The sequence below is a fragment of the Nicotiana tabacum genome, chromosome 3 (assembly GCF_000715075.1).
Source record: "Nicotiana tabacum cultivar K326 chromosome 3, ASM71507v2, whole genome shotgun sequence".
NCBI classification, from domain to species: domain Eukaryota; kingdom Viridiplantae; phylum Streptophyta; class Magnoliopsida; order Solanales; family Solanaceae; genus Nicotiana; species Nicotiana tabacum.
The window spans coordinates 213,537,080-213,608,528 of NC_134082.1; the positions used below are offsets into that span (position 1 = coordinate 213,537,080).

At 38.5% G+C, this 71,449-nt stretch overlaps 6 protein-coding genes across 8 annotated transcripts; 2 read left to right on the top strand and 4 right to left on the bottom strand.

Annotated features, from left to right (window-relative positions):
• Nucleotides 1-18,984: 18,984 nt before the first annotated feature.
• LOC107815741 (ATPase family AAA domain-containing protein FIGL1-like) lies at nucleotides 18,985-25,022 on the top strand. Its single transcript, XM_016641369.2, is given in 13 exon segments — nucleotides 18,985-19,304; nucleotides 20,119-20,257; nucleotides 20,464-20,814; nucleotides 21,962-22,021; nucleotides 22,023-22,204; nucleotides 22,381-22,627; nucleotides 22,702-22,794; nucleotides 22,947-23,048; nucleotides 23,560-23,662; nucleotides 23,949-24,032; nucleotides 24,116-24,211; nucleotides 24,350-24,477; nucleotides 24,609-25,022. Coding segments are annotated over 13 exon segments (2,007 nt in total). The 3' UTR covers nucleotides 24,711-25,022.
• A 2,115-nt stretch (nucleotides 25,023-27,137) lies between these two features.
• On the bottom strand, nucleotides 27,138-27,530 carry LOC142179324 (uncharacterized). Its single transcript, XM_075249014.1, has one exon. The coding sequence runs from the start codon at nucleotides 27,528-27,530 to the stop codon at nucleotides 27,138-27,140; it is 393 nt and encodes a 130-aa protein (XP_075105115.1).
• Nucleotides 27,531-32,835: 5,305 nt separating this feature from the next.
• Nucleotides 32,836-35,056, bottom strand: LOC107796932 (cytochrome P450 94B3-like). Its single transcript, XM_016619752.2, has one exon. It carries the CDS (start codon nucleotides 35,039-35,041, stop codon nucleotides 33,458-33,460), a length of 1,584 nt encoding a protein of 527 aa, XP_016475238.2. The 5' UTR covers nucleotides 35,042-35,056; the 3' UTR covers nucleotides 32,836-33,457.
• Nucleotides 35,057-45,310: 10,254 nt separating this feature from the next.
• On the bottom strand, nucleotides 45,311-51,576 carry LOC107796935 (sulfite oxidase-like). The gene is made up of 12 exons (XM_016619757.2): nucleotides 51,402-51,576; nucleotides 51,148-51,263; nucleotides 51,009-51,071; nucleotides 50,864-50,900; nucleotides 50,503-50,584; nucleotides 49,226-49,344; nucleotides 49,027-49,122; nucleotides 47,765-47,875; nucleotides 47,584-47,685; nucleotides 46,233-46,280; nucleotides 45,825-46,040; nucleotides 45,311-45,586 (listed from the first exon to the last, which is right to left on the bottom strand). The coding sequence occupies exons 1-12, from the start codon at nucleotides 51,474-51,476 to the stop codon at nucleotides 45,470-45,472; spliced, it is 1,182 nt and encodes a 393-aa protein (XP_016475243.2). The 5' UTR covers nucleotides 51,477-51,576; the 3' UTR covers nucleotides 45,311-45,469.
• Nucleotides 51,577-52,906: 1,330 nt separating this feature from the next.
• On the top strand, nucleotides 52,907-55,964 carry LOC107796933 (pentatricopeptide repeat-containing protein At5g56310-like). Its single transcript, XM_075250574.1, has 4 exons — nucleotides 52,907-54,848; nucleotides 54,966-55,211; nucleotides 55,325-55,607; nucleotides 55,734-55,964. The coding sequence occupies exon 1, from the start codon at nucleotides 53,033-53,035 to the stop codon at nucleotides 54,488-54,490; it is 1,458 nt and encodes a 485-aa protein (XP_075106675.1). The 5' UTR covers nucleotides 52,907-53,032; the 3' UTR covers nucleotides 54,491-54,848; nucleotides 54,966-55,211; nucleotides 55,325-55,607; nucleotides 55,734-55,964.
• A 527-nt stretch (nucleotides 55,965-56,491) lies between these two features.
• Nucleotides 56,492-59,948, bottom strand: LOC107796934 (B2 protein). Of its 3 annotated transcripts, none has more exons than XM_016619754.2 (6): nucleotides 59,819-59,948; nucleotides 58,429-58,997; nucleotides 57,763-57,863; nucleotides 57,157-57,240; nucleotides 56,962-57,072; nucleotides 56,492-56,869 (listed from the first exon to the last, which is right to left on the bottom strand). In XM_016619754.2, exons 2-6 carry the CDS (start codon nucleotides 58,985-58,987, stop codon nucleotides 56,828-56,830), a joined length of 897 nt encoding a protein of 298 aa, XP_016475240.1. In that variant the 5' UTR covers nucleotides 58,988-58,997; nucleotides 59,819-59,948; the 3' UTR covers nucleotides 56,492-56,827. The 3 variants fall into 3 exon arrangements, with proteins under 3 accessions (XP_016475240.1, XP_016475241.1, XP_016475242.1); XM_016619755.2 differs by having other exon boundaries at nucleotides 58,429-59,041; XM_016619756.2 differs by lacking the exon at nucleotides 59,819-59,948 and adding an exon at nucleotides 59,709-59,801.
• Nucleotides 59,949-71,449: the final 11,501 nt, after the last annotated feature.

Sequence of the window (71,449 nt, forward strand, 5' to 3'; positions counted from 1 at the left end):
AGTGTACCCGAGCGGACAACTCGAGCTGAGGAAGGAGCTCCTTTCCGGGAACCAAAAGGCCAGCCGGCTTAGAAACTTTCCGAGCCTCTTTTATTTAGGGTATGACACTAACAGAATAGGGAGTCTCAACCAGTAAGCACATCCCCGGAGGTAAGAAGAGAAAGGTTTCGGCATAGTTTATATACAGTTCAAATAATATCAAAGCGGTAAAAGCAGCATTTAGCACATTAGGCTCAAAACATGTAATAATCAGATAATAAATAAAGCCAAATAATAACAATTATTCTAAGCTTGAATTCTTAACCCTGAACCAGTGGTTCTGGGTTTTTCGTTCCCCAGCAGAGTCGCCAGAGCTGTCACACCTCCTTTTTCCGCGCCCGGGGGCGCAGGGGAGTTTTTTCCAATTAAAGGACAATCGAAATGGGATTGGTTTATTTATTTCAGAGTCGCCACTTGGGAGATTTAGGGTGTCCCAAGTCACCAATTTTAATCCCGAATCGAGGAAATGAATGACTCTATATTACAGTCTGCATACCAGAAATCTAGATAAGGAATTCTGTTAACCCGGGAGAAGGTGTTAGGCATTCCCGAGTTCCGTGGTTCTAGCACGGTCGCTCAACTGTTATATTCGGCTTGATTATCTGATTTTATACAAGTAGGACCTTATATGCGAATTCTAACTTTTAACCGCTTTATTATTATTGTTTTTACAAGAATGTGAACATCGCTTAAAATATATCTTTGGACTGTGTCACATGAAATGCACCCACAATCCGAAACATATTTTATTTGATGTTTTAGGATTTGGATTTGGGTCGCATGAAATGCACACCCGAGTTCAAGAAAATTAAATTATTAAAGACGCGCCTAAAGCGACTATCGCGTTATTATTTTGCGGAGGCCGTGAAATTCGCTAATCGACCCTCCTGAATTCTAAGTAATTTTAAACAAATATTTACTGAGGGCCCCGCAATTTGTATTTTTATTCGGCGAGGCTCATCTCATTCTTATTTTTAAAAGGAATTTGCAACGTCATGGAAATGCATCTCGGGCCACGCCACAATCAATGCGCCCGTGACTAGAGACACATTTCGACTCCGTTGAGATTTGGATTTGGGTCACATAAATGTGCGCCCGAGTTTAGGGAGATAACATTATTAAAGGCGCGCCTAAAGCAACTAGCGCATTATTATTTTTTGGGGAGGGCCGTGAAACTTGCTAAATGGCCCGTCCCGGAATCTAAGTATTTAATATACATTTAGAGGGCCCCGCGGCTTGTGCATTTTTCTTTTTCTTTTTTTTTCTTTTTTATTTTTTATTTTTTGCGAGGCTCGTCTCATTTTTACTATTTAAGGGCAAACTTAAAACAACTACGATTTCCTGCTAGTGAAGCCATCCGAGATTAAACAAAAAAACGATTCTAACAGGTAATAATATCCATGGTAAAAATGAAAAATAGAATAACCTCGTTCATATGCTCATATTTACTTTAAGCATGCAGTAACTAAACATAAAAATACCATTCTTAACACAACAACAAAAATTGCATCGTTGACATTCATAAATATAGAATATTTTCATTTATTGCCTTGAACCATAAGATGCAAAATGAATGAAATGAAACAAAGGACGAAGAACACCAACCTTCGAACCTCGACAATCCTAGAACGACAAACAGTGCTTTCTACGGAACTCGAACCGGACTTCACTGAACAAGGAACAACAACGAAAACCCCGGAACAAACTCGACGCACCGGACCTCGACTCAACCTTTGGACCTTGGACTGGAACTCGACCTCAACACATGGTCGAGCAGCTCACCTCCATGAACTCCGGCTCAGCTAGTGGCGTGAAGCTGACGGACTGTTTAGTCGACGATCGTGGGGGTCGACGGGCAGTGTTTAATGGTGACGGGGTGATGGTTGTCGACTGGAAAATGACGAGGGCGTTGGTTGCGACAGTAGGGTGGGTTGTTTGGGCAGTGGTTGATGCGGGGAGATTAGAGGTGGTAGGCTAGGTAGCGGGCAGCAATGGTGTTCGGACGTAGGGTCGACGAAGCCGCTGCTACTCGTCGGACTGGGTAGTGATGATGGTGGAGGAGGGTGGTCCGCGAGGTTGAGTTGGTGGTTTTGTTGGCGATGGAGGTGGTTATGGTCGTTTGGTGGTGGCGATGCAGTAGAGTCAACTGGTTTGGGTAGTGGTCGACGGGCTGTTTGAAGGTTGACGACGGTGGAAGACGATGAGGAGTTGGGCTGTAGGCGTTGGAGGTGACGACGAGGGGGGGAGCTGTTTGGGGTGGCAGTTACGGGCAATGGGGGAGTTGGTCCGGTGCTGGGGGAAGTAGGGAATGGAGTGGTCGCGAGGGAGTTTGGGAGGAGGAGGATGTTGATGGTGGTTTTGGGCAGTGGGGGTGCCGGGGAAGGTGACGGGCGGTCGGAGCCTTGGTTGTTTGGACAGGAGGAGGAGGTTGCCGGTGGGATGGAGGGAGCTGTTTGGGGCGTTTGGTGAGTTGAAGAAGACGATCGTTAGGGGTCATTTTTGTTTTTCTGTTCGGGGGGGAGGGGGGTCCTCTCTCTCACAGTAGGGTTTTTTGCTTCTTCTTCGTTTGAAGAAGAAACGTGAACAGTAGTATGTTTTCCTTTCAAAATTTCCAAAATCTCCAGTTTTTTTCAACTTTTTTCAAAAGTCCTCTCCCCTCTCTTTCGTCTGTTTTTTCTTTTTTATACAGTACCCCCTTTTCCAAAATTTCAAAATCCCTTTTTCGTTGGTCCCCCCTTTCTTTGTGTTTGTCCGTGTTTCAATGCCCATGAAAATGAGCCCCACGCGTGGTGGGGTTCGAGGCATATGTCCCCCACGCGTGGTGGGGTTCCCCACGTGTCCTGGACACAGTTTATTATGGGCTAGGTCCGAAAATTAGGCCTAAAACCGGGTAGTTTGAACCCGAATATTATTCTTTTGCCCGGACCCGAGAAATAGGAACACGTTGCTTAACTAGTCCTATGTAAGCAAAATAACTACCAAAAATAAAACTAGTATTTAAACAAAACTATATATATTTTTAAATATTTTTTCAAGATTTAAAATAGCTACAAAATATTAATAAAACTATTTTTTTGTAATTTTTGTTTTTAAATATTAAGATAAAATATGAGGTAACATTTTTGTATTTTTCAAAGTTTAAAATGACTATAAAACCTTAATAGAACTATTTTTTTTTGTAATTTTCGAAATTATATAAAGTACAAAAATAAAGTGCAATTTTTGTATTTTTCAAGTTTATGAGAGATACATAAACTAAAATTTATATATATATTTTTTGAAATTTTTTCTTTTTGCAACGAAATAAAGTAAAAATAGTTAAAATAGCTATACTAGACCCAATTTCACATATTCACACTAAAATGTGAAAATTCTCGGGGAGGGTCAAAAATCACGTGCTTACAGCAATGAAAAGGGCTGACAGCACTATAGTTCCCCTGATCTTATCAGAAATATACCGAGCATTGACTGTGTGTAAGGAGGGAGGAAGTTTTTTCCAAGGTTGCAATCTATTACTTCAGTTGTGGATACAGGAACATCTCTGCCATCGAGTGGGGTATATGAACTTCGGGCTGACTGGTTTAAACTGCATTGAAAAGTTTGAGAAAGAAGATGAGTGAACAGTAGTATCCAAAAAATTCCAAAGTCCTCCCCCTTCCAAATGTTTCATCCGTGTATTTGACATGGCTTTGCCAAGGGAAATGAGCCCCACGCGTGGTGGGGTTCGAGACTTATGTCCCCCACGCGTGGTGGGGTTCCCCATGTGTCCTGGACTCGGTTTATTATGGGCTAGGTCCGAAAATTAGGCCTAAAACCGGGTAGTTTGAACCCGAATATTATTCTTTTGCCTGGACCCGAGAAATAGGAACACGTTGCTTAACTAGTCCTATGCAAGCAAAATAACTACCAAAAATAAGACTAGTATTCAAACAAAACTATATCTTTTTTTTTAAATATTTTTTCAAGATTTAAAATAGCTACAAAATATTAATAAAACTATTTTTGTAATTTTCGTTTTTTAAATATTAAGATAAAATATGAAGCAATATTTTTTTTGTATTTTTCAAAGTTAAAATGACTATAGAATATTAATAAAACTTTTTTTGTAATTTTCGTTTTTAATAAAGACAAAAATATAAAGTAATATTTTTTTTGTATTTTTCCAAAATTAAAACGACTACAAAACATTAATAGAATTATATTTTTTGTAATTTTCGAATTTATATAAAGTACCAAAATAAAGTACAATTTTTGTATTTTTCAAGTTTATGAGAAATACATAAACTAAAATTTATATATATATTTTGTGATTTTTTTTCTTTTTGCAACGAAATAAAGTAAAATAGTTAAAATAGCTATACTAGACCCAATTTCACATATTCACGCTAAAAATGTGAAAATTCTCGGGGAGGGTCAAAAATCACGTGCTTTCAGCTGCCCCTCTTTGACTGGAAACACGAAGAGTTTTCCGACAAAGAACGACTAGACGTATTTTTGACCCGACCATTACTTGGACGGACTACACTTAAGGAAAGGGAGGGAATGTGACTGAGCCCTGGTATCTGAGCTGCCTACATATCCTTGGTTATACAGGAATTAAGCCACGTGTAGTTCGGGATATGAGAGAGATAGTGAAGTTGTACCGAGGTGGAGAGCCGATCGAGGTGCCGTTCCGTTGAGGTTCCGGTCCGCGGTCCTGTCATTACAACAAAAATGAAAACTGAAAAAGACTAACTAAGCCTATCAGCTACTAGTTACAAGGATTCCTATCTCTTAAGTCTTCTGAAACTTGGTCTTGAGTCTTGAATGGTGCTTCATACAGACTTTGGATCTGAACCTTGATACTTGCTAGTTGTAGGTGCTAGTTCTTGAGCAGACCACATTTGTTCTCCACTTCCGTAATTTGGGTTCTTTTTCTTTTTTCTTTTTTCTCTTTTTTTTCTTCTTGTTTTTTGTTTGTTTTTGTTTTTGTGACCAGCTTCTGTTGATCATCCCAGACTATTGATTCGCGTTCTTGAGGCGAGCTTCTAACTTGGATTGAATGCTGGGGATTTCTGTTGTAATCCTTCTGCTTTCCAGTGGGTCACTGCTTGATCTTTGACAGGCGGAGTCCCGACTTCTTCGATCTTTGACATACCACAAACTCCGTTCTACAGGCGGGTCCCTGACAATCAAAACAAACAAAACAAACAAAATTTCCTAACCCAGTTTGTACTGGGAAGATTTGTGAGTCGTTAGCAAAATTGTAACTCACTTACACTACTGATGCGATGATGAGAGTAAACTAAAGACTAGGCTAGGATGTGCATCTCCTATGAGTAAAACCAAAACTCTTGCTAGCAAATGTGTCTGCTAAAATAAAAACCTCAATGACTCAAACTAGAAAGTGCGTCTTCTATGGTTGAATCGGAATGAGCTAAACTAGGAAGTGCGTCTCCTAAGTGTGAAAACTTCAGTGACTAGAACTAGGAAATGCGTCTCCTATGAATAAAATATCGATTTAGGAAGTGCGTCTCCTAAAAACTTGAAAGACCTCGATTAGGAAGTGCGTCTCCTACGGGTAGACTTCAAAAAACTAGACTAGGAAGTGCGTCTCCTATGGTCGAACTTAAAATGAATCAAACTAGGAAGTGCATCTCCTAAGGTGAAATATGAATTCCGGAAGTGCGTCTCCTGAAATAAAGTATAACCTGAAAAAGCCAAACTAGGAAGTGCATCTCCTAAAGTAAAAGTATAACCTGAAAAAGCCAAACTAGGAAGTGCGTCTCCTAAAGTAAACTTAATTCAGGAAGTGTGTTTCCTATGCACGAAATTAAACTTAGGAAGTGCGTCTCCTAGGGGTTAAACAGTCTTAGGAAGTGCGTCTCCTATGGGTGAAACCTTAATGATTTTGAACTAGGAAGTGCGTCTCCTATGAATGAAAATAATTTAGGAAATGCGTCTCCTATGCGTGAAGTCTTAATTTAGGAAGTGCGTCTCCTATGGGATAAAAGTAAACTTAGGAAGTGTGTCTCCTATGGGCAAAACTAAACTTTAAGGAAGTGCGTCTCCTATTGGGTACAATAAACTTAGGAAGTGCGTCTCCTATGGGTACAATAAACTTAGGAAGTGCGTCTCCTATGGGTACAATGAACTTAGGAAGTGCGTCTCCTATTGGGAAAAACTGTTCTTAGGAAGTGCGTCTCCTACTGGGTGAAACTATTCTTAGGAAGTGCGTCTCCTATTGGTGAAACTTCTTAGGAAGTGCGTCTCCTGTTGGTGAAAATAACTTAGGAAGTGCGTCTCCTATGGTGAAACTTATCTTAGGAAGTGCGTCTCCTTAGGAAGTGCGTCTCCTATTGGTGAAATTATTTTTTTTTAGGAAGTGCGTCTCCTATTGGTGAAACTGATCTTAGGATGTGCGTCTCCTGTTGATACAACTGAGCTTAGGAAGTGCGTCTCCTATGGTAAAACTGAACTTTAGGAAGTGCGTCTCCTATTGGTGAACTATTTTTAGGAAGTGCGTCTCCTATTGGCGAAACTTATCTGAGGAAGTGCGTCTCCTATGGGTAAAACTTATCTTAGGAAGTGCGTCTCCCATGGGTAAAACTTATCTTAGGAAGTGCGTCTCCTATCGGTAGAACTGAAACAAACTTAGGAGGAAATGCATCTCCTATGGGTGAAACTAAAACCAACTTAGGAGGAAATGCATCTCCTATGGGTGAAACTAAAACCAACTTAGGAGGAAATGCATCTCCTATGGGTGAAACTAAAACAAACTTAGGAGGAAATGCATCTCCTATGGATGAAACTAAAACAAACTTAGGAGGAAATGCATCTCCTATGGGTAAAGACGTGGAATGTATTCCCTTATTATACAGGTGGGCGCCTAATGGTAAAGACACAAAATGTATTCCCTTTGTTATACAGGTGGGCGCCTAAAATATGAAATGCACAGACAAAAGTATTCCTCTCGTTATTCAGGTGGGCGCCTGTCGAGAAATTTAAAGACTGAAATGTATTCCTCTCGTTATTCAGGTGGGCGCCTGGGTACAACAAAATGCAAACACTGAAATGTATTCCTCTCGTTATTCAGGTGGGCGCTTGGTTTCAACAAAATGTAATCCTCTCGTTATACAGGTGGGCGCCTGGTGGTAAAGATATGAAAAATGATATGCCCGCATTATACTGGTGGGTGACCTAGAATATGAAATGAACAGACACAAGTGTATTCCCGCATTATACTGGTGGGTGACCTAGAACAGAAATGAAAAGACAGAAATGTATTCCCGCATTATACTGGTGGGTGACCTAGAACAGAAATGAAAAGACAAAATGTATTCCTCTCGTTATTCAGGTGGGCGCCTGTCGAACAATAACTTTGAAAATAAGATCCTATTTGAGGGCGGATGAACCCGACATGTCCTATTTGAGGGCGGACGAACCCAACATATCCTATTTGAGGGCGGATGAACCCGACATATCCTGTTTGAGGGCGGATGAACCCAGCATATCCTATTCGAGGGCGGATGAACCCAAAATATCCTATTTGAGGGCGGATGAACCCGACATATCCTATTTGAGGGCGGATGAACCCAACATATCCTATTTGAGGGCGGATGAACCCAACATATCCTATTTGAGGGCGGATGAACCCGACATATCCTATTCGAGGGCGGATGAACCCAAAATATCCTGTTCGAGGGCGGACGAACCCAAAGTATCCTATTCGAGGGCGGATGAACCCAAAATATCCTTAAGGCTTGAAAATGTCTTACCTCAACACTTGTTGGGGATTATTTACTTACCTGTTGGGGGATAAAATGTTATCAGTTGGGGGTACCTGACTTCCAGAAAATTTTTCTAAATGGAAGGAAAATTTTCTGCCCCAGTTTGATAATATCCCTTGTGGCATGCAGTTCTGGCATCAATGCCATTTCCGTTACCTGCTTCAAATCAAACAAAATTTTGTTAGTTTAAAACGTGGTGGTTGGTTGTGATACTCCTACTGGGATGACTTTACCTTTCTCTCTTCCTTGCTCTGTGCTCCACAACTTGTTGGGGATGATATTATGTGCTGGGGATAATCCCTTCCTGCTGGGGATATCCCTCTTCTTTCGTGGCATAGCTCGGAAACTGGCATTTCCCCGACATTTTAGTCTAGCATGAATTTCCCCAAATCATGCACACCGCTTTCCTTGCTTTGTTCATGGGCCTTGGCCTTGAGGTTTATAACTTTTGGTAAAGGCGATGGTATCCCTCTTGACACTTGTCAATCTTTTTGTCAACTCCCTTTTGGGGATATCTTTTTGACACTGGCCTCGCGCTTGTTCCTTGACGACTATACCATTTGGGTGCACTAGTCAGATCTCATCCGGCATAATTGGAAAGCTGATGGCATATTTTGAAGTCAATTCACACTTGTTCTGACCAGACAGACTCTATTGGGGATTTTTCTATGAAAGGAAAAAGATAAAAAAAAGAACAGAATAAAAAGACCAAGGGAAAGACGACTCTTTAACAAAAGAAACTATAAATAAAACCTATCAAATGCAGATACCGACTCTAATGGCCATGACATGCGCATGTGGCCTATCCTTTACCGTCAATCATCTTTCAAGATCTTCAGTTGGCGATTCCCCATCGGATTCTTAATCTTATTCGACTTGTAGTGCCCGAAGGGTTTTCGCTATCAAGTCTCTCTCGTTTTTTGTTCCTCTCTCAGCTTTCATCGCCTTATGGTGCCTGTGAAGGTTTTCACCAATAAGACTCTCTCGTTTTATATCTCTCTCCAGCTGGGGATTTTGGAGTGTTTCTGGTATGACTCTTTCTGTTGGAGATTAGAGTCCTTTCTGCTGTGGAACAGAATGTTATGTTCGCCGGTAAGACTCTTCATTTGTCTGACTTGGCATCTTTTGAAGACTGATCAGAAGGTCTTTCTTTGGACCGTAATGTGGGTTTTGGATAGGGCTAGAAAGAAAGGGTATTAAAGGCTCAAAAGTGCATCGATTCTGGGTTATTAATTACAACTTTCGGAACCAGATTTATTTACAACGAACGCAACCTCTGCCCCAGTTTCTTGCTTGGGGATATCTTAATTGATTTTTTTCATTTTTCAAAACTATGACTGAGCCGTGAAGCGCCTACGTATCCTCTTTGAGGAATCAGGTCAAACGTAGTTCCCAATTTCTCTTCTCCGTTTGACTTTTTTTTTTCCTTTTTTTTTTGAATCACTTTGCTTTTCTTTTCTCTTTTCTTTTCTCATTTCTCCTTTCTTTTTGTCGTTTTTTCTTTCTCTCTTTTTCTTTTATTCTTCTTTTTCCATTTCGTTGTTTTCTTTTCTTTCTTTTCTTTTACCCATCATGCTTGCGTATTTTATTCGTTGCTACTAATTCCGAACGAGGGGTATGAAAGAAAATAAATAAGGCTCAAAGGGCTAACGAAGGATAAAGTGTTTGGGTAGCAGAACAAAATGCCTTCGTCATTCCAGTCGTCAACACATGCCAAGTGCAAATAACACAATTAAACAATAGATTTATAGTCTCTTCCGATGGTGCCGGACTTGACAATTATATTCAACATCTGTTTGTTCATTTGTCACTTCTAAAACATCGTTGGGCGACACTCTCATTCTCATTATTATGAACAACCCTCATGCCAATTTAGGCGAATCTTTCTTTAACGGTTTTCTTTGTGTTTAACTTGCCCCAGTTCCACATGACTCGGGCTCCAAATAATCTCAAACCGTCCTTATTTCCTTTAAATGGTCTGATCACCTTTTCGGGGTTTTATGATTAACTTTAAATGCTAGGCCCAAACTGTGCACGCATGTCATGTCACTAGAATCGGCGTTGAATAAAAATGATAAAATGACCAAACAGAAAGATGACTGGGAATAATCCAAGACTAAATTTTTTGCATTGGACTGAACAAATAGTTTTAAAAACAAAGCAAATCGGAATAAAATCCTAAACAACTTGGACAAAACTTAAACAAACCGCTATGACAAAACGGAAAGATAAGCGGAAAGATATTGACACAAAACAAATCCGAATTACAATCCTAATAATCCGAACAACGGAAATGACAACAAAATAGACCATCAAAGATCCTCTCCGGTTGACCCAAAATGGAGTATCTTTCCAACTATCCAAGCACGGCATCTCCGGCTGACCCAAAATGGAGTATCTTCCCACTGCAAAGCATGACATTTTAGCCATTGAGATCTATATCAACATTGCCAAGACCATCCCCAACTTCAGTATTATCAACATCAATCAACAAGTTCTCAAGATGATTCGCCTGCTCCCTGTCACTGTCGTCGATCACAATTGCCCCTTCCTGAATCATTCTTTCGATTTCTTTTTTCAAAGAACGACAGTCTTCAATGCTATGTCCTTGGACATTAGAGTGGTACATGCATCGTACAGCAGGATTGAACCCTTTTGCATATGGATCTGGAGTATAGCCAAGGAGCGGCTCAATCAGTCCTGAAAGCTTTAGCTTTTCAAACAAACTTGCGTAGGACTCCCCAATTGGCGTGAAATTGTTTCCTTGCCTTTGTTTTCCCCCATGCCCCTGTTTTCTAGGGTCGTTGGGTGCTTGGAAACGATGTGAAGGCAAGAATGCATTACGTGGTGTTGGCTCTTGCCAGCGGGGGTGACCTGATGGTTGACCCTGCGACCGGACCTTGTTCGAAGGATAATACTGAGGCTGATTATGTGGAGCTCGGGGGCAGGATTGGGCATGATGGTCTGAAAAGAGTGGCTCTGATGGTGGGTAGTAGGGTTGTGGAAGGTTGTATGGAGTGTGTGGATAATTTGTATGACTGGGCCTGGGCTGGTAGTGAGGGGAAGGACCTCTGAATTTGGACCCAGTACCTGCTTCGACTGATGCGACCTCGAGCACACCTCCCGCGCCGCTCTGAATAGCTTGGGTCGTTGCCTTGAGCGCTGAGTAATTTAGGATTTTGTCAGACCTTAGGCCCTCCTCTATCATGACCCCTATCTTTACCACTTCATTGAAGGATTTCCCAACCGTTGTCACCAAGTGACCAAAGTAAGTTGGATCAAGTGTTTGCAAGAAGTAGTCCACCATTTCTCCCTCTTTCATGGGAGGATCAACTATGGCCGCTTGTTCCCTCCAGCGGAAACCAAACTCACGAAAACTTTCCCCAGGCTTCTTTCCAGTCCTCAGCAATGTGAGACGGTCAGGGACTATCTCGAGATTGTACTGGAAATGACCTGCGAAAGCCTGCGCCAGATCATCCCAAGTATACCATCTGCTGGAATCCTGCCTGGTATACCATTCTAGTGCCGATCCACTCAGACTTTGGCCGAAATAAGCTATCAGCAGCTCATCTTTGCCACCTGCCCCTCTCATTTTGCTACAGAATCCCCGCAAATGCGCCATGGGATCACCGTGCCCTTCATATAAATCAAATTTAGGCATCTTGAACCCGGCCGGGAGTTGGACGTCCGGGAAAGGGCATAGATCCTTGTAGGCCACGCTGACCTGGTTGCCCAAACCGTGCAGGTTCCTGAAGGACTGCTCCAGGCTTTTGAACTTTCTCAACACCTCATCCTGTTTAGGGGCTTTAACCGGTTTTTCGATTTCTGCCGGTACCTCCAAGTGTAGATTGTAAGCATGTGGTTCGGGGGCATGGAATGTAGGCTCAGGGGGATAGTATTGCGTATCGTGAGCCTGAAACAATGGCTCACTGGTCGTTCTGTGCAAGGGGGCTGATGTGGGTCCCACAAAAGTGGGAATATCGGGTGTGGGGAGAGGTTGATGGGGTGGTGGAGCCTGGGAATCATGAGGGCTTCTTTCTTGATGGTAAAGGGGATTTGGGATGCTTGTTGAAGGGCCGGAGTGAGGGTATTCCTGCATGTGCCCCAATGGCTCAGGGCTCTTTTGTGCTTTGGCTAGAGCTAGCTGCATTGCATTCATATCTAGTCACATCCTTTCTATCTTTCCCATCGCTTCCTTTAACAACTGGCTCATCGGCCTTTCTTCCTCGGTACTATTCTCTGAAGTAGTCATGCTTGTTGTTATCGGTCCTTTGGATCTAGTTTGGTAAGGGTGTGTTGCCAGAATTCTTTAACAACTAACTGTTTGAGATTCGGAAAACAACAAACTTGTTAGCGTTTAGAGTGTAACAGATTTGATAACAACACATTGAGGATGCAATGCCCCTAGGCAGTTAACCGTTTCTAACATGCTTTGCTTCAAACAACATGCGTCACCCCGGCTTGCTTATTTGCCCCTTTGAAGTACTTTGGGAACCCCTGTATTTATTCTATTTTGTATTTTCTTTTTCTTTATTAATGGCGGTCGAATCTTATGGAGATTGCCTACGTATCATGACCCCGCATGAATCAGACCTTGCATAGTTCGGACCAATAAAAGACAAACAACAGTAAACATTTTTCAATTTTCATATTAGAACAAACTGAGTTTCAAAGGTTTGAAAATGACCTATAAACTTGAAACTCAAGCAACCCACATTATTCTAATCAAGAGATTTATAAACTCAAAAACAAAAGGCTAGCTCCCTTTCTCTGTTCGACAAATGCAACCAAACAGTTATTTTTGCAAATGTGGCCCCTTCCAATTTTCACATGAATTTTGAGGCCGGGGAGGATTATTTTGACACTTTACAAACTTGTCCATTCTTTTACGAAAATAACCTTTCGACAACTGAAAGATACTCTAAGGCTATTTCGGCCAGAACGGTTTAAGACGCGGCCGAAGCTGACTCGGCTTATTATGACAAAATTCAAATGGTATTCACCTGACCGTCGACTCTTTTTTTCAAATTATAAGAAAAACTTGGTGTTGCAAAACACGGCCCTTCAGCGTCTCAGGGACGAAGCTTTTTTAAGGATGTGTGGGTCCATATCTCAAAATGGCCCAAAGGCGGCTGTTTATGCCAAGTCAGCCTTCTGGCGTCCCTTTCGGGAACATTCGGCTATTTATGACAAACAACATCTCCTGACTTAGTTATGACTCTTTTATTGTTTTTCGAAAATAGGAAACCCAATACTGCAAACACGGCCTGTCAACGTCTAGTGGACGAAGATATTTAAGGCTGTGTGGGTCAATCGAACAAAATCTTAAAAAAATGACCCAAAGGTGGCTGTTTATGCAAAGTCAGCCTTCCGGCGTCCCTTTCGGGAATATTCGGCTATGTCTTGATAAAACAGCGTCACCCGACTTCTTTATGACAAAAATTAAAATTTGACATATATATATTTTTTTTATGATTATTATTTGTTTGTTTTTGGCTTTTTAGCAAAACGGTGGGGTTGGACCCGATGAGGGTTGCCTACGTATCTCACATCCGGTGAGAATCAAACCCGCGTAGTTCGGGCAAAAGAACTACTTTAAAAGAAGAAAGGAAGCATTTTTTTTTGATTGATTTTCTTTTTTAAAAAAGAAACACTTCTAAGATATATTTTTGAATTTTAATTTGCCTTTTTTATTCTAAAGAAGAAGAAGAAAATATTTTTTCGGAATTTTACTTTTAATAAAAGAAATGCTTCTCAAAATGTTTTTTTTTTAATTTTGAATTTTCTTTTCAATTTTGAAAAAAGAATCAAAATATTTTCGGATTTGTTTTTTTTATTTTCGGTTTTTTTTTATTATATATATATATTTTAAAACAATTAGAAAGACTTTCTAAAGAAGTCAATAATGGAAAAAATATTTTTGGATTATTTTAATTTTGTCATTTTCATAAACAAAATAAATAAAAACTATTTTAAAAACAAGACTCTTTGATTTTAAAAACAAGACTCTTTTGGATTATTTTGATTTTTTCTGCTTTTCCTTTGTTTTAATAAAACAAACTAATAAGACATATTTTTTTTTATTTTCTCAAAATTTCGGTAGAGTTTCGACACTACTTGGACATTGATTTTTTTTCTTCTAAAAATAAGTAGTTATATCTCTACACTGTCACTTTCTCATTTTTTTTTTCACTATTTTCTAATTCGTTGAAAATGATGACAACATACAAAATCTTTTTGAATTTTCATGTTTTTTTTTTCATTTATATATATATATATATACATATTTAATTTATTATTATTTTCAAAAATGTGGCATGGGAGACATAAGGACTTCCAAGACGTCTTGGACTCCGCAAATGTTCCCTATGCGCTTTTTCCAAACTATGAAGCATGGGGGACATAGGGAATTCCAAGACTTCTTGGTTTCCACAAATGTTCCCCATGTGCTTTTCCACAAAATGAAAGCGTGGGGGACATAGGGAATTCCAAGAATTCTTGGATTCCGCAAATGTTCCCCATGCGCTTTTCCCAAAAATGAAGCGTGGGGGACATAGGGAATTCCAAGGCTTCTTGAATTCCACAAATGTTCCCCATGCTTTGATTAAAATAACACCATGATGGAAATGACCAAATGACCCATTCGCCCTTGAGTAAATTTGACATGTAGCACATAGGATGCCAAAAGATGGTCTATTATCTTCAGGTTGCCTGTCCTAGACGGACCCAACCCCTGTGTTGAGTCCCCTAAGTCAAACCCACATGATGCAAATAAACGTTCCTGCTAGGGATCCGGCATGTGGCTTTGTTATACTAAGTTCAGAACCTGGGTGTTTGTTCTAGACCTGGCTTACCCGAGCGGATAGCTCGAGCTGAGGGGGGCAGCGTACCGGGAATACAGAAGCTTCACCGGCTTAGCAACTTATCCGAACCTCATTCTAAATTGGGATTTGACACTATACAGAAAAGAAGTCATACGAAGTACGCCCTTCTTCATGATTTAGAAAGACTCAGAAAGGATATGGGTTTCGGCACAGTTTATATACAGTTCAAATAATATCAAAGCGGTAAAAGCAGCATTTAACACATTAGGCTCAAACATGTAAAAATCAGATAATAAATAAAGCCAAATAATAACAATTATTTCAAGCTCGAATTCTTAACCCTGAACCAGTGGTTCTGGGTCCTAATCCCCAGCAGAGTCGCCAGAGCTGTCACACCTCCTTTTTCCGCACCCGCGGGGGCGCAAGGGAGTTTTTTCCAATTAAAGGACAATCGAAACGGGATTGGTTTATTTATTTCAGAGTCGCCACTTGGGAGGTTTAGGGTGTCCCAAGTCACCAATTTTAATCCCGAATCGAGGAAAAGAATGACTCTATATTACAGTCTGCGTACCAGAAATCTAGATAAGGAATTCTGTTAACCCGGGAGAAGGTGTTAGGCATTCCCGAGTTCCGTGGTTCTAGCACGGTCGCTCAACTGTTATATTTGGCTTGATTATCTGATTTTAAATACAATATGAACTTATGTGCAAATTTTATCTTTTAACCGCTTTATTATTATTGTTTTTACGAGAATGTGAACATCGCTTAAAACATATGTCTTTGGACTGCGTCACATGAAATGCGTCCACAATCCGGAACATATTTTATTTGACGTTTTGGGATTTGGATTTGGGTCGCATGAAATGCGCACCCAAGTTTAAGAAAGTAGATTATTAAACACGCACCTAAAGAGACTATCGTGTTATTATTTTGGGGAAGGCCGTAAAATTTGCTAAACGGCATGTCCTGAATTCTAATTATTTTAATATATATATTTTTGTGAGGGCTCCGTAATCTGTACATTTTTATTTTTGGCGAAGCTTGTCTCGTTTTTTTTTATTATTTATTTATTTTATTTTTATATGTATATATATATATATATATATATATATATATATATATATATATATATATATATATTAAAAAAAAGATGTCATTTTTACGCCTTTAACAATACTAAACCTTACGGCTTCTTTACAACTAAAATCTCATAACTTATCAAAATTTAATAAAATAAGTCTAGTGAATGGGTGTTTCGGAAGTGGTAACAACAAGTACTAATGCTAATTTTTGCCCGAACAAACTAAGCAAAAGACCACGAACAAATTAACACCAAACTTGTGTCATAGAACAACTAGCCCAACTTAATTAAATGACATCGAATAAACAAGAATAACACAACGCAAAATGAACAAAATGCATACGATGCAAACACGAGCAGAAAATTATCATACCAATTTCTATATTGCATCTTCGAACATTTAACGTAATATTTCCTTATCTAATGCTTGAAGTTTACTAACATGAACAAACAGAGACGGATAGAGCCATGGACCAAACCTCTACATCGACCTCAACGACCAACCTCGACGTACCGGACCTCGACGAACAAAACGACCTCAAAGGAAACTGAAAGCTCGGCCCGAAAGTGCTAACAACCTGCCATGTTCGCTGCTACTGCCTTTTCTCGACACAGCAGATCAGTGCGAAAAGATGAAGCAAAAGGGGTCGAGGGACAGTGACGACTCGACGGGGGCTCCGGTGGTCGTTTGGCTTGAGGAAGGAGCAGCTATGGAGTGTCGTTTGTGCAGTGACGACGCAGCAACAATGGAGGGTCGCTTGTGCAGTGACGACGCAGCAGCAATGGTGGGTCGTTTGTGCAGTGACGACGCAGCAACAATGGAGGGTCGCTTGTGCAGTGACGACGCAGCAGCAATGGTGGGTCGTTTGTGCAGTGACGACGAAGGGGAGTAGGGGTTGGGGTCCCGACGAGAGTTTGGACAGTAGGGCGAGGGTTATGGAGGTTTGGAGAATGGTCGTTGAGTCGCAGTGGAAGGTGACGAACTGGGCTGGAGGTTGACGACGAGGGTGGCGTTCGGACGGTGGCGAGGAGGCAGTGGTTGTTTGACGGAAGGGGGGGGGGGAGCTGTTTGGGGTGGTGGTTATGGGCAATGGGGGAGTTGGTCCGGTGCTGGGGGAAGTAGGGAATGGAGTTTTAAGGGTTTTAGTTCTTCTTCCTTTTTTAGGAAGAAGATGAGTGAACAGTAGTATCCAAAAAATTCCAAAGTCCTCCCCCTTCCAAATGTTTCATCCGTGTATTTGACATGGCTTTGCCCAGGGAAATGAGCCCCACGCGTGGTGGGGTTCGAGACGTATGTCCCCCACGCGTGGTGGGGTTCTCCATGTGTCCTGGACTCGGTTTATTATGGGCTAGGTCCGAAAATTAGGCCTAAAACCGGGTAGTTTGAACCCGAATATTATTCTTTTGCCCGGACCCGAGAAATAGGAACACGTTGCTTAACTAGTCCTATGCAAGCAAAATAACTACCAAAAATAAGACTAGTATTCAAACAAAACTATATCTTTTTTTTAAATATTTTTTCAAGATTTAAAATAGCTACAAAATATTAATAAAACTATTTTTGTAATTTTCGTTTTTTAAATATTAAGATAAAATATGAAGCAATATTTTTTTTGTATTTTTCAAAGTTAAAATGACTATAGAATATTAATAAAACTTTTTTTGTAATTTTCGTTTTTAATAAAGACAAAAATATAAAGTAATTTTTTTTTGTATTTTTCCAAAATTAAAACGACTACAAAACATTAATAGAATTATATTTTTTGTAATTTTCGAATTTATATAAAGTACCAAAATAAAGTACAATTTTTGTATTTTTCAAGTTTATGAGAAATACATAAACTAAAATTTATATATATATTTTGTGATTTTTTTTTCTTTTTGCAACGAAATAAAGTAAAATAGTTAAAATAGCTATACTAGACCCAATTTCACATATTCACGCTAAAAATGTGAAAATTCTCGGGGAGGGTCAAAAATCACATGCTTACATCTGGCACGTCGAGATGAAGACCGAGGGCTCATATCGTTTCTCATCGTTTACTTTCCGAAAAACGAGGAGAATATCTGTATACGATCGAATCTGAGCTCGCCCATTACATGAAAGGTCGAGATTGAAACGAGATGATGTGAAGATTGACCCCGGGTTCCTTCGAATCAAGTGAGAACATAAGTCTTTGAGGTCATCGAGCCTATAACTCCGGAACCGACCCCGATTCTGATCCACCTCGAGGAAATACTATCAACTCGAATAACGAAAGGCCGAAATATCCGTAACCCGTCGGATGTCACGGCGGAAATCTAGGCACATATGAACGGGAGGCCGACTAATTAGCTAATCATGAGATTTCTTACCTTTTGTAGAATTATATCTAAAGTAGGACTCTACTACTATATAAAGGGGTCGATTACTTATAACATATATTGTAACAGACATCCAAAGGCAATATATTATTATTTTCAGTTCTTATTACTTTGATACTCTATTCTGACTTCGATTGAGGCAATTTCTGACTCGAGGGTGACCAACCTTCAAGGCTATCACTGTTCAACTTCTGTGGTTTGCATTCATTTTCTGTCATTGATTTCAATATTAATCTATTTTCTCAATTGTATAAAGTTAAATCACGTATCATTAAAAGAGCGTATAAATTCAATTGTTATCCATTTTTGAGGGTTAAACAATATGAATCTTTGATTTAATAAAATATATTTATTATATTTAGACACATCCTTTTCATTTTCAAGTCCACTTTAAAAGCCGCATTGATCGATTATGAGAATAATGCTTCACTTATTTTCTCTAACATGTGAAAATATTAAAATTAGCACATGTTGACAATTGGTTGATTCTAAAATGCCAACTCAATAATCCTAGTAAAAATACTTAATTTTTTTAAATTGAACTGTCCTAACCGGTGCTTATATGTAATCTCACTGCAAAAATTGCACCCACTAAAATAAAGTAAAGCAAAAATTGATAATCTCGATGAACTGAGAGTCAAACGGTTATTTATAAAATGTATTTCGAAATAGTCAAATAGATAGTTCTAGCACCGGAGATATAAATAAAAAAAATTCGTGATGAAAGTAAAAGTTGAGAGAGTTTCATGATGAAAAGCTTACTATACAATTTAAAAGTAGTACTTTTCTAATTATGAGAAAATAAGAGATTTGTGTATGATGTAGAGAAACATCAGGGACGTCTCTGCAATTAAAAATATCTTTAAATAAAATACTTATACCTGGCATCAATTATCCACGAGGAAAAATGGCGGGAAAGGAGGACAGTACCCAAAATACGGCACCGAATTCGAAATCGGCGAAAATGGAGGACGAAAAATCGGAGGTATCATGGAGGAAAGAAATTGACACGAATCTCAAGAGGCTCCACTCAATGCTATTTGGAGCAGAAGTAGCTCTCGAAAAGAAGGATTTCAGTTCCGCAACAGTTCTTGGATTAGGACTCATCGGCTTCCTCGATTCGCATTCTCATTCCGACGTCGACGATGCCTTCATTCGTCCAATTCGCTGCGAAGCTTTGTCTAAGTTTGATTCTGCTCGACGCTCTCTCATCACCGAATCCGATCGGTACACCTTTTTTTTTTTTTTTTTTTTGTAGTTTGATTATGCAAGTACGATATATATCCTGTAGTAGAAAAAAAAAATTCAGAAATTGATATCCGGATTCCAGCAATAAATTAGATATGTTGAATTTCATACCTCGGTTGACTAAAATGCGCGCGTCGATTTTAGAAGTTAATTTCTCTGACTTAAAAAGTATTTAGCTCTAATATGATTTTAAAAAGCTGCTCCAGCAGACCTGTTTCTTGCGAGCAAACTTTAATTGAATTTTAATTTTTTTTGAAATATCGTCGCAGTTTAGTAAGGTTGAGGAGAGAACATGAATAATGATGTGATTCTATTTTTCCTGTTAACTGATTTTTCTGTTAGCCGTGCAAAAAATTTGAAATATCAGCGCACCTTAGTAAAATTGAGGAGAAAATATGAAGAGTGATGCGATTCTATCTGTCAAATGAACCAGCAGTAAATTAGATCATTCAAAACAAAGAGTCAATTGAAGTAAAGCATCTGACCGAAAAAAGAAGAAGAAAAGCAAGCGTGATATTACTTCAGCGAACAATTAATCCTCTGAAAAGGATATCTTATTTCAATTGCATCATTGATTTTTTTTCCTCACAAATTGAAGATAAACAGAATATTACAAGCATTTCCTTGGTTTCTTATTCTTTTTTTTGTTCCCAATTAGAACCTGATAAAGATAGTGCATTTTGTTCCTCATTTCATCATTCACTTTTATTAGCTATATAGAATTATAGATAATTTGATTAGACCATGCATTCATACATGTTGAAGTTGCTGATCTTCACTGTTATATCTTCAGCCACGCCTTTGAACAAGCAGGCAGAGATCCAGGCTGCCTATTTACTAAAGGAAAAGATATTGATATTGAGAAGATTAAGCAGTCTAAGTACTTTCTTTCTCTTTTTCAGCAACATGAAGGCATAACTATAGGCGAACAGGTGTGTGGACTAAATATTATTAATTTTCTTTTTCTTTTCTGTCAGCGGCACAGATAATCCTATTTTACATGCTTGTTGGTCTTTCTCTGGTTTTCCGTTTCTCTTAAATTCACTATATCTATTCGAGTTACTTTCCATTGCTTTTGAATAAAGTGTGATTGTTTTTGTGGAATACATGAAATCATTTCAAGTGTATTATCTTGCAGGGGAATCAATTAAAAAGGCGTGAGAATGTGAGTAGCAGGACCTGGAAAATGCATGCACAAACGAGTCCTAGGGATTTCTCCATGATGAAGAATAGAAGCTTTGCAACTGATAGTAGCCCAGAGGTTCGCCCGGTTGAAAGGTTCCACACAAAGCATAACTACTTAAAGCATCAAGCCATGAACATTAAAGATGAAGAGGAAGAAAAAACCTGTAACAATGGTTCCAAAACAAGACGGTTGCACAGGGAAAGCAGTGGCTCTAGAGATGAAAACATTTCATCCCCCTTGTGTGCTGAAGAAACTGATGCTGATGCTTCTGCGAGTGGATTTGTTACTGCTAAAACAAAGCTGGTACTTTTCATGGAAGCTTACTTGTGTTATCATATGCTACAACTTTCTGGAACAATATGCTTTAGGATTTTATTTGTCTAGTTAGGACTTGTTTGCTTAAATGCACAGAAAAAATGTAATTCCTTTGGCTAAACCAGCTTATGTTCATTCACCTCACTCTTTCTTTTTCCCTTCTTCTTAATCCCAAAATGTTATGTGAAAGTTCAATTCACATTTCTTTGTTCCCTAATTTGAAACCCAGAAGTACTCAGGTTAAACCTTTCCCCCAAGAGAAGGAGGAAAAGAGTTAATGCAATGCAATATAAGCTTTTCCTATTTAACAGAAACTTTGTGTGCTATATATAGTCAATTTTAGATCCAAGAGGAACAAGAGTAAATGTCAATAACAACTAAGAAGATTGGTGCAGGAGGAGAAATTTTTTATGGGCTTAGCTTTTTCATAGAAAAAGATGGCTGATCAATGCCTTAAACCCAAGGGGAAACTGCACCATTATTTTTTTTAATGCCCTTTTTTTCAAAAAGCTTCTGTCCTAAAAAAAAAGATATGCACTTTCCGGACTTAAACTGTCATTTTCAGGTGATTTCTGTAATACTAGAATTGCTCCGATGTTTCTGTGGCTTCAAATTGTTTTTGATGCAGGACACTTTTAGTTCTTCTGCGTCATTTTATAATCGAACTTGCTGTGAAGACTCCTAATTGGAAAGCTAAAATGTCTTTCAATCAATGCCGAATTTCCAACATACTACTAGTGTAAATGGTAGTGTAATGTACATGCAGCCATGCCTCCAAACATGATGGTCGTAGCTGTTAGCAAGTGTATCTATTGTTGCAAACGTCTTTATGTTTTCTTGCGAGAGGCATGCGTCAATGATATCATACCTTCTATAATCCAGACAGAAGCACTGGTTATGAAAAAAGAAAACTGATTTACCGTCAGAAAGCAATCATAAAATCTGATAGATGTGTTTTAAAAATTATGAAATTCTTTACGTTACTTTATAAAAAAAATGTGTTTTAAATTGAGCAACAAATTTGAGCTGTATTATCAATTTGCCATGTTTATTAACGACTGCTATTTTTGAAACTTCTCAGATTTGTAAATCTTTTGTTTTGCTTTTTGTCTCTTCTGATCATTTCATGTTGTAGGAAATGGACACAAGACAAAGGCGAGGGTTGAGTAGATCACCAAGTGCTTCAATCTCCCCAACAAAGTGATAACACCTTGACGAACAAAGGCTGCGGAGTCAGGTCGTATGGTTTTCCACGACGTGGTGTACGGGGCAGTTTCATTCCTCCTATCAGAGGTAGTAGTGGCAATAATGATGGCAATGTTAGTTCACGCAATGCTGGGAAAGGAGAGGATACATTAGATGACTCAACAAGGAAATGGTTAGTTGACTTCACTTGTTTTATTTCAGTAGACATCTACTTTGAGCTTACTATGCTCTTTAATTCAAGTTATATTACCTTAGTCCATCCTATAAAAGATGATTGGCAAAAGATCGAAAAAGGTGCTTCATAATGTGAGACACTCGTCTTACTTCTTCATATTCTGTACCATTCAGTTTGGAAATGTTAGTTGGTCCTGATGGTGAGCTACCTGAGAAATTGAGGAATATAGAGCCTCGGCTTATTGAGCATATCAGCAATGAGATTATGTACCGGGATCCCAATGTGCGGTGGAATGACATTGCTGGCCTGGAACATGCTAAAAAATGTGTGACTGAGATGGTCATCTGGCCATTATTACGTCCAGACATATTCAGAGGCTGCCGATCTCCAGGGCGAGGTCTTCTTCTGTTTGGTCCACCAGTAAGTTCTTAGTCCGCCTAGTCAAGATAGGTTCAAAAGAAGCAGTTTCAACTTACAACTCTCTCATGCTTTAGGGAACTGGAAAAACAATGATAGGGAAGGCTATTGCTGGCGAGGCAAAAGCGACCTTCTTTTACATATCTGCCAGCTCTTTGACAAGCAAGTGGGTATGTCGTTTTTTTGTTTATGTATGTTATTCTATGGAAAACTGAAATGTACTTGCTTGTCCAGCTATCTTGGAGTAGATATCTATTCAAAGGTGGATGGAATTGTCTTGAAAAATGCAAAATGTCTATTGAGTTTGAATTCGTGATTGTAGATCGGAGAGGGGGAGAAGTTGGTGAGGGCACTGTTTGGAGTTGCCAGTTGTCGTCAGCCGGCTGTTATTTTTGTTGATGAAATAGATTCTCTGCTGTCTCAGGTATGTACTCTCTGATACTTCACTGTGAAGAGAAACCTTTCCCTTAGCGCATGATTTCTGCAATATTTTGAAAAAGAGAGCATATCTTGTAAATTGCGTGCTTCCTTTTCTGAAAAATGGAAATCTTGGATTTGTTCAGAATTGCTGTTGAGCCATGTGCTGACGAGGAATTTATTTCTTGTCAACTCTTCAGCTAGCTGATATAGAAATTGGTATTAAACCTAATTTTAACTCCTTACTGTTTTGGGACTTTGGGCATTTTGGATAAAATATTTTAGAATCATTGCAGAAAAAGGAAACAAAAGGGCGACCCAAAACATAAAGAAAAGTGATTTATAGTGCAGAATTCACTATAGTAGGCGCCTATAGAAGGTAAAGCATCAATCATGCATGTAGAGGTCTGCATATTAGAGAATATGGTTTTAGTTTCTTGGCTGGACGTTACTTCTCCACAAGTTGATTGCTAAGTAGGGATATAGAGACCTTTCTAAAAGACTTTACATGATTGCAGCGCAAGTCAGAAGGTGAACACGAATCTAGTAGGCGCCTGAAGACACAATTTTTGATTGAGATGGAAGGCTTTGACACTGGGAGCGAACAAATTCTTCTTATAGGTGATTTCTCGATCCCTCTAATTTCAGCATGTTAAGAAAGAGTGTGCATTCCGATTTAAACCAAGTAACCTGTTCCAATTCCAAACCTATGCCACTCAAAAGTTCCTTTGTTGCTTTGTTTGACCCAAGATGTGTTGATTATGGCTGAATCCATGAGTTGTAGTTTGTATTGTGTATACTGAGCAATTCAATGAGATATTTAATTTGCCAGATTCCTTTTTACTGCAGAAAATCCGTAATTTAGTTACTTGCAGAAGAAAATTGATAGTATGATTCATGGAAACAGGTGCAACAAACAGGCCCCAAGAACTTGATGAGGCTGCAAGGAGACGACTTACTAAGAGACTTTATGTTCCACTTCCTTCCTCAGGTGCAAGTGATCTTTTTTTTTTCCGTGTGATTAGGAATGGACTACTGTGACCAGTATAGTTGACCATATGTCTTGGATTGCAGAGGCAAGAGCTTGGATCGTCAAGAGTCTATTGGAGAAGGATGGGTTATTTAAGCTTTCAGATGAGGATATTGTCTCCATTTGCAGATTAACGGAAGGTATTCACAACTCATGTTGCTAGCATTCACAAATATCCAGTCCCATCTGATGAGGCTGTAGTTTCGTTCATTGTTCCTGTTTTTCTTTTTTCCTTTGTTTGCGAATATTTTGATTATCGTGTTTGCTTAAATTATCAGGGTATTCTGGGTCTGATATGAAGAATTTAGTGAAGGATGCTTCCATGGGTCCATTAAGGGAAGCTCTTAGGCAGGGTATTGAAATTACAAAGCTAAAGAAGGAGGACATGAGGCCCGTAAATCTTCAGGTAATTTTTCAGGCATGGGAAAAACAGATGTCAGATGATATAAAGAAAACAAAAAAGAAAGAGCTAAAGGCAGTTGCCTACTTGTTGCTAATTTTCTCATGGCAGCATTTTTAATATGTTGTTTTACACAGGACTTTGAGGATGCGTTACAAGAGGTAAGGCCTTCTGTGTCTTCGACTGAACTTGGTGCATATGAGGACTGGAACAAACAATTTGGAAGCTTAGCAATTTAGTAGCCAGACGAATATCGGTAGTTGCATGCCTTTTACATTTTCCGCGAGAGCTATTGGATAATCCGTGGAATTCTCTTTTTCGTTCTGCCATGTAAATTCCTGTTACCTAAATGACCCATCCAGAACAAGAAGAATCTTCCAATACACTAGACGATTTAGGAGGTCTGTTGCAGCACTAATCGATGTCAACTATTCAGAACACTGGTCTTGAGATGGGTGTCTGGAGTTACATTTTTGTTTTCTTCTCCCGATCGCACTATCATTCTCAAAATAGTAGTTAGCCTATTGGCACTTGGTTTGCTTCTTGTTAAAGAGGGACACTTATACATGACTAACTACTTAGCACTCCCCCTCAAACCGGCGCATATAAATCATATGTACCGAGCTTGTTACAAATATAACTAATACGTGAACCTGATCTCTTTGATACAATACATACGACACGAGCCTTATTCTCAACCATTAATAGAGGTGACAAACATACTGCTAGCCCAAAACAATGCATCAACAACAAAGATCTTATCACCTCTACTTCTACGATGAATATTCAACTAACTTTGAAGTTAGCTTTCTCATATCTGATTCGAAGAGAGGGTAATTGCCATTTGTCAAACTGGAAAGGGCCTTTTGCCTCTCTGTGAATGATATCAAAAGATTCTATAGTAAAGGGGCTTTTCTTGCTCGTTAGCACTCTATTTTTATTGCAGCTAAGGCGCCCCTTTTCTTTCTCAAAGTCAACTTTCTCGCTTGTTAGTCAAGCTTTGAAGTCCCTACTTTATTGAGATTTATGGGATATTTGAAGAAGCACAAGTTTTTCCACCCTAAGCTGGTCTCGATATCGCTTAGTGGTACCCTTCGTGATGATTTTTGACTCAACATTGATTTCGTGCTTGAGTTGGAGGACTCTCCCTCCATCCATCGAGTCAAGTAATTCGCTATTGGAAATTGACCTACCACCTATCTCGTGCCATGCTTTTTCTTTATCCGAATTGGTTCCTAGGATCAGTCAATCAAGATTCACTATCAAGAGAAGGAAGAGTCTTGCCTTTAGGTTAGGCCGGTCTTAGCATTCACACACTTCCCCCATCCATCATTTGATGAGAAGATAGAATGATGATCCTGACCAATAACTAGTTCAGCTAGAAAGTTTGCAACTTGGCTTGCTTCTCTAGAACAATGAGATACATAAATTTCTGCATTAGCCATCAACTGCACAATTTCCTCAATTTTCTTGAGCTTCAGATTTGTAGTATCTTTGTTTTGAATCATCTTGCATATCAACATAGAATCCATCTCCAGTATGAACTGTGAAAAGCCATGATTAGTACACCATTTAACACCATAATTGACAGCCAGTGCTTCTGCTCCATTGTTGCTCTCACATCTCACGGGACAAGAGAAGGCAGCTACCAAATCACCATTATTGTCTCTTATCACTCCCCCAATGCCTGCCTTATATAACATTTTACTTCTCATAGAAAATTGATAAGTTGAAACCCGTGGAAAGAACAAAATATCTTGTTTGCACGAGCAATACATGTTCTTTTCCATTGCAAATTGAAAGTGTGAGAAAGTACGGGAGAAAATATTATTATTAATTACTTAATTAAAATATTGTACAAACCTATTCATATACAGTGATTACATAATAATATTTATCTACTTCCCTATGTGGGACACTTATACATGACTAACTACTTAGCACTCCCCCTCAAACCGGCGCATATAAATCATATGTACCGAGCTTGTTACAAATATAACTAATACGTGAACCTGATCTCTTTGATACAATACATACGACACGAGCCTTATTCTCAACCATTAATAGAGGTGACAAACATACTGCTAGCCCAAAACAATGCATCAACAACAAAGATCTTATCACCTCTACTTCTACAATGAATATTCAACTAACTTTGAAGTTAGCTTTCTCATATCTGATTCGAAGAGAGGGTAATTGCCATTTGTCAAACTGGAAAGGGCCTTTTGCCTCTCTGTGAATGATATCAAAAGATTCTATAGTAAGGGGGCTCTTCTTGCTCGTTAGCACTTTTTTTATTGCAGCTAAGGTGCCCTTTTTCTTTCTCAAAGTCAACTTTCTCGCTTGTTAGTCAAGCTTTGAAGTCCCTACTTTATTGAGATTTATGTGATATTTGAAGAAGCACAGGTTTTTCCACCCTAAGCTGGTCTCGATCTTGCTTGGTGGTACCCTTCGTGATTATTTTTCACTCAACATTGATTTCGTGCTTGAGTTGGAGGACTCTCCCTCCATCCATCGAGTCAAGTAATTCGCTATTGGAAATTGACCTACCACCTATCTCGTGCCATGCTTCTTCTTTATCCGAATTGGTTCCTAAGGTCAGTCAATCAAGATTCACTATCAAGAGAAGGAAGAGTCTTGCCTTTAGGTTAGGCCGGTCTTAGCATTCACGCACTTCCCCATCCATCGTTTGATGAGAAGATAGAATCATGATCCTGACCAATAGCTAGTTCAGCTAGAAAGTCTGCAACTTCGCTTGCTTCTCTAGAACAATGAGATACATAAATTTCTGCATTAGCCATCAACTGCACAATTTCCTCAATTTTCTTGAGTTTCAGATTTGTAGTATCTTTGTTTTGAATCATCTTGCATATCAACATAGAATCCATCTCCAGTATGAACTGTGAAAAGCCATGATTAGTACACCATTTAACACCATAATTGACAGCCAGTGCATCTGCTCCATTGTTGCTCTCACATCTCACGGGACAAGAGAAGGCAGCTACCAAATCACCATTATTGTCTCTTATCACTCCCCCAATGCCTGCCTTATATAACATTTTACTTCTCATAGAAAATTGATGATTTGAAACCTGTGGAAAGAACAAAATATCTTGTTTGCACGAGCAATATGTGTTCTTTTCCATTGCAAATTGAAAGTGTGAGAAAGTACGAGAGAAAATATTATTATTAATTACTTAATTAAAATATTGTACAACCCTATTCATATACAGTGATTACATAATAATATTTATCTACTTCCCGATGTGGGACACTTATACATGACTAACTACTTAACACTCCCCCTCAAGCCGATGCATATAAATCATATGTACCGAGCTTGTTACAGATATAACTAATATGTGAACCAATAAGAGACTTAGTGAAAATAACTGTTAGCTGATCATTCGACTTCACAATCTTTGTAACAATATCTCCTAAGTGTTTTTTTTTCTCTGACAAAGTGACAATCAATCTCAATGTGTTTAGTCCTCTCATGAAACATCGAATTTGACGCAATATGGAGAGCAGCTTGATTATCTCACACCAGTTCTATCTTGCTGATTTCTCCGAACTTCAACTCCTTGAGCAACTGCTTGACCCAAACTAGCTCACACGTTGCCATAACCATGGCCCGATATTTGGCTTCGTTGTTAGACCGAGCAACTACATTCTGTTTCTTGCTCTTCCAAGAGACCAAATTACCTCCTACTATAACACAATATCCAGACGTAAAACATATATCAGAAGGTGATCCTGCCCAATCAGCATCTGTGTACCCAACAATCTGCTCGTGGCCTCGATCCTCGAATAGTAACCTTTTGCGTGGGGCTGACTTTATATACCAAAGAATGCGAACAACTGCATCCCAATGACTATCATAGGGAGAATCCATAAACTGACTTACAACACTCACCGGAAAAGAAATGGCAAGTCTAGTCACTGTGAGGTAATTCAATTTGCGAACCAACCTCTTATATCTCGTTGGATCTCTAAGAGGCTCCCCTGTCAAGACAGAAGCTTAGTATTCGGATCTATAGGAGTATCAACAGGTCTGCAGCCCATCATTCCAGCCTCCTCAAGAATGTCTAAGGCATACTTCTGTTGTGAAATAACAATACCCGAGCTAGACTGAGCGACCTCAATACCTAGAAAATACTTTAATCTACCCAGATCCTTAGTTTGGAAGTGCTGAAAGAGATGCTGCTTCAGATTAGTAATACCATCTTGATCATTGCCAGTAATAACAATATCATCAACATAAACCACTAGATAAATACACAGATTAGGAGCAAAATGTCGATAAAATATAGAATGATCAGCTTCACTACAAGTCATGCCGAACTCCTGAATAACTGTGCTGAACTTACCAAACCAAGCTCGAGGGGACTGTATCAAACCATATAGTGACCTGCGCAATCGGCATACAAGACCAATAGACTCCCCTTGAGTAACAAGACCAGGTGGTTGCTCTACATAAACTTCTTCCTCAAGATCACCATGAAGAAAAACGTTCTTAATGTCTAACTGATAAAGAAGACAATGACGTACAACAGTCATGGACAAAAAGAGACGAACAAATGCTACTTTAGCTACTGGAGATAAAGTGTCACTATAATCAAGCCCAAAGATATGAGGGTATCCTTTTGCAACCAGACAAGCCTTAAGCTGATCAACCTGGCCATCCGGGCCGACTTTGACTACATAAACCCGATGATAACCAACAATAGACTTACCTGAAGGAAGAGGAACAAGCTCCCAAGTGTCACTCGTATGTAAAGCAGACATCTCTTCAATCATAGCATGTCGCCATCCTGGATGAGATAGTGCCTCACCTGTAGACTTAGGAATAGAAACAGTGGACAAAGATGATATAAAAACATAATGAGGTGATGACAAACGATGATAACTTAAACCGACATAATGGGGATTAAGATTAAGTGTGGATCGTACACCTTTGTAGAGTGCAATTGGTTGACTAAGAGGAGACAAGTCCACAGTATGTGCAAAATCAGATGCACGTGAATCACCTGGGCTTGATGCTGGACGTGGATGATGATGATAAGTCAAGAGTGGTGGAGCTGCAGAAGGTTGAACTGGACTAGGTGGTGGAACTGGTGCTATAGGTGGTGGAGCTTCAACTGGAGTTGTAGGTGGTGAAGTTGCAACTAGAGTTATAGGTGGTGGAGCTGGAGTTGTAAAGGAAGATGAATCGGAGATAGTGACTGAATCTCCAAAAGATGAAACTGGTAACACTTCAGAAATATCTAAGTGATTACCTAGACCTATGAAGTACGATTGAGTTTCAAAAAAGGTAACATCAGTGGACATAAGATACCGCTGGAGGTTAGGAGAATAGCATCAATACCCCTTTTGCGTTCTCGAGTAACCTAAAAATGCGCACTTAAGAGCCCGAAGAGCTAACTTATCTTTTCCTGGAGTAAGGTTATGAACAAAACACGTGCTTTCAAAGACACGGGGTGAAAAAGAGAACAAAGGTCACTGGGGAAACAGGACATAGAATGGAACTTGATTCTGGATAGCTGAAGATGGCATACGATTAATAAGATAACAAGATGTAAGAACCGCATCCCCCAAAAACGCAACGGAACATAAGATTGTATGAGTAGCGTACGAGCAGTTTCAATTAGATGTCTATTCTTTCTTGTAGCTACCCCATTTTGTTGAGATGTGTACCAATAAGACGTTTGATGAATAATCCCATGAGAGTTCATAAACTGCTGAATTGGGGAACACAAATACTCTAGGGCATTATCAATACGAAATGTGCGAATAGAATCCCCAAATTGATTTTGAATTTCAGCGTGGAAAGTCTGGAAAATAGAAAACACTCAGACCGATTTTTTATCAAAAATATCCAAGTGCACCTGGAATAAAGCAGAAATTTTCTGAAATCACTGTTCACGTCGGAAAATCACTATTCACGCCGGACAAATATAAAAGTGGTCGTAATTTGATTTAAAATGGATGGGTAGGCTCGGATTTGCGAGGAGAAGACACTGTCCTGAAGAAGTTTTTCCAAAATCTGGGCGGAAACAGCCTCACGCGCCGGCGCGTGGGCGTCGGAACTTCGCCGGAAAATTTCTTCCTGCGGTGCGTGGGGGATCTTTTGACGGAGATTTTTTTGGGTTGGTCACCGGAGGCCGATCTACTTCGTGGTGGTATTGATTTTTGCACAACACCGACGAAAAGTGACTTTTTACTTGTGGCAGACCTGTGTTTGCCGGAAAAAGACCTTCGGTTGATTGATTTTTTTCTTCCCGGAGTCTCTGGAATTTATGCACAACGATAAATCCCTCACAATTGCTTTGATACAATGTGAGAAAGCACGAGATAAAATATTATTATTAATTACTTAATTAAAATATTGTACAACCCTATTTATATATAGTGATTACATAATACTCCCTTTGTTCTAGTTTATGTGAACCTATTTTTTTTTTTGGTCCGTTCAAAAAAGAATGACCCTTTTCTAAATTTGGTAGCAATTAAGCTTAAACTTATAATTCTACCCTTAATGAGAAGCTTTTATAGTCACACAAATACTCTGGGCCCCTTTTTGAGTTGTTTAGGACCACAGATTCCAAAAGTTTTCATTTTATCTTAAACTATGTGCCCAGTCAAATAGGTTCACATAAATTGGAACGGAGGGAGTAATATTTATCTACTTCCCGATGTGGGACACTTATACATGACTAACTACTTAACAGAAAGTCTACCAAGCTGTATAGAGAACCTGGTTCTCTATCAGTTGGTAAGTAAATAACACAACAGTATTTTACGTGGAAAACTCCCAACTTACGGGATTAAAAATCACGACCTACACTCGTAGGATTTCAACATCACTAACCGAGCAACTTTAGATTACAACCTATTGTGACCTAGGAATTAAACTCTTAATCTCTCACCTACTTGCAATAACTCTATTGCAAGCCTCTTTGTAATAACTCTATTAAGCTCACCACTGACTAACTCTAGCCAAACACAAATACATGGTTTGCGATTTACAGAAGATATCCTACAAGATGTTTCTAACCAAGCTGGGACACACGATAAACTCAGTGTTAGGATCTGGTCCTTTGCTTTGTTGCTACTTTGTTCTTCAAGCCTTGGAGTCAATGAATGCGGCAACATAATTGAGAGAGACTTAATGATTTAGGGTTTACAAGTGTGTGTTTTCCCTTGCCTCATATTGGTAATTTATGAGTGAGGTCATTGGGATGATGTAAGCAAGTATCCGGTACAAGGCATGTTCCATAAAGTGACTGCTGCACTGTTGCATGTGCAGTGCAACATCGCAACGACTTTAACAGATGTAAAGAGTTGACTCGTGCTGTTACCAGAGGAACTGATAGCCATCTGTTTCCTCTGCCGTTTCTTTGACTAATAATATTGGAACTCGTGCCACACATGTGACTTGTTGTTCTGAGCACTTTGAGGCTGTATAACAGGTTCCCTATCTGGTTCTTATATGAAATTTGTTAAATCATTAAAATACAAAGGCAAATAACTTATCATCATGCTTCAAGTAAAAATGATAAGTATTAGCAGAAGCAATACGGTAGCACATCATACCCCACATTATAATGGGAAATAATATTAATAAAATTTAATAAACATATGCAGTTAATATGGACTCAAGTAAAAAGATCTAATTAAGCTGCTAGCCGCCAGGAATCTTTTTCGAATTGGCAACGTCAACGCAGACAGGTTTGGATTAAACAAGTTCGATGAGTTTAAATAAATCAATAAAAATGGCGTCTACTTTGTACTTCTTGCACCAAAAAGACAAAAAAAAAGAAATTCTTATTGCATCTGGCTTTGATTGCAATATAATAACCAGTAGTTACCAACATAAAAGCTTGATAATAGTTTTGTAGTGTGCAGATAACGCTTGTGTCTCCCGACTTGACAAGAAAATGTTTTTTTGTTATAAAAGGAATAGCATGCAGTTGATGCAAGCTGGAATATTAATATGAGAGCATATGCGAAAATTGTAACAAATTTATTTAATAACTTAGAATGGAAATCAGATTGGTTTTCAACTCTCACCTAATTGGTAATTAAAACTTAGAAACTTGTATATTTATATTTCTTGTTCAGTGTTCTTTTCCTTGCAATTGATACCAGGTTTAGAGAAGTGTAGGTTCCTTCTTTTAGTCTTAGCATGCGGCTATACCTTTGGATTTTATGTAAATATACGTATGTTATACACATTATTTTTTTGATTACTGGTATACATTTGTTTCAAGGAGGGTATTTCAATTTTGAACATTCTTTTTCAGTGGGTATTTCAAGGAGCATTCAAAGTCTATTCTTTTTACCAATAAGAAATATAATACTATATATTACCTTATACACAGTATAATTATTGGCGAAGGATGTCCAGTTGACCACCCTTGATCATACATAGCTTCGCCCCAAGCACCAGCGGCTGTTCTATCAAAGTAATTGATCTCTTCATACAAATTAGGAAGTAAAACCGATAAACATTTCATTTTCATTTCATTCCCTGAGTTGGATACCTCCTCCAAAAAATATTTTTGATACGATCCGCAGGAATTAAATCCTAGCTAGGTAGAATACGAAAGCTCATCTATAAAAATATATTAATTTGTGACCCGAGATTGGAGGATAGCTCACGTGGTCTGAGCAGGAGCGGAGCTAGAGTATGGAACGCGGGTTCGGACGAACCCAGTAACTTTTGTTCAGACTTTATATTTTGTCTTAAGAAATTCTAAACAAATTATTAATTTAGAACCCAATAACTTACAATGATTACAATATCGAACCCACATGCTTCAAATTCTGGCCCCGTCTCTGGGCATGAGCTCCTTATCCTTCACCGTGTGGTGACGGGAAAATATCGTTTTGAGACCTTGGAGATAATGCTGTTGGCTGTTGGAAGGAGAACTAGTCAAAGCATGTGAAGATCATTGAAAGAGGAGACTTATATAGGGATCATCTAATTGTATTTGTTTTTGTGGACAAAAACCTTAAAACCACCAGCCATATGAGCTGTTAGGAGTGGCAGAAAAACAGGAGGATCTGAACAAGCTGGTCTGATCTGGAAACGCTTTAATATTGAAGCTACAACATACTTCATTTGAATAAATGCCAATTCTTTCCCAAGGCAAACTCTTGGACCTGCTTGAAAAACAGGAAACTTGTACAAAATTGATATCTGCTCTGTTCCTTCTTCCCCTGATTCCTCCATCCATCTCCTTGGTTTAAACTCGAATCGATCCTTTCCCCACAAATTTTCCATCCTCCCCATTCCATAAGGGAAGTATGTCACTCTATTCCCAGCTTTAATACGAGTTCCATCGGGCAAAATATCATCAGAAATCGCATGTTTTGAATCCCATGCAACTGGTGGATAGAGTCTCATTGTCTCACAAAGGCAAGATTTCAAGAAATTCATTTCTTTCAATATCTCATACTTGGTTAGTGTTTCAGTTTCTATAAACCTCAGCTCTTTGGAAACCAATTCATTTTCTATCTCAGGATGAAGCGAAAGTAGATAAAAGAACCAAGTCATTGCCGCTGATGTTGTGTCTCTTCCTGCCATAATGAAACTTATCACCATATCTCTGACTTCCTCCTCATCAAAATTTTCTGCCAATATCATTCTTGAAAGAAGATCTTTATTGGTCTCTTTCTGGTTTTCGTCTTTGATTTTAATCTTTCTCTCGCGGATGATATCATTGATTGATGAATGGATTTGATCAATGGCTAGTTTAAGCTGTTTTTCAGATCCAATATTTAACCATCTTTTCACCTTCCATACAAAAAAAATTGGTGCAGCTCCTCTCTGAGCAGATATCTGTGAAGCCCTTTCAAAAGCGTCTAGTAAAGGCGAAAATGAAAGAGATTCATTGATGCAACATGGATCAAACCCTAAAGAAACTTTACAAACCACATCAAATGCAAGTCGTCTTAACAAATCTTGAAAGTTAAATGCTCTATTTTCAGCCTCCATTAATTCCAGTATAGGCAACAACTTGTTCTCCACCTCTTCTTTGAGAGCATTCACAACGTAATCTCTCAAAGACCTGGCAGTAAACTCATGGCTGACCATCTTGCGTTGTTTGTACCACATTTCACCATCCACATCGAATATTCCATTTCCAAGAAAATCACCAAGAATTTCATTGAATGGCTTGCCTTTAGGAAAATTGTCAAAGTTGGTTTTGAGCATGTATTCTACATTATATGGATTAGCTGTTACTATAGTTCTCCGCGCTCCTAATCTATCTATCACAATTGTTTGAGTTGGAGACTTAGAGAGAAGATGAGTATACCAATCTAGTAGTCGATATCGGTTCTTGTAAAAAGGAATTAAACAACCTATGATAGGGTAAGTTGGGGGTCCAGCAACGTCTCTAGGACGTTGCTGGAGTTGTACAACAATGACATATGATAGATACAGAATTACAGTTAGAGAAAGGAATGGAAGAATGAAAGGGTATATGGTGAAGAGGGAGAAGAAGGTAACCATGTCTTTCAATATTTTAAAACAATGAAAACTGTCAACGTATATGTACATATATATAGGTAATAAAATAGATGGTTTCATATTAAAATATTTATATACGCACATGTATAAATAATACAATAGCTGTGATTGATCTGTCCTTAGGATATATATTAAAAACTCAGAGTAGGTGGTTCTAAGTCTTTGCTTGATGCTTTTCTTTGAAGCATTATATTGTTATTGGTACCTACATGTTGATACATTTATCCATTTTGATGGCGGTTTTCATGCAGCAAACTATAAATATTATTATCTTTTCAGTTTCCCTCCCGAAAAAACAAAGATATATTAAGGGTGGGAATTTCTAACGTCGATGGGGGTTATGTTATTCAACTTTTAAAAGTCAGTTGCTCAAGAAAGATAATATAATAAATGAAGTAATAAAATTCATATTAGTTGCTCAAAAAAGGATAAAATAATAAAGAAATTAAACTAAAAATGGCCGGACATATTTTTGTTTACTTTTTCTAGCCATATACATAGTTTATACATTCATTATACATAATTATCCATATATAATATATAAGTTATGCATATATTATACCTCCACCGGCTATTTTTAGTGCAAGTGGTTGAGTGGACGACTATTTGAGTGAACCTAAATAGCCGTTCATCTAACCACTTAAACTAAAAATAGCAGGTGGAGGTATAATATATGCATAATTTATGTATTAAATGTGTATAATTGTATATAATTAATGTATAATATCTATGTATATGGCTAGAAAAAGTAAACAATACATATGGACGGCTATTTGTGTAAAGATCCCGGAGGAATACTATTTTATTAGAGGGAATTGACCTATATATTTACTGTATCCAGAGCGACAATATTTCTTTATTACCATGATTTTCTTACGGAAATATTCAGGCAACAAGCGTTTGTACTTTTTTGTATTTAATAAATAAAATAATGAGACAAAACACTCGTGATAGCTACGTTGCATGTTGTAAAGCACATATATTTTATCTCCAAATTGTTATACCTTGTTTGTTGAGGGAGGAAAGGAAAAAAAAAAAAGGAAGGAGAATGAAAGCAAAAGAAAAGGTCGAGGGAGCTAGTAATTAAATAGACTTATATTCTTTGTTTGGATTGTAAACAAAATGAAAGGGATCCCCCGAGACATCAACTAGCATCTAGACCAAAAGAACTAATACTATAAACTATTTGATGTATATTACTCTTAAGAAAATGCCTTGTGATATCTGTGTAAGGTAGCACGTAGTATAAAGTGATATTCCGATCAGATGCGGATCTAAGATTTTTATAATGTAGGTGTTGCACTACTAAAGAAAGGAGAAAAAAGAAAGTATTAAGTGAGAATTGATCACTGCTCCTCTAGGTAAATAACTAAGCATTCAACCAAGTGCATCACTTAGCCTCTTTAGAGCATGACTGCCAGCAGATAATATTAAATTAATTTTAATAAATATATACATAAAATATCTAATTTGGAAGATCATAGATTCACGTACCCATAAAATAGGCTATAAATCCACTCCTGATTCTGGCCCTCAAGCAGAAATCCTTGCAAAAACTTATACTATAGTGACCAAGAATTTAAGCCAAGCTATTGGATTTGACCGAAGCTCGTAACTCATACTCTAGCTCTACCCCTTCCTCCCAACAGAATATTAAAAAAAAAAACTGCCTAGATGGTTCAGTGAGCCAGTTATTCAGTAGCTACTTGATAGATACGGGACAAAGACTTAAAGAGAGTGACAAAAGAATAAGCCGCAGTTGACATTTGCCATGATTGAGGGTACAAATTGACATGGTTATGACTCAACCACACAGATGGCATTATTTATTATCCTCTTGTAGGTAATGTCTCTAATGCAGTGGCGGACCCAAGATTTTGTGCAAGCGAATTTAATTTTAGAAGTATATAATTTTAGTCGTAAAATAGTAGTTGTCAAGTGAGTTCAAATAAAATATTTATTTAAAATTTATGCAGTTTTAATCGTAATTTATATATATATACAGTATTATTTTTTAATGATGAACCCGCTCACCACCACTTGCGTCCCTGCTCTAATGTCCCTGTCCATCCACAGCCAAAAGTAGTATGTATTGATGAAGTATAAAAGACAAATGGCATTGTTTGCTTCCTTTTAAGGCAATGTCTCTGCCCCATACACACAGCCAAAAGTAGTTATATATTGATGAAGACTATAAAAGGCAGGCATGCAAAAGATAAGATTCACATTCAATCATGAGGCCGAGGGATAAATCCAACGGTTAGGGTGATCGACAAAGACTGTTTTTGGGGCCATAACTTATCCTGCTTTCTGCTCTTCAATAGAGACATGTGATGGCATGCTCATTGCTTGGTGGGGAGACAAAAACGAAGGCAGTCGGCTTAGGATGACCAACCATTCAATTAGTCTACATCTATCCTTAACAATGACATTTTTTTTATTGTTCGAGTTAATTTGCGCACACCTCAATTAAATTTATAAAATATATAATTTTATACATCAAAATTTGGATAGATAACAACAATGTCTATAATTAGTCAAATAAGTTTGTTGTCCGTCTAAGAAGACAATCAACTAACGTTTAACACGACTATATGAAATATATTTACTTTTTGGTTTAGGCTCATTTTATTTCAATACTAAATACATTTAATTTTTAAAGTATGTTAACAAATCCCTAAAATTAGAGGTTCTTTGAACTCACACTAACTGCATAACTCTTTAAACAAGAATAAAAGATTGCCATCAAACACTGATCCTTATGTGAGAGTATCAACAGCAATTAAACTTTAATGCTAGTAAGTTTGTGGCACCTATATGAATCATTCACTTCATTGCATTTTTTTCCACTAAAAGTTGCATTTGATTTGAGAAATATTATAGTATTGTTTGATCAAAAGATATTGAAATCTTTTTGATTAAATCAATTAATAAGATGAAGAGGTAAATCTTAATCAAACATATTAAAATTCCAGATCTATAATCAAATCAGAAAATGATACGTAAGATGAAATAGAAGCAATAAATTGTTGAAATTCTTCATTTCTTCTTTCACCAACCGGTGAAGATGACTGTTGTACATAATCAATGGAAGATTGTTCTGCTTTCTTTTCACAAGGAAGATTACGGAGGAGAGAGAAGAAAGAGAAGCCCCCTCCTTTCTAGGAAGATCTCTTCCCTATGTATATAGTCATGGAGTCCTCACTATGTTTTTGGGCCATAGCCGCTTCATACCGCGTCCGTTTTCGTTGTTCTGTGAATACGCGGTTTGGAATAAGTCATGGCGTCTTTCCTTATCCCGCCGTTTGGACGTGGTCCTTATTGGGTCGACCACAACGATCAGATTTTGACCAATACAGTTAGTCCCTCCGTCTGTCGGGGTCGTCTCTCGTCGGCCCGGTAGACAGATTATGATTTTCGCTTATCCAAGAGAAATTGACTATCCACCTTTTGGGTATGATTTTTAGATTCAAGTAGCATAACGACACCCTTTCGATATATCCGAATCGTTGCGGCCGTTTCGAAACCGAAACATCGTTTAACTTGAAACGTTGTTCATGGTTATCGCCATTATGACACACGTTCCCAGGGGATTGAACCGTTTCATGTCCCATCGGCTTCGATTGGCGACTCTTGGGTTTCGTGCTTGGGGAATTTATGTCTCTTATAATAGAAGGAACGCACTATTCGAGTGACACACTTCCTTGCCTTTGCTTGAAAGAACTTTGTGAATCTTCTTTTCTCTTGATACTTCGGATTTTTGATTTTCTCCGGTTAGCCATGAACTTTCATCTTTCCCTTTCTTTATCCCTTTGCTTTATCAAACTGATATAAATGGCTGGTGATTCTTCTCGCGCTGACATCTCCGCCACACTTCCTGCGCCGAAAAGTGATATTCTGGCCATTGGAGGAGTAAAAGTGGTAGAAGATGAGGAGGTCCCGTCGGTGGCTGAGATATTGCCTCGTTCTGGGAAAGCATGGAATGATTTCCACAGTCCCGCCGGGGAGGAACCGGAACCTGCTTCCTCCGTCATAAATGAGGAGGGGATTGCAGACTTGAAGGCTAGGTGGGGAATTCCTCACTACGTCGAAATACTGCCGGCGATGGGGAACGACATAGTCCATTTTGACCGTCTAGGGTATTGCGCGTTCTACGCTTACCCTTTTATTATTGGGTATACGCTCCCTTTCCCTCTCTTGGTGGTAGATTTTTGCCGCTTTTATGAGGTATGCCCGGCTCAACTTACGCCGTATATGTACAAATTATTCCTCATGCTGCTCAAGTTTTTGGAGCTTACCGGTCGTGAGATCACTTTGGGGCACATGCTCAATATCTTCTCCCCTCAACTCATTCGTGGAACGATGGTTCACATGCGCCACCGAGGGTCGAAAAGCTTGGTGGTGAAGATGGACGACAGAGCCAACCGCCGCTTCTACGAGAATTATTTTTATGTGCGGACCGAGCATCTTGTGGCGGATCCTACGGGGTTTCCTGAGAAATGGAACTTCGCACGTAAGTCCCTATACTTTTGGTCGGAATGATACCCGACTGCTTTCCTTTGGGTAGTACTAAACTGTTTATATTTTTATAGCCGCGAAACTGCCTCCTGCACCCGTTGATGTTATCCGCGAGTGGGTGAACGCTATCCTTCCTCATATGGTGGGGGTCCGTGCATGGTCGTCCTTCCATGAGAAATATGGATTGAAGCCCCTTACTGGTGAGTGATATCATTTTTGTTCGTTGTTCTTCCCCCTTCCCTTTTTTGCTTCGTTTCTTATGTGATGTTCGTCGATGTCGGGGAGAGTGTGGAGAGCGAGGGCTCCTCCGCTAGCTTTTCGTCAGCCTACATTGTTTGCTCACCCTGCCCTAGTGTCTATTGCCCGACCTTCGTCGAGGGCTGCCTTAGTTGAATCTACGACTGTGGCTATTCGCACGGAGGCTACCCCTCGAACTAGGGCTCCAACCTTTGTTACTTACTCAGCAGAGGAATCTTCCCGTGCCTCAGAAGGGGAGGGGTCGTCAAAGAGGCGGCAAGTGGAGTCTGAAGCGACTCATGCAGCCGTGATACATCTAGAGGAAGGCCTTCCCTTGACGGGGTCTGAGGCGGGAGTTGATGTTATTCCACCTGTAGAGATAGAACCAGCCGTTGTGTCTGCCCCATCGACGGAGGTCCCGGCCGTTATGATTGACTAACAGCCTGTCGCGACTGGGGGTCAGACTCTTGATACCATTGTTGCTGCTGTGGACGGTCCTTCATCTTCGGTGCCGAGTCGTGCTTTCTCATCGGCCGCAGAAAGGGGAAAGGGTGCCGTGTTTAACGACTGTGAATCTGAGTCTGACCTCGATCCTGATGATGTTAGGATGTTTGAAGAGGGTATTACCCGTTCGATGGTTCATGCGGGATGCCCGTCTCGTATTCTTGAGATTTCATCAGATATCAATCTCATAGGGGACACGGAGGACCTGGTGCCGCAGTTCGACATCTTATGTTCTGTCGCCGAGAACGCGGCTCTTCGAGACGTTCTCGATATTGACTTGATGCATGAAGTGGCCGCTATGGGTTTGAGAGTACGTTGCACTTTCTTTTCATATTCTTTTCGTTTTTCTTGATGATATGGTCTTAACCCAACTTTTCGTTTTCAAACGTACATAGTGGAAATTGAGAGCGCTCGTAGGGCTGACTTCCGGGCCAAGATTTTCTTGAAGATGTTGGAGAAGTATCGGCGCTATCGCAACAAGTGCCATGAGATGCACGAGCGGCTGAAGGCTAACACTGGTGATCGATCTCTCGGTGAGGAATTAGAGAAGAGGGATGAGGAATTGATGCAGGCTATTCGCAGCAAGAGTGTACTTGAGGAGCAACTTCGTGCAAAGGATGATGAAGAGTTTGAGTTGGGCAAAGGGGTTGCTGCAGAGTGTGAATATCTTCAGGGGAAGCTGAGGTCGATGTAGTCTGAGATGGATCAGAACCTTATCAAGGTCGAGGCGATAAGTGCAAAGTGGATGGGGAAAATTTGCCAAGTTGGAGAGAAAGGTTGTTGGGTTAGAGAACATCGAGAGTGCCTGGTCATCGGTGTTGGCGAGGGCGACAGCTCTAGATAACACTAACTGTGTCCTCCGCTCCGAGCAGGAGTCGCTGACGGCGACGGCCACACTAAGGGAAGCGAGGCTCGAGGAGCGTATTGGTGAGATCGACCGGGATGTATCGTCCTTAGGAGGCCGGGTCGCTGCCCTTGAGGCCGAAAAGGAGCAATTGTTGGCTCAAGTCGAATCTTCCTCCGCTGTTGTTCCCCGTCATTTGCACGAACTTTGGGTTCATGTTGAAGCCCAGCGAGACATATATAAGAGTTTGTGGGAAGCGAGAAATGTTACTGAGGCCGCATATGAAGGAGCACGGGCGAAGGCACAAGAGCTCGTGTTAACTGTGGATATGAATCTGCGACGCCGGAAGCTGATGAGGGCGCAGATGACGAGGGAGGACTTCCTGGAAATGGTGGTGAAGAGGGCGGCGATGATGACGCCGAGTGAAAGAATTGTTGTCAATGTCTGTTTTTGTCTTTTTTTTATTCGTTGTTTGTTGTTGTTCTCTTTTTTTTTGAACTCTATTGGTTTTAGCCGTATGTAATATGCGGCTATTTGCCTAGTAACTTTGTATAAAGAGGAATTTCCCATTGTTATATGCCTTCTGTACTTCTTCCCTATTTTGCTTTTCATAACTTTGGTGCGAAGAAGTAGATATCCGCACAATGAGTTACCTACTCTTTGTGAATTTAACGTCTCGCGAGTTAGATGGGACCTTGATGACGGCTTTAGCTGGTGGGACGGTGTTTTCGAACTTGTGTCGAGATGTTGTCCCATCATAGCCGTAGGGATGTTACTTTCGGGCTTATATCGAAGAATTATCCCGTCGTGAGTCCCAGTCTTTCTTTCCTTTTCTTTTTTCTGATGGCCATTGGCCTTATATATTTTGAACTCTCTCTTCGGCGATGGCTCTTGGCCTTATGGGTGTAATTTCGAACTTTCGTCAAAATATTACCCCGTCGTTGTTCGATCGAGATCGAATTCTTCCTTTCGGCAAAGGCCTTTGGCTTTAACGGTGTTGTTTCGAACTTTTGCCGAAATATTAACCCGTCATTGTTCGATCGAGGTCGAACTCTTTCCTTTTTGGCGAAGGCCCTTGGCCTTAAGGGTGTTTTTTCAAACTTTCGTCGAAATATTAACCCGTCGTTGTTCGATCGAGGTCGAACTCTTCTCTTTGGCAAAGACCCTTGGCCTTAAAGGTGTTATTTCGAACTTTCGTCGAAATATTAACTCGCCGTTGTTCGATAGAGGTCGAACTCTTCTTTTTGGCGAAGGCCCTTGGCCTTAAGGGTGTTATTTCGAACTTTCGTCGAAATATTAACCAGTTGTGAGTCCCGATTTTTCGGAGAGTTGGGTATCTTCTAGGGGAGTCCCAGTCCGCCTGATATTATTTGCATCGGCGAGTGCGATATTGGTGAGCAGAAAACTCTACTGCTTTGCTCACACTCATTTTACGCACATATTGGAGTTTCCCTGTCTAACCTTTTTGCTTTCCGGTCTGGAGATGTCATTGATGGGTGGGACGATGAATTACGCTTCGACCTCGGGGATTTATCCCTTGTCGGTCCGGTCTTTAAGTTCCCAGGAAGGCTCTTTTGGGACGCCTTCTTAGCGAGGGAGAGGTGGTATCACTTAAGGGGTATCATTTCCTAGGAGTTGGGTTTGTCTAGTGGACGATATTCCGGTTGTTTTGCAGTGATTTCCCCTTCTCCAGTTGGATTGTTCCCTCGCTCGCTCGCCCGCCCGCGCGGCGCCTGCGTTCTTGTTTGATCAATCAGCAGAAGGTGGGCCAGGATGATATTCTCCTTATCCCAATTCGATGAGTTAGTGAATGAAGGTGGATCTATGGCGTTGCTTGCTTTGCTTGGCGTTTTAATGGTTGATGGGGGTGATGTTTTCTAAATTCGGTAATCGTATTCAGCTCTCTTTTCTCTCTTCCCTCTCCTTTTTTGCGCATGTCCTATGCGGATTAGGCTCGTTTTGGCTGGTTCATGGGCTGCCCGGCGTGCGGGGGAGGATGTTGGTTGTAATTTCTGCTTGTATATGACATCATGATCTAGGTTGGCATATGAGGTTTACTTACCGTTCTTTTTGGTGGGCGATCATGTTTCCGATTTTTGATCTGGAGGAGACTAGGAGGCTTTTACTAAGAAATCCTCACAGACGACGCCAAATTGTTTGACCAAAAGATATTGAAACCTTTTTGATTAAATCAATTAATAAGGATAAAGAGGTAAATCTTAGTCAAACATAGTAAACTCGACATCTATAATCAAATCAGAAAATGATATAAGATGAAATAGAAGCAATAAATTGTTGAAATTCTTCATTTCTTCTTTCACCAATCGGTGGAGATGACTGTTGTACATAATCAATGGAACATTGTTCTGCTTTCTTTTCACAAGGAAGATTACAGAGGAGAGAGAAGCCCCCCCCCCTTTCTAGGAAGATCTCCTCCCTATATATATAGTCATGGAGTCCTCACTATGTTTTTGGGCCATAGCCCCTTCATACCGCGTCCGTTTTCGTCGTTCTGTGAATACGCGTTTGGAGTAAGTCATGGCGTCTTCTCTTATCCCGCCGTTTGGATGTGGCCCCGATTGGGTTGACCACAGCAGTCAGATTTTGACCAATACAAGTACAGTCAAACTTCTCTATAGCAGCCTCGTTTGTTCCGATATTTTTTTACTGCTACAGTAAAGTGATGTTATAGAGAACATATATTATAATATATTATTAAAATTGAATCCAAGAAAAACTTGACTTTTATATTGAATAACTGTTATATAAGAATGCTCTTATAAAGAGGCCCGGCTGTATTTTCAACTTCCCCATTTAATTTTAGATCTGTATTATCTCATACAAACTGGTGCATATAGAGGGATCTATGTAAGAAATGGCCCAACCAAACCGTCCGATGCATCTTCAAAGACGTATGAAAAGAATTTATAGTACACGAAAATAAATTGTTATGGATTTTTCTTATTTTAGATTTACGTTTATTTTCATCTTTTTGGTTAAAGATAATGTTTTTAATAAAGGTATACATTAGTTAGAGGAATCTTATTTTTTTAGTTGGATATAAGATCTTATCTATTAGTTTGAGTACTCTTGGTCTTTTAATTAGGAGACGATCCTAATTGTTTTAAGAGCTTTGACTTGTTTAGACTTAGCTAATACGAATTGACTTATTCTTGCAAGTCTTTTTGTGTTTTATCACCAAACCATCTTAGACGATTTCCTCATACCTAAACTCTTTTCCAAATGGGATCATTTCTCTACTTGTCCACTTATGTATGAATGGTCAAACATGTTTTATGGCATTCATCTTGAGGATATGAACTTTGCTGGTCCGCTACCTTACCATAAGAGTCCCTTTACTTTATTAATTATCTTCCTATTGCATAGTACAGTCAAACTTCTCTATAACAGACTCATTTATTCCAAATAATTTTAGATGTTATAACGAAGTGTTGTTATAGAGAACGCATATTATAACATAACATGAAAATTAGTTCTGAAAAAAAACTTGATTTTTATGGTAAAGTGTTGTTATAGAGGTCTGACTATACTTCAATAACACCTCTTCGTTTTAGCTCTACTATTTAAATGTTTATATTATCATGTCATTCACCTAAAAGAATAATAACCAGTTTGGGCAAGCTTCTAAAATCAAGTTATTTTAAAAAGTGCTTTTTTCAAAAGTATTTTTTGTGAGAAGCAGTATGTGTTCGTGTATTTTTTTCAAAAATGTTTTCAAAAAGGTGTTTTTGAGGAGAGCTATTTTTTTCTGCTTCTCTAAAACTGCTTCTGCTTCTACTCAAAAGTTTTTTTTTTCTTTCTAGAAGCTTGGCCAAACACTTCAACTTTGAAAAAAAAGTGTTTTTGGCCTCGGAGAAGCTGGGCCAAACAGGCTATAAATCTGCATCGTTTAATTTAAGCACCTCAAACTCATCTAACCTCACTTCACCTTCCTCCTGTTTGGAGGGCTAACTAGTAAGGTACATTCTATATTTCTATTGGTTAACTTATCCACAACTACAATAAACAAGCACATGCTCAAAATAAAGCAAAGCAAGCTACCTGTGGGAAAGAATGCACTTCACGTGATGGTCGAGGTGGCTAGCAGATACACAGTTGTCAGCTGGCGAGGACTTCATAAAACATGTCCAGATCAAATAAAGAAAAATACATACTGGGGAAAGAAACACAACCGATTTTCTAGCTGCAATTGATTCCAGATTATTATTGTTATTCCATTAGTATTTGAGACGACATCAAGAAAACATGCTATTTTCATTTTAAGCTAGGAAGATACAAACACAACCATTGCATTTGATGCTGAATAAGCCATCCGCCCAACACATGAACACAGCCTAAAGATTTGCTTGGCCAACTCGGACTTGAACCCGATGCCATGAGGTGTTCAGGATTCCTCTCAGATTCCAGATAGAATCTATGCTTTCAGGTTGGACATTTGCAGCTATATCCACCTATTAAGCATAGAATATCAACTGAGAACAGGAGCAAGAAGCATAGTGAAGTCTTTAGCGTAAAATAACATGAGAAAGCAACTTCGTAATGTATTGCAGCAAATTATGGGCTTGATAGACGTAACATTGTACGTTTTCTAAAGACACACATCACTCGAAAATTAGACCCATCAGAAATTGTTGCAGTTAATAGTTGAATAAAAAGCATGATTTTTTTTACAGAAAAGTAGTCACTTACTGCTTTAGCAACTATCTCCGCACTCTGTGGAATATTTGCCTCAGCTTCAAAAAAGACCCATGCCCATTTGTCACTACTTGCATCATCAGCAATATATGGAATGCCAGATCTTTGGTATCTTGTGGCTTCCACCCAAGTTTTACCACCATCAATAGACACGTCTACCCTTTCTATGCCACGCCCACCTCCTGATACTGCGTACCCCTTGATGGTAATCTGAAAACAAATACTAGAAGCTAGAACAACCTAATGAAGTACTATAATTGTCTATATACAGAAGTACAAAACAAGACGGCATAACTGGACCATGCAAAATCATTTCCACGAGTATATGTAGAAATGCCCATGAAAGCATAAGATAATGTGAAGAAAAGCTTGAATATAAAGTTTATCCATATTGCAACTGACCTTTCCATGCTTTACAACACTCACATCCTCCAGGGAACATATTGCGCACTGTAACCAGAAAAGGGTTATAAAGTAACTGTCAGCAATTGACAAATTTTAAGAAGTTGTAAGCCATGTTGGTATACAGCCAGATATAATTGCCAAAGTCAGGCCAGATCAATAACTCAGATCTGGAAATTAGACACTCTTAAATTAAAAGTAATCATAAGTGTTTCTAGTTTCTGGAACCATAGTGTAAATAATTCTATTGGTAACACCCAGTGGCGAAGCCACATGGTAATAAGCGTCGAAAAATTATATTATATATATAAGTAAAATATTACGTTTAGAGGTATATAACACATATTGAACACATTTTGTCGGAAAAAATTTTCACTTCTTTTATATTTGAATACCCTTGGGAAAATTCCTAGCTTCGCCACTGGTACACCAGATCTCAGGGACATCAATACTTATTACACAGGAAAAGAGAAGTTTTGATATAGTGTAATTGCAAATCATAAACCCAGTTGTAATATTCTATCAAACAAATTGGAAAAACATGCAGAAACTATATAAAACCAGTTCTCATTTTAATAAAGCGTCTCTCTCAGGTTAAAAACACTGTATCTCTCTATCTCTAGAGAGAGAGAGAGAAACTAAGTATTCTTTGGACAAAATAAATTTGAAGTTGAAGTTCCTTTTGCACCTAAATTCACTTCTAAATAAATTTGTAAAAAATGAGATTTGTAAGTGGAAGTTGAAGATTTGAAAAACTTCACTTGCAAAATATCTTCAAACCAGAACCAAAACTCATGGCCAAACTTCAACTTGCAAATGCTGCTTCAGTATTTGCAAATGAAGCTATGGCTAAGCAGGTTCTCAAGTGTCCCTAAGTTCAGAACCTGGGAATAATCAGGGGAGGTAGTCCTTGCACAGTTGTAAAATCATGAAATCTAAGCAGAAAGCATAATGCACAGCTGCTTCAGTATTTTGTGGTCAGATAATGAAGAATCTAAATTAGCCGATATTTGATTCGGTTCCATCAAAAGTACAAAGATATCGTGTAACTTAAAAAATTGGGATAAAACAATCCACAAGTAACTCACAAATTTCATACAAGTACTATATTATTAAAGTTATTATAACCAAATAAAATGATAAAGGTGGTGTTTGCTTCAATTCCGGTAAGAGTTTTGAATTTTTTGAAAAGAGTTTCCAAAACAAAATTTCAAAATTTTGAAGCAAATGCCACCCAAGTGAGTAATCTTGAAGTCCGAATCTACCTATATACAGGATAGGTAAGTTTATATCGACAAACTAAAAGAACCCCATCGAAAACGTACCGATGGAGAGAAATTTAACCAATTACCTGAACAGGGAAGTCCATCTGCGGTCTCCTAGTAGACCAGTTGATGTTATCCCAGTTCACTGTTGGTGGAAACATCTTGTAGTCTTTTTGCATAAAGAAACCCTGTCCAACAGATATTGCTTAACAACTTTAAAAGAAAATGTTTCATCATTCTGAAGTTACTAATACACAATATAGCAACCTGGCATTCTTCAGCAATGATCTTGATGGAATCAAGCCACTTAACTGAACGGGCACCTATCACACCTGGGACAACCACACGCAGCGGATAGCCATGATCCCTATTAAGTGGCTTCACGCGTGAATCCAGTAAGGTTAGTATAGCATGTTGCAAGTTGCGCTATCAACTTGTCAGACTTTAAAAGGAAATAGCCAGGGCCAAAACAGACGTTTCCTAGCTGGCATTCAAAACGCTAGTGTTTTCATATCGAGCGTAGAAACAAAAATTACAAGTAAATTTAGAATAACATGCTCAAAATTCCATTTTTATTAAGAAGGCTCAACATGCAATCAGAAGTATAATTATCTACCAATAAGACATCCCCCACTTTCTTCCCATTGATTGCTCTCTGATGGACTGCTCAATCAAATAGATTAAATTAATTTTAAATGGAAATAAATTCAGAAAGTCGCCCCAGTTAAAGCATATAAAAATGACACCTCAACAATAAACTCTCAAGATTCCATCCAACATATTTTAAACACAGAATTAAGCAACAATGTCGTCTGATATTGTAATAAGTCAGAGCACTCATCACGAGGTGACATTTGACTGATGCACTGAAAGTGCCAATAAACTAAAGGCAATCACTCAAATTTAACACAATGCTCATCCCTGTAAGAAACCAGACAACTCCACAAGGTTAGAGCTAAAGGACGAACCAATTGAATAGGTTGTCATATTGGATTCGTATGTGCTAAAAATTATTAAAATATGTCAAGTCAAGACCCAATAATATGAAGAAGTACTCAAACAGTTTCAAATAGAATTCTTTGGTTTGAATTTTAACGGATTGTAGAGAAACTTATAAGCTGCACTGTTAATGTTTAACAAGGGAAAATATGGGCCCACAGGAAACTTCTCTTTTTAAGTATACAGTAGGAAATTGTACTGAGAAAAGTCTACATGTTCTCTTAAAACCTTTTTAGAGTATAATTTGTTTGAATAGTTTATGTTTTAGAAAAGTGGATATTATGCTGACACGGGCTAAAAGAGGTATACATCAATTCGAAGAACAGGTAACACTAGTTGAATCATTTTGAGATATAAACTTTTTTCATCATAGGTAAAGCTGAATAAGGACAATAGGTCAAATTAATGTAAGACCGAAGCTGCACACAACATTGAACCTATTGCATACCATCTTACAAAACAATAAAAGATGAAACAGAGAAAATAAACATATTTAATAATAGTAGAAGAAAAAAAGAGACTTGTATTACCTCGCCATTCATCTCATAAGCGAGTAGAACATCAGCTTCAGGGTTTGTAGCCTGACTCAATGGAATTGATGCCTTGTAAGGGCCTCCTTTTTCCTCCTAGAAACATAAATATGTTGCTGAGCCAGGAAAATTTTACAGCAAAGTATATGTTTCTAGTACAGAAAAGTAAAAGAAAAAAATAAGGGAAAAAAGAAACAACCTTACACTTGTCAATGCTCACAAATTCAACATGTTTTCCTCCAGATTGTGTGATACTTGTCAAATAAGGTATTCCAACTAATTTTAGAACATCTGCCAATTTCGCTCCACCCCAAACAGCTGAAATGCACAACAATGTAATTAGTTAAATGTAAATCTATTTTGTTTTATAGAAAATAAAGCATCAAGAGCATTTTAAGTAAAACATGCTTTTTTGGGGTTCAATGGAATCTCTTAAGTGCTAATAATACACAAACCCATCATTTGTTATACACGTGTCGAGGCGTAAGACCTGATTAAGTTCCTCAAATGAATTCTTTTAGAATACCAAAAAAATGACTAGAAATTGATTCAATCGGTCAAAGACATTCCATTTAGCAAAGTAATACTCACATCAGACACTGATTCTTCCAAGGAGAACCTCGAAATAAGTCAGTAACAAAGAAAAAAATAGTAAGGCAATTAAATTATACAGCATCTTGAAATCAGCAGCGAGGCATGTAAATATATAGGAAGTGAAACCTCTCATAAGTTGAAGAAAAAGGAACAACCCATACGAAGCAGTTAGGTCACGGGTTCGAGCCGTGGAAACAGCCTCTTGCAGAAATGCTGGGTAAGGCTGTGTACAACAGACCCTTGTGGTCCAGCCCTTCCTCCGACCCTGCGCATAGCGGGAGCTTAGTACACCGGGCTGCCCATACAAAGCAATTAAAGCAATCGCATTTACCAAGTCTTGTATCACAAGTTAAAGTAATAAAGGGGAGCTACAAAGGTGGATTGATGGTGATCTCCTTTTCAATCCAAGGATGGAGTAAAACATAGAACAATAAACTACTAGATGTCTATGGTAGTGTAGTAAGTGTACCAAGAAAAAATCCTTTGACTCTCTTCTGCTAGGATTTACTAATCTCAACTTCAATGAACTTGCATTAACAGGGACTAGGCTCACTCTAATAACCTTTAAAATTGTATTTGGCTACTTAGGGAAGAGTGTGCATATATGATTACATGTAGATAATGAATAGAAGTGGAAACTTCCCAACAAAGAAATCTTGAACTATGTCTACCTATTTGCAAATTCTCCATCCAATCTAGTTTATTTCTCAAGTTTTCTATGATGGAAGCACTGCAGGTTTAACCAATAGACACCAACATATGCTTGGATGACCCTAGATGAAACGCTTCATTTATTTTTCACAAGAAGTAAAGGAATATACTTCTTGATAGGCAAAGAGTAAGGAAATCAGATAACTTGGCAAGAAATCTGAACCAACTTACCATTTCCTATAGCAGAAATATCCCAACCAACTCCTTTCACTGTTCGACTCTTGCTCATAGCAGTTCTTCTGTTACCAGCACACTAAAGAGGAATTAAACAAATTAGTTTTGGAAAAAAAAATGAATGATCTGCAGTAGTGCATATTTTTCTCATGAGAATCAATGACCTCAGAAGCCGATCCATGATTTGAACTTTAGGATTTGAGTTTGGGATTCTACTACAATTCATTTGATTTAATGGGTTCAAAATCACTTTTTTGTACTTATTTAGTGAATTTTTGAACACAGAGACGGGGTCCACGCCAAAGCTACTGAGTTCAGATTAACACATACTTGTAGAGCCAGAGAATTTGGAATTTACCTGTAAAGTGGCAGTAACAGTATACTTCGGAAGCTTCCTGTTATTTATATTTATACACAAAAAATAAGTCAATTATTTCCGTCAGTAGCTTGAAAATTGAAGTATTGATATAAGGGAGATGCACAGTAGAGTCTAGTATGCTCACCAAATATCCTTCATAAACAGTTCTTTGGAATTTTCAATAAGACCACACACAGATACAGAATACCTGCAAACAGGCTCAGCACTATAAGCAAGAAAATTTCTAAAATACAACAAAAATTAAGCCAAGGTATAAATAAAACCTCTCTATGTCATCGACTACTGGTATGGGTCCGTGGTTTCTCTTGTAAAAGAAATCAACAGGAGTGATATAAGATGATATCAAATCCGAACGAGTTGGCTCAGCATTAAATGGTTCCTAATTTACAATTCCCGTAATAATTTGATCAGCAGACAGTCTTCTAAACCAATTAGCAGAAAATCGCAATAGAAAATCCGAAATAACGATGATAAGAACAACTAATTCAAAAGCACTAAGAATGTATATAAGAGTAACCTTGGCATTAATTTTGAGGCAAGGATGGCGAGAGGGTTCTCGAGAATAATCGGAAGGTCCAATAATCCCAGGCATTTTTCTCCCTTCTCAGCTTCTTCTTCTTCGGCCGGCTTCTATACCAAGGGGTGTGTTGTGTGCGTGTGAAGAGAGATGAATGAATAAAAAGGAATCTTTTGAGGTGAATTCCTATGTCACGAAATTTGCGGCTAAAAACAAAAGTTATTCTGAAAGGGTCCCATGTTATTGGAAATCTAACGGTGATTAAGGGCGGTGTGAAATCTGATATGTCAGAATATTGTAAGGCCGAACTCGCCTCGATAGCCACGGTGGATTAGTTGAAAATTAGAACGAGTGTGGCACTTTGTCATCTTGTCTACTGTAAAAATAGCACGGTATAGCTAGTTTTCGAACTGGTCATTCAAAAATAGCCAGCATTTACGAAGTCCAGCATAATATACTGGAGTTCGGTGCACCTGTGTATGAACTCCAGCATATTATGCTGAATCGGTATACTTTGCTGACTCTAATATAATATACTAGAGATTGGAGCATTGGTGTTCCAAACTCCAGTATATTATACTAGACAATTATACTTGCTGGAACTCCAGTATAATATGCTGGAGTTCAAGCATACTTATGCTACTGGCGTATTTTTCGGGTTTTGAACGGTATTTTCGCTCAGATTTATCTTTACATAAAAAGTGGCTAAATTTTGATTACTTTTGAAATTGTTCTATTTTTGAACAACCAATTGTAAATCCGGCTATTTTTGAATTTCTCCCTGTCTATTCATCATACCATGTCCCCAGCCCATTGTTTTTCTTAATTTTTGTGTTGATGCCGATTAAGGCACGTTTGTCCAAAAACAAAACAAAAAAAAACAAAAAATCAAAAATGTATTTGTACATGAAATTTTATAAGCTTTTGAAAAAAAAATTAAAATGAATTTTTCAAAAATCAAAAAGTAATTTTGAACACTTTTTCAAAATTTTCAAGAAAATATAATTTTAAATTTCAAATACCAATTTTCTACTTAACTTCAAATACTAATTTTTTTAAAAAAATTATAATTTTTATGTCCAAAAGTATGCCTGGTTAATTTCACAAATGTTGTTGGGCAATCACAATTTGGTACTATTTCAATTTTACTTATTTTATTAAATTATTCATATATTTTCTGGATGGACAAATTTTCACATTTGTTCAATTGTTCACAAATTCAATCGGGAGACAACACTATGTCGTACTATTTTCATTCCATTTATCTTGTCAAATTGTTCACAAGTTTTGTTGGATGGGAATCTTACATACTACATTGTCCAATTGTTCACGAGCTTTGATCAGTAGCCAACATTTCGTATTATTCATTCTACCTATCTCGTTAAATTGTTCACCGATACTGTTAGACAGATAAATCTTATAGGTATTATCAATTGTTCAAATTTATCAAAGGCATACAACCATTGTCAGAGGTGGAGGCGGAATTTTAAACTTATGGGTTCAGAATTTTGTTAATACTTTTTAAGTTATTGGATTTTAAATTAATAATTTATGCTTATTTAATAAATTTTTAAGACAAATATAGTATTTGAACCAACGCGAAAACGCCGTACTTATATGTAACTGTATGTATGACAAGAAGGAGGTTCTCAATAATGGTCCCGCCAAAATGGAACCTCTTCAATTTCAGGGGACTCCATTGCAGGCACCTCTGTACTATCACCGTCCGTCCTTATTCTCCTCCACGACTATCTCTTCTAGCGGACCAATGCACTTCAATGCACCAACTCAAGCAAATCCATGCCCAAATGATCATCACTGCCCGTATCCACGACAATTATGCCGCCAGCCGCTTACTATCCTTCTGTGCTCTGTCGGAATCAGGCAACCTTTCTTATGCCTTAAAACTTTTTGATAGTATCAACAAACCCAATTCATTTATGTGGAACACTCTCATTAGAGCTCAAGCTGGTAGCTCAACTCCCCAGCAAGCCTTGCTTCGTTATGTAAAAATGCGAAGGCTTTGCGTCACTCCCGGCAAACATACATTCCCTTTTGTACTGAAAGCTTGTTCCAACTTGACGTGTATTTATGTTGGTAGACAAGTGCATTGCCATGTCATTAAATTCGGGTTGGATTTAGATTTGCATGTTGTTAATGGCTTGATCAGAGTGTATTCTGTTTGTCGTGTATTAAAGGATGCACGAAGAGTGTTTGATGAAATTACTGAGCGAAATTTGAGTATTTGGACGACGATGATTTGTGGGTTTGCACAGAATGATAGATATAATGACGCTATTCAGTTGTTTGAGCGTCTGCTTGCGGATGGAATTGAGCCCAACGGAGCCACCTTGGCTTCTGTTTTGTCAGCTTGTGCTCAGTCGGATAGTTTGCAATTAGGAGAACAGATTCACGTATATATGGATGAAAAAGGAATAAAATTTGGAGTGATTCTTGGCACGGCGTTAGTGAACATGTACGCAAAGAACGGTGCCATAGTAGAGGCAAAGAATTGTTTTAGTGGTATGCGAGAAAGGAATATTGCAACTTGGAATGCAATGATTTGCGGTTTAGCTGCTCATGGGCATGCAAAAGAAGCAATTAACTTCTTTAAGAAGCTAGAACAAGAAAAGGTGAAGCCAAATGATATTACACTAGTTGGGGTTCTATCAGCATGCTGCCATGCCGGATTGTTTGACTATGGTGAAGGAATATTTCACTCCATGAAAGAGTTGTATGGTGTAGAGCCCAAGATTGAGCATTATGGATGCGTGGTTGACATTCTTGGGCGTAATGGGAAACTGCTAGAAGCTGAACAGCTCATAAGAGGAATGGTTTTGAAGGCTGACGTGGTTATCTGGGGATCCTTATTACATGCATGTCAGAGCCATGGAAACATAGATATTGCAGAACGAGTTGTGAAAGAAATTCTGCTTTTGAATCCAAATAGTCATGGCGTTTATGTTGTTTTATCTAATATGTATGCAGAGGCTGGAAGATGGGAGGATGTGGTAAAACTAAGGAAGCAGATGAAGGAAGGAAGCTTAAAGAAAACACCTGGTTGGAGCCTTGTAAATGGTGCTACATAAGTTTGCCCATCATTATTGAATCTTTTGAAGGAAATCGTAGTTTCAAATTTCACGGCAATTGCCATCGAGACCTGTATGTATAACATCTATGTGTAATACGATCATCAGTTAAGTTCCTTTAGGTAGACTGGAGTTTTTGGATTAAAGTGAATATCAAAACAAGTCTTACCTGAAACATGAACTTTCTTGCGTTCTTATTCAATCTTTGTTGAATGGGCTTGCTGTAACCAGAGTGACATGGCAACATTAGCACTTTCTTTGACATTCCTCAGGCAGTATTACCTCTCTCAGGGAAACTTTGTAAGCTCCATGATTCTGTCAAAATCCTGGAGGAGGATTCACATTAATAATGTTGAAGGTATTCATTTCGACTGGAAATAGAGATCTTCTTTCCTTTTCAATATCTTCTTATCAACGTGCTGCAGGGAGAGTGAGGATACTACTTCATAGCCGTTTCTGCTTTTCTTCACTTCAGGTGACAAAATCCTATCACTGCTAAGAGCTACTTGAGTAGAAGACATATACAAGCAAGTCTAAGAAAGAGGATAGCTTGAAGACCAAGGGATAATCCACAGCAGGCTTTAATTTCTCTTGATTGAAAAGAGAACCATACCTGGGGGCGCTCCAGCTTTCTGCCGCTGGATACGAGCATTATTGCAGGGACAAACACGCTATGCTGCCGGGCCAAGCAATTAAGATGGAAAAATACTTATTTTAAGTGGTACTGCAAACATAAAGCTGCTTACATTTTCTCAGTTCCCTGGCTCTTCAGATTGTTCTGCTCTGTTTTAGCTCTGATAGTGTTAGTACTCTTTGAATGAGTTTGAAACATAGGTATGATGAGAATCTGGGAAACCCATAGAAATATTCCAGATAGTACAACTCAGACCTGGGATTGTAACTGAGGAACTTTTCCCAAGGGCAAAGGCACACCTGAATTCATTGCTAGGAGCCACAAATGTGTGAAAGAAAAATCTGATTAGAAGGGTTCTGTTGCACTAAATCTGCTTAACTTAGCATGCCGCAGCAATGGAACCAGGATGGCAAATGGTCATCGAATGACAATGAAAAGTCAGGATGTCCCACAACATTTAGCTTCCACAGCCAGACAATAAAGGTGCTGCCTTTTTTCCTCATCAGTTAATTGATGTTGCTTTAGCACTTGATGGAATAATACTACGTACTGTTCTATTTCTTCTACGCCTTGTAACCTTACTTCATGCATTTACATCTCGCTGTCTAGCTCCATGCATGAAAGGATACTTTGGCTCAACTAATGGGACATATTGTACTCCAATTCAGTCAAGAACCTTTGATGTCTGCTCCACTTCTGTTCCCATTCTGACAGTCTGTATTCCAGCCACATGTTTTGGTTAAATACTAACATTTTATTAATGCCGCAAGAATTCGCATCCGACAGAAGTTTATACTATCTATTTTATACTACTGGAGAACATTTGATTCAGCGAAGAAATATTACCCTGTAAAGTTGGTCAGTGTTTGGTATATCTACTTGTGACTGCTATGTACAAGGAAGGCCAAATTGCAAGTTGTGCAGTCTGCCCAAGCCAAACACCTGAAAGTAAAGTTTAACACAATTATTTTGGTACATGTATCTAGATTATTATTCGGACGTACTATATGTTTGCACTTCCTTAACATGACGACGATATTTGTGGGGACAGTTAACGGTCCCACAACTGCTTTTCATACTCCATGAGCAGCGGAAGGACCATTCACAGTCCCAGCCAGCTTTTCATACTCTATATCAGCAGCGGAAGGACCATTAACAGTCCCAGTCAACGTTGGGTACGACACATTAATCTATCACTGTTCCCTAATGAGCAAAAGATAGCCACATGGTTTCTGCAGAAACTTGTCGCTGGATACAATTAAACCATCAACCCAATATTCTCATGACAACCCGCACCAAATTTCCTGGTGGATACACACTGGCATCGCCAAAAAGGAAATAAATTTTAAGAATTCAAGTGGCACAAGTTGGATGAAGCAGAGCTCAACTATAGATAAAGAAACACATTCTATCTTGACGTGTTACATAATCTTCTTACTCATCTCAAGTTTACAGTAAGATTACATGGCTAAATTTGTGAAGCTAATCTGCGAACATCTCCAGAGATGAGCATTACACTTATTTGGCGTACACAAGCCAATCCTAAATTTAGAACCGCTTAACCAGACTTGCCCCAAAAGCTTGCGCTCTGGAGAATCTACAGACAGCACACTGCTGACATGCACCACAAACCTATAACATACACATAGGCTACAATTCCTTTATGCTTATTAGTACAGGACACCAGCACGTGCACATAGCACCTAGACATCAGCTTTTTCACAGAGATCTAGTAAGTCCAAAGTCTGCAAAAACGATAAGGTTTTAGGGGTTAAAAATCTGTAGTCCCCAAATAACAGGTGAATGGAACTTATACGTGAACAAAATCTCATCTTACCTCAGGCACAGAGAGCTCCAGGCGGAACTTGGGGCCGTCATAATGATGTAAAACTGGTCTAAAAGCATCTTCTTCCAAAGGCTTACAGACTTTCCGGACACGGATCCTTACCTACGCGTTAAGTACATGAAACTGAATCAATACAGATTCTTCAAAAAGCCTCAATAAAAAGTGAGCTGTAATTCATAACCTCACCTGAGCAGGAAACCTTGACTCTCCTTTGCACTTTTTATCCTCCCAGGCAGTTGGATCAATGTTGGAACCTCCAAAACTCGATGCCTGCCCAGATAATTTAAAGAAAAAGTCATGGTGCATGTTGGAGAGACTCCATTGAATTGAATCCAACTTTTCTATAACATCTATGCTTACTGCATAAAACACAGTTGGAGAAGTAACAAGATAGGCCTTCTACTGAAGCTATTCTAAAAGGCTCTAGTGCTCAGATTTAACAAGATACGGTATTCAGAACACATTTCTTGACTAGAAATAAGAGGCCAGCAAGTTAATGCTCAGGGCAAAAGCAGAAAAACCATAAGGTTCCCCATGAAGTATAGAGCACATCAGACCTAACCCTAGGTGAGAAAATTTTCTAACCACAAAATTAAAGAAAAAATGATAAGAGAAGAAACAGTATATCCTTTGTATGACTAAAAATCTTATGCTTCACACTGCACGCCATGCAGCTTCCAGCATGAGATTTGATGTTAATTACTCTTTAGTTATGGAAATATAAAACAGTTGATATTATCACGGTTTTGAGCTCACACCAGTATAACCAAAAGTTAAGTTACTGCAACTAACCTCGAAGATACCATGCAACTGGTGAGTAGTGTAGTTATATAGGAACAAGGGTAACCCTGGTGTTATAGCCCTGACAGAATCTCTGTATCTAGGAGGTAGGCCTGCAAAGAAGTGATTGAAGTTTAGAGGTGATAGCAATTCGAAGAAATTTTCTAGCCATCATCTACTTATCAATAATTTCAACTTTTGTTGGTACTTTGCTATGTTGTGATTGGAGTTGAGGATAGGTGAAAGATTTCTGAAAAACATAACTGATTTCTACTTTGTTTACAGTTAGCCTTTGTTTCCAGTTGGCTCTGCTGGTATAAATTTAGTGGAACAAGCTAAAATGGTCTATCAAATTAGGGTATGAAAATACTTCTGCCAGCCTTGAAAACTAAAAAGTCACATAAAGTTAACATGCACAGAGGCTGAAAATCAAACAAAGAATAGTCTACTAAGCAGATGGAGTAACAAACTTGGAATTCATTTTCTTCAATTGTTGGCTAGTTGCTCTTTAGCTTCTAGCATAAAATATAGAGTAAATTAACTGGTTGTTAACTAAGCAGGTTCACCATGTAGTTTGTTCCACTAGTAACAAGAAATAAGATCCCTGGCTATCCAATACCAAACACAATAGTCCACTTGGGTAGAAGATGTCTAACATGATAGGGAAAAAGTAATTACCGAACAGCAGGCGCTTTAGGTCTTCCTGCATAGTATCATTGTTACAAACAAATATATATCCACCAAGAACCTCATTCTTCGGCAGTGTCTCAGCAGCAGGCAGAGTCTTAAACCTTTTGTCAACAGAGTTATTACCATTGGCGCTCTCAATGCTGTTATTGTTATTCTTGCCAGGTTCCTTCGTGTAGTTGCTGACATTGAACTTGCTTAATGACGTATTTCCCAAACTGTTAAAATCGGGCTTAAGATAAACTGGATTCATATTGTAAATGCCATCTGCAACGCGATTCTTGCTCATATTTTCAGTCATCTTGTTATCCAAATTTAACATGTTGAAGTTAAGGCTTTCCCACTTGTTATCTTCCTGAAAAACATAACTACCTCTGGGCCTAATTTCAGCTGAGCTCTTTGAAAGGTCAAGGTTATTCCTTCGTTCACCCTTGTACTTCATCTGCTCAGACAATTTTAGAGCAGCTGTTGACCATTTATGATCCTCTATGACTTTTGATTGCCCTCGAAGCTCATCACCAAATTGCCAGTAGCTGTGCATATTCTCCATATTGCAGTATCTGATTACAGAAGTATATGCCTTGAGAATTGCCGGAAAATGCAACTTTAAAGAAGCAAAAATCAGGTCCAATGTACTCATAATAAGTGAGTCAACCACATCAACTCATACTATATGAACGCAAGGTAAAAAGAAGAGACAGAACAAATACTAACTGTCTAAATCAACAAGTAACAATATTTGAACGTGATAAAGATCATCTAATAGCCTCAAGAATATCAATGTCAAGGTAACTGCAGACCGAATTATTTAACAATAGCAAATCACCTAAATCTGTAGAAAAAGGGAAACTACAGAAGAATATGGTTTGCTGGAATAAACAAAGAACTTGGAAAAAGTACAAGCATGCAGAGTTAAGAATCTATGCACTAAAAGAGAAAAGTTTATGGCTTAATTATATAAATAGCAATTAGCAGCATTTTTATAAGACACAACAGCCAGTTTTAATCTAATAAAGTTGTACATGAATAACTCATCCAGCAAAGAAGACTTCATTCCACAAAATTACCAATAAAGTTACTAATTTAACAAGGAAAAAGAGATCAAAGAAACAAAATGGATATAAACATGCAAAAGAACTTTAAAGACACTAAATTGACTAAGATATTTAAAATATTAAACTATCTTGATCCAATGAATCGAATATCAGAAAAACAAATTCGAAACTCGTAGTGAAAATGCAGCAAAATATAAGTCCAAAATTAAAGCTTACTGCAGATCATAGAAACCCTATATTTTGAGATTCAAAGCTAAACATATAGAACAGCAGAAAGAGCGAGAGTGAAAAAAAAGTTAAAATAAGTAAATAAATAAATAATCTACCTTTATCGCTTCGGCTGCGAAGACCAGTAAGACGCCGCGGAGGTGGAGGTAGTACAGATTTTTGGATATTTATACCTCCAATTTAAGCTGAAATGCCCTCACTTTTTCACTTAATTACGTTACTACCAAGATATTTTCAAAATAATATGGAGCTCTATATAAAAGTGTGACCGGGATGTCCGTTTCAATTTAGCACGCGTGACATGCGGTGAAATTTAGTGTTGTCGGTCGAGTGACCCCGAGTTTGGACTAGAAAAGGAATTTCATCTGTTTAAGCAGGCGTTTGGGCATAAAATATAATTTTTTTTTTTTAAAGGTAATTGTTGGTGTTAAGTTGGAAAAAAAAAAACTGTGCTTAAAATTATATTTGAATATATATTTTACGTGAACTTTTTTAGCAATTTTGTGAGGAAATAAATTTTTACATAAAAAAGTGATAAAACTCACATTTCAAATTTGAAAACTCATCTTCGCAAAATTTAAAAATTCAGTCCAGTGTATAATCAAATAATTTTTTTAAAAAAAGAATTTTTGTATGAAAACACGGGTTCTGAGGGCCGGTTTAATTTGTGACTCGGAGTCGATATTTATTTTTGGACCGATTCAAATTGAACTCAATCTGGATAATGCTCATTAAAAAGAAAAACGGTTGCTATCAAGATTTTTTCAATATCATTGTTTGACTCAAAAGATATCAAAACCTTTTTGAATAAATCAATCAAAGAAATGAAGGGGTAAATCTTAGCTAAGTATAATAATCTCTAGAATGAAAGATAAATAAGGAGAATACCGATAATAAGAATCATTTATCTGTTCACACCAATAGATCTCTTACAATAAAACTTCTCATATGTGTATTTACATCAAGTACTACGGATCAGCCCTGAAATCTCCCTCTACAAAGTTATTGTTCTTTATATGTATAATGAGTGAAGCCCTTCGAAGGAATATTCCTAATGTTCCCTAATGGGCATGCACTATTACAAGGGTCGTACAATCTCTTGTTTGCCTTAAGGTCGTCCCCACAGAACGTCGAGTTATGAGGACCTCGTCGTTCGTCGTACTCGTCGACGGTCGTGGTTGGTCAAATTTAGACTCATACAATTAGTCCATCCGCTTGTTGGGGTTGCAACTGGGTGCGTCCTCGATGAGCGGACACCATGCGTTCCTCCGGAGAAATTTGATCCTTCGAGGCATTACGGCATGGCTAATGGTGGACGGTCAGCGTGCTTAGCAAGACACTGGGTAATGCATTTTACCGGAAAATGATGTCATCTCCACGTGCGTCATCATTATGCGTGTTTTCGAGACAGGAGTTGATGGCTTGTTGCTTCGATTCTGGTGCCACTGTGACCTTCCTCTTCGATTCTGGCGCCACCCAATCCTATAAATAGGTGGAGGGTTTGTTTTTTCGAAAGTTCTTGGCCAATTCATTTCTGATTAACTCTCCTTATTTCTCTAAGCTTGCCCTGACAACCTTCTGCTTCTTCTCACATTCTTTGTTCACAACTTCTTCCTCCTTTCTTTTTTCTGTTGTATCAATACCTCTTTTAATAAAAGTATGCCAAGATCACATCGATCTCGTGAAGGAGTTCCTGAGGCCACCCCATTGTCCATGGTGCCCCCTTCGGGCAGTGAAGATATGGTGGTAGAAGAAGGTGATAGCCTTCCTACAGTGGAGGAGTTGCTGCCGAGACACCCCATGTCTCAAAGTGACTTCCTCAAATATCCCCCTTCTACTCCTACCCCCGTACTCTCTAAGATGGAGCAAGTTCACATTGACGCTCTTCGTGGAAAATATGGCATTCTCGCTCACGTTGAGGGAGAGATTTCATAGAGGTCCACAGACCCAGGTACTGCACTTTCTACGGTACCCTTTCGTGATTTGATATACCTTTCCCCTCCTCCCATTAGCGGAAGAGTTCTGTAGGTTTTATCAAGTTTGCCCTACACAACTTTCGCCGTATACGCTCAAGGTACTTCTGTTGTTGACCAAATATGCGGAGTGGGCAAAATGTGATGTTTCTATCCACCACCTTTTGCACATGTTCTCGTCTAGCTTCCACAGGGGTACCATGGTGCATTTGAGGCACCGTGGCACAAAAGTGCTGGTGGTCGGGATAGACGACCGAGCAAGTCACAAGTTTTGGCACAAGTACTTTTTTGTCAAAACTGAACACATCATTTTTGACCCCGCCAAGTTTCCAGAGCGATGGAATAAGACTCGTAAGTGTCGCCACTCGCTTTACTCTTCCTTCACCTATATTCATTGTAAAGTTTGTTTGCTTCTCATTTGCAGCTATGGGACGTCCACCCCGCCCTATTGCTGGCATAAGAGATTGGGTAGCCCGTCTGTACCCTGTCGCACCTCCTTTTTCCGCGCCCGCGAGGGTGAGTGGGGAGTTTTTTCCAATTAAAGGACAGTCGAAACGGGATTTATTTCTTTATTTCAGAGTCGCCACTTGGGAGATTTAGGGTGTCCCAAGTCACCTATTTTAATCCCGAATCGAGGAAAAGAATATGACTCTGTCTATTTAACAGTCTGTGCACCAGAAATCAGGATAAGGAATTCTGTTAACCCGGGAGAAGGTGTTAGGCATTCCCGAGTTCCGTGGTTCTAGCACGGTCGCTCAACTGTTATATTCGGCTTGATTATTTTGATTTGTTAAATACATTTTTATTGCATGATTTTATTGTTACCGCTTCTATTTAGATTTAAAGACCCTTCTTTGAATCGAATCACGCGTACGTATATTCGTGTTATAAATTATATTTTTTTTAAAACATGAAAACATGCGGAGTTGTGTCACGCGCACGTGTACACAATGATATTGATAATATAATTATTATTTTTTCGAATTTTTTATTATTATTATAAAAATAGACTTAAGTTCGAAATTGTGCTTAAATAAAATTAAGAACGTCTGTCGCTCTTGTATGATTAAATAGTGAACTGCACATCTCGGGTTATATGAAATTAATATTGATGATCTCCGAAGAACCCCTTTTTATTAAAAATTTGCTCGAAGTTGCGCGAACGCATAATCTGAATCGCCTTTAGAAGTATAATCAAGTCACGCGAACGCATCCTTAATTATGCAAATATTCTTGACAGTAATATAAATTCTCTACAAATGTTTATTGCATCCATCTATTTTAAATGTAAGAGTCATGAGAAATCACTATTTGAGATGCCTCTAAATTCCTTGAAAAGAATTCACAATTCATTAAGTGTTGACCGCAAATTATATTTTTTATGTGTGAATTATATTCCTCAAAAACCATGAGTTTAAAGAGTAAAATAAAAATAAAAATAAATAACGTGTGATTAATACTACCATTTTTATGGTAAATACAATATTTATCTACCCAAAAAGCGAATTGCGTATAAAACTTAGGAAAACAATTGATTTAATAAATGAAGTAATATTTTTTGAAGAATTTTCATTGTTATATTTGGAGCAAACGCTATTTACACATTTTTTGACTTAAAAAGTTACAATCTATAAATCTCATCCTTCTTTTACACCACTTGTTTTTTAATCCGAGGTTATAATTGTTTGGTTAATTTTGCTTACGAAGATTGGGTTTGAGATAAATAAACCAATTCTTATATTCTGCCTATGCGAATATTTGCAAACACTAACTCTATATTTTGTAAAAAATCATTGACATTATTTCATATATTAAAAGAAATGAGTTGATCGCGTTCCTAAAATAACTAAGCCATTTGTTATTAAGAAAGAGAACTAATCTACCAATTGATTTAATACTATATTAACCAACTAAAACAAAACTGAAACTCAAACTAATAAAATTTAAATGAGTAGAAGACATCCTTATAATCAAACTTCATTTACTTGCCATGTTGAAGCTTTTCATGACATGAATTTTCAGATATGTACCTGATATTGGAAGCAAAAGAAAATGATGATGAGAATCAGCAGCAATAATAACAGTACAATAGCAACAACTGCCCAGCAACAGTAACAACCCAGTAACAGACCGGTGGAGTAGTAATCCCAAAAACAAAAGCTTTAAGCTTTAAATGAAACAACAACCATTAATACTAATTTCTAACAAAGAAAGAAAGCAGTAGATTTTTTTTAGTTTTATTTTTATTTTGAAAGCTTAAATATTTTTCGGAATTTTTCTCTCTTCTATTCTCTGTCCGTTTTTTTTTCTCTCTATCTGTATTCTTGTTCTCTTTTTTGTGTTCAAGACTTCACATATATATAATCCCATCCCATAAATCCTTTAATCAATTAAATCAATACTTTTTCTCTACCCAACCCATTATCTTCCCACTCATCCCCATTACATTAAATAAACATATCACACCACCCCATTATATTTTGTCCCCCATGCTTTATTTAAAATAATGCAAGATTCCCCTTTAATTTAAATCTTGTCCCCCCTTTATATTAAATAATCATATCACAACCCACCCCATTTCATTTTGTCCCCCATGCTTCAAATAAACAATTTCAAAATGTACAATTCCTAAACTACCCCCTCCGACCTTACTGAAATTACCAAACTACCCCTGAACGTACTAAAATTTACCAAACTACCCATCAGCTATAACACATCAATTAATCAAACTTAACCAAAATATAGACAATATGATCAATTTCTAACAATATTCAAACAACAATATGAACATGGATGAACATCATAACAACAATATCACATGAACACGAATTGAACAACAAAGAACAACTAAAATTTGATTGAACAATATTTTAGCAATAAACAATCCTATTTTTCGGATTCAACAACAACAACAAACAAAGTATGAAGATTTCTAAATTCAATCATATTGAACTTAAAATCAACCTAACAACATTACAACAAACAATTCTTATATTAAACTTTAAACAAGATTATGAGAACAATTCAAACAATAATCAAAAATGGTAAACAAGAAATCAAACTATACAAAATTCGGATTCAAGATCATCCAAACAAAGTATGAACATGAATGAATCTATTTTAACACAAGCATGATGGATTTAAACGATTAAACCAACATATTTCTCTAACACAACTAAATTCTTTAAACAAATAACAAGATCGACGAAGAAACAATTATGAACTTAAACTTGAACTTAACAATATTAACAATTTCTAACAATACATAAACACATGAAACAAATTGAAGAAATAGTTGATTAAATTTCAATTTGAATCTAACAAACATCAAACTAACAGATACATACTTAAACAATAATACAAACATGAAATAAACATGAAAAGAACTAATTAAACTTCTATTTTGAAATCTGAAAATTAATTTAACAAACAACATGAACATGAACAAAACCAAAAATCAAATATCTAACCATAGACATGAATAAAACAAACATTCACCGATTTTAGATTCGAAAAATATCAAAACAAAATACGGACAAAAATAAAAATTCAAAAACTACTAACCGGATTGAAACAACGAATGACTAACCAACGATGAACGACATCGACCAAAACTCATCCGTGTATGCGAGGCCGAAGTGAAGAGGACGAAGGAGAGGCGGCGGCGGGGCAGCTGAAGCCACTGCCGCGACAAAGCAGCAGCGGCGACGACCTAACAGCAAACGACTTCCATGGCGACGCTCACTGAAGAAGACGAAGAAGAGCAGCAGCGGCTGAGGCTTGTTTTGGCCTCAAACTACTCGACAGAAGCAGCTGGCCTCAAGCTCATCCATGGTGGAATGAGCTGGACGACGAAGGCAGCGATGGGCTTGGCCATGACGAGCATCGGCGATGGGAACTTCGAACAACAGCTGACTCGTCGTGGGTTGTGTTCGTTTGGTTGTTTGGTTGAGACACAGAAGCAGCATGGTCAACCATGAGCGTCGAGCTCAAGCTTGAGCTCGACGAGCTTCGTCAATGGCGGATAGGGCTAGGAATTTCGGACGAAGAAGAAGAAGATGAAGACGATGTAGTCATGGGTGGTCGGAGAGCAGCTTTGTTGTTGCGTCAACTGTTGGACGGTGGTCGACGGGCGGACATGGGAGGGTAACTTGGAACTTGAGGAAGAAGAAGAAGATAAGGGGAGGGGGGCGGATGGCTTTCCTTAGTTTTTAGGGTTTTTTCTTCTTTTTTTTTTGTTTTGTTTTGTGTTGTAAATTGTAAGACAAAGGGGTTTGGGTCTTTTGGGTTATGGACTGGGTCGACCCAGTTCGAAATGGACTGGGTCGTAGGGAAGATTGGGCCGTTTTTTGGGCCTGTGGCTTGAAATTGAAGAAGAGGCCCAATTCCGACTTTCTTTATATTTTCGCTCTCTTTTCTTCTTTTATTTTTTCTAAAACTAAATTATAAAAATACTTAAACTATTATTAAGAATTAAATTAAGTTATAAAAGCACAAATTATCTCCCAATAACAATTAACGCACAATTAAGTATTAATTAAGCATAAAATTGTATATTTGGACATTAAATGCTAAAAATGCAAACGATGCCTATTTTTGTAATTTTTAATTTTTGTAAAACAAATTTAATTACTAACAACTGTAGAATTAAATCCTACATGCAAAAATGCAACATATTTTTTGTATTTTTTATTAATTTAGCAAATAAGCAAACACAGAAAAATAATTATCCAAAAATATCACAAAATACTCAAAATTGCACACCAAGGAAAAATCATTTGATTTTGAATTTTTTGGGAGTAATTCTCATATAGGGCAAAAATCACGTGCTTACAGCTGCCCCTCTTTGCCCGAAGACACGAAGGGTTTTCGTGCAAAGATAAAGCGAGCGATTTTTGCTCATCCGAGTACTCCGTGTGAAGCATTTTTTGAAAAAGATTTGACCGAACCTTTGCTTCAAAGGTTTCCTACATATCCTGGGCTAAACAGGAATCAGGTCAATGTAGTTCGGGAAATTTTGGGTAGCTGGGACTACCGTTGGACTGCAATGTTACTGTTGTTGCATGCTATTACTACTGCTTACTGATCTCCTTGTTACACCGTGCTTAAAAGAAAACAAGAAGCTAAGCTATACTGCAATTTTTCTTGTTGCCTTGCTTTCTTGTTTGCTTGCATTTTTTCCGGTGATTTTCTTCTTTTTGACACATGCACTTGAGTTTGTGCTGTGACCTCTTGTTGCAACATTCCGTTTCCCGGTGCCGGGGAATTTTATTGTTTCCTGCTGGGGATTCTTATTGTAACCCTCTGTTTTATTGTCCTCTGACTTGATCTTGAAATGTATGCATCTGTTCTATGGGCGGGCTCCCAACTTCAATACTTGAAAATTAAAGACTTGAAATATATGCCTCTGTTATCTGGGCGGGCTCCCAAGTTCGATGCTTGAAAATTAAAGACTGAAATGTATGTCTCTGTTCTATGGGCGGGCTCCCAACTTCAACAACAACTTTAAAAATGAATGCCATTCCTCTCTTCAGGCGGGCTCCTGACTTCAACCAATACATCGACATTCCTTTCTTTAGGTTGGCAAGATTTCAACAACTTTTAAAAATAAAATCCTATTCGAGGGCGGATGAACCCGAAATATCCTATTCGAGGGTGGATGAACCCAAAATATCCTATTAGAGGGCGGATGAACCCAAAATATCCTATTCGAGGGCAGATGAACCCATATATCCTATTCGAGGGCGGATGAACCCAAAATATCATATTCAAGGGCGGATGAACATTCAAGGGCGGATGAACCCAAAATATCCTATTCGATGGCGGATGAACCCAAAATATCCTATTCGATGGCGGATGAACCCAAAATATCCTATTCGAGGGCGGATGAACCCAAAATATCCTATTCGAGGGCGGATGAACCCAAAATATCCTATTCGAGGGCGGATGAACCCAAATATCCTATTCGAGGGCGGATGAACCCAAAATATCCTATTCGAGGGCGGATGAACCCAAAATATCCTATTCGAGGGCGGATGAACCCAAAATATCCTATTCGAGGGCGGATGAACCCAAAATATCCTATTCGAGGGCGGATGAACCCAAATATCCTATTCGAGGGCGGATGAACCCAAAATATCCTATTCGAGGGCGGATGAACCCAAAATATCCTATTCGAGGGCGGATGATCCCATTTTCAAAATCTTGGAATTGTCTTACCTCCGACTGTTTTTCTTCGAATCGTGTTGTCTTGCTATCTCTTAAAACTTGAATTAATTTCCTCGTTCCTCCGAGAAAATTTTCTACAATGGCAGAAAATTTTCTGCCCCAGTTTTGGTGTTTTTCCTTGTTCTCCAGGTGGACGCCTGACTTCTGATATTTCAACTCTTCTTCCTTGTTCTCCAGGTGGATGCGTGATTGCTATTTCAACTGTCCTTCCTTGTTCTCCAGGTGGACGTCTGACTTCTGATAATTCAACTGTTTTCCCTTGTTCTCCAGGTGGGCGCCTGATTTCTTCTTCAATTTTTCATCCTCATTCTCCAGGTGGACGCCTGACTTCTGATAATTCTACTGTTTTCCCTTGTTCTCCAGGTGGGCGCCTGATTGCTTCTTTGATTCTTCATCCTCATTCTCCAGGTGGACGCCTGATTTCTTCTTCAATTTTTTTTTATCCTCCGCTCTGCTTTGTTCTTGCTTGCTGGGGATAGTACCACTGTGGGAGTCTCCTTTCTTCCCCTCCTTCAAATTTGTTTTTGGGTTTTTTTTTTTTCAACACTGCTGGGGATAAAAGTGTTATTTTCTTGGGATAACGTTGTTGAGGATAACGCTGCTGGAGAATTTTATCCCTTCAAATCGATGCTTCATTCTTTTGAAAGTTGCTGGGGATGATAATGGCTCTTTGCTTTTCTGAGCACAAATGTCATCTCTTTGTTCTGTCTGCTGGGGATCAACTTCCTCCATTGAAAACTTATTATGTTGGGGGCAACCCTGGTTCAAAGACTACTTCCTTGGTGCTATCTTTATACTTCCCCAAATGGGTACCTGATTTCCAGAAAATTTTCTAACTGAAAAGAAAATTTTCTGCCCCAGTTTGCATTTTCCCTTATGGTCTTCACTGCCATTCCCTTTACCTGTTTCAAACCAAACAAAATTTGTTAGTTTAAAAACCCGGTGGTTGGTTATGATACTCCTTCTGGGATGGTTTTTTCTCTTTCTCCCTTCCCCACTCTATGTTGTCCAACCCTCTTGGAACTTGGTCGAAAATCTGTCGGGGATGCTCTTATATCTCGATGATCTGCCGGGGGCCCTCTTGGAATTAGGTCCAAAATTTTCTCAACTGTTGTTTTCCTGTTTTTCTCCAACTTCCCCTGTAAATTTGGTCCTATTGGGATCTACGCCCCTTTCATCATTTGGTCTTGCGACCAACTTCTTTTCTCTTTATCGCCTTATCTTTGGCGTGTCCTATTCGCATTTTGCTTTGCATCATTTTGGCAACTGGTAGTAAGCTCTGAAAATCCTTTTCAAAAACAAACTGCTGGGAAGGTAAAGTCTTTTAAACCAAGAAATGAAAAAGTGATGATTTCAAAAAATAGAAAAAAGAAGAAGTCTTTCTGAACAAATGCTAGGGAAAAGGAAAGAAAAGAACTTATCTGAATGATATAACCGATTCCAACGATCATGTCGCGCATTCCGGATTAATCAACCCAGTCTATTTGTATCAATCAACCTTCCAGACGGCCTCATGTTGCTGGGGATAAACAGGCACTCAACTCTTTGTGGATCCTTCCCGCCAATCTTGTTTTGTCGCCTCATAGTGCCCTTCGAGGGGTTTTCACTAATAAGACTCTCTCATTTCTCTCAACTCCCGTCGCCTTATGGTGCCTGTGAAGGTTTTCACCGATAAGACTCTCTCATTTTATTTTATTTTTCAGCTGGGAATTGGTGTGTTGCCGATATGACTCTCTCTGTTGGGGATTCTTTCGGCTATCAATTCAGTTCCAGCTTATGATCTTCTTCTTTGCTGGGGATCAGAGTGTTATTCCCGACTTCCATTTGCATTGACTTAGCACTTCTCAGATACTGATCGGGAGGTCTTTTTTGGACATCAATAGGGATTTTTGTGTATGGCTGAAAGGAGAAGGGGGTATCAAAAGTTCAAAAATAATTTTTAGGGGTAAAATAGTACAACTCTTGGAATCAAACTTTCTTGCCAAAATTACAAGCGCCAATTTCTGCCCCAGTTTTTCTTGCTTGGGGATTTTTATTTTGTCACAATATGTTACCTTATGCACACTATGTTACACTATGACCCAGCTGTGAGGCGCCTACGTATCCTTCTTTGAGGAATCAGGTCAAACGTAGTTCCCATTCCTTTGTTTTTTTTTTTGACTTTTCTTTTGTTCTTATTATCATTACTTTTTCCGTTTTCATTACTGATTCCAAAAGAGGGGTATGAAAGAGTAAATAAGGCTCAAAAGGGGAAGCAAAGGTCAAAGTGTTTGGATAGAAGAAAGAATTGCCTCCGTCATTTCATTCTCTGATAAATGCTAAGTACAAACAAACAACAATTACAATTACCAGAAATCATAATATCTCTTAACTGCGTCAGAATTGATAGCCATGACGACGCATTTCCCTTCGATATCTGTGGATCATAAAGCGTCATCGGGCTTGCTCTGTTTAGATTGCGATAATCAACACACACCTCAGATTTTCCGTCTTCTTCTTCTTTTTTTTTTCTTTTTTTTTTATTTTTTCATTGGCACCCCATTAGCCCACCAATCAGGATATCGAGCGGCCCGAATAACCTTAGTATTCAGCTGTTTGGTCACTTCTTCCTTAATCTTCCCACTCACGTTGGTTTTGAACTTCCTCAAATTTGCTGGGCGGGGGATAATGCCGGGTCAGTGGGCAATTTTTGAACCACTAGATTGGTGCTTAAGTCCGGCATGTCGCCGTATGACCATGCAAAATGTTTTGAATTCAGTAAGTGCTTTGATTAGTTCTTCCCTGATGTTTGGTTCCATGTGGATGCTTATCTTAGCTTCCCTGATGCCATCCGCATCCCCTAGATTGACGACTTTCGTGTCATTTGAGTTGTTCTTTTTTTTTTCAAATTGGCTCAACTCTTTGTTAATTTCTTCGAAGGCTTCATCCTTATCGTATTCCGACTTATCATCACAATCTTGTACTATAAGTTCGAAATCAGATTGATTTTTTTAGACTAGGTTGAAGATCCGTCGTGCATGCCATGTCATTAGAACCAGTAGAAAGAGAACTGTTCAGAAGAGAAAAATAAGAAGAAAAATTAAAACAATATAAGGAAGAGGAAAGAAAAAAAAACTTTTACTATATTAAAATACGGGATAGCAAGGTTTCACACTTTGGCGAGCACAAGAAAGATCTGGATTACAACCCTGGAATAATCCAGACAACAAAAAAAAGAAAATCAGAGCCCACTACCAAGACTCCCTTCGTATAGGAAGAGGAGTAGTCATTCAATTGTTGATTTTTGCTTTCAACCCCACAAACTGTACATCTGCCTCATTGGACCCTTTTCCCAACACCATAACTGGCTTGTCATCCACCTTTTTCAACTATACCACCGTTTTACCACTGGTTAACATTTCTTTTGAACCAACACGGATCATCATCATTGTTTGTGAGGGTTTCTTTAGCTTCCCTCCTTCGTGCATTAGCTCAATCATGTGGGTTTCAAGGTGTGCCGGCAACGGGTTCTGATTGATGTTGGGTGCC

Excerpts from the sequence above, each read along its gene's own strand:
- LOC142179324 (XM_075249014.1), bottom strand. The coding sequence starts at position 27,530 with ATGTTATATAAGGCAGGCATTGGGGGAGTGATAAGAGACAATAATGGT.
- LOC107796932 (XM_016619752.2), bottom strand. The coding sequence starts at position 35,041 with ATGTACATATACGTTGACAGTTTTCATTGTTTTAAAATATTGAAAGAC.
- LOC107796935 (XM_016619757.2), bottom strand. The coding sequence starts at position 51,476 with ATGCCTGGGATTATTGGACCTTCCGATTATTCTCGAGAACCCTCTCGC. Across the intron at positions 50,901-51,008 it reads CTGTTTATGAAGGATATTTG|GAAGCTTCCGAAGTATACTG; the intron begins GTGAGCATACTA and ends TATAAATAACAG. Across the intron at positions 49,123-49,225 it reads TGAGCATTGACAAGTGTAAG|GAGGAAAAAGGAGGCCCTTA; the intron begins GTTGTTTCTTTT and ends TTATGTTTCTAG.
- LOC107796933 (XM_075250574.1), top strand. The coding sequence starts at position 53,033 with ATGACAAGAAGGAGGTTCTCAATAATGGTCCCGCCAAAATGGAACCTC.
- LOC107796934 (XM_016619754.2), bottom strand. The coding sequence starts at position 58,987 with ATGGAGAATATGCACAGCTACTGGCAATTTGGTGATGAGCTTCGAGGG. Across the intron at positions 57,864-58,428 it reads CCTAAAGCGCCTGCTGTTCG|GCCTACCTCCTAGATACAGA; the intron begins GTAATTACTTTT and ends ACTTCTTTGCAG. Across the intron at positions 57,073-57,156 it reads AGTCAAGGTTTCCTGCTCAG|GTAAGGATCCGTGTCCGGAA; the intron begins GTGAGGTTATGA and ends CTTAACGCGTAG.